Source organism: Camellia sinensis, chromosome 1, assembly GCF_055761805.1.
Source record: "Camellia sinensis isolate YWXY chromosome 1, ASM5576180v1, whole genome shotgun sequence".
In the NCBI taxonomy this organism is placed as follows: Eukaryota; Viridiplantae; Streptophyta; class Magnoliopsida; order Ericales; family Theaceae; genus Camellia; species Camellia sinensis.
Window position 1 is genome coordinate 3,565,223 of NC_138961.1, and position 72,089 is coordinate 3,637,311.

Consider the following 72,089-nt stretch of genomic DNA (forward strand, 5'->3'; position numbering starts at 1 on the left):
CTTATATGAAAATTTTATTTGACAAGTTGTTTTTCTGAAAATTATTTTTGAGAAAGTTTTATGGAAAGCACCATTTTCTAAAGAAACACTTTAAACTGTTGTTTGAATTTTCGAAAAAAAATGAGAACCATGGATGCTAACAAAAAAACAAAAGTGAATTTTTTTTAAAAATTTTTTTATAATGAAGTTAACTCTCAATACCTTAATGATAGTAGCATAACAAGAAAAATAAAAGAAGGGGAAATTTCAATTCAGTGTAAATGTTTAAAAAAATTATAAATAATTGACAAACTTTATACACATTAATAATTATAATTATAATTTTTTTTTATAATTTTTTGGTACTCACACCAACAAGTAATATCCCTAATAAAAAATAAAAAAAAATTTATAGTAGCATGGAAATCTTATTATTGGCAATTGGATTCCTCACGATAGAATCGGTTTTTTTTTTTTTTTGAGTAATTAATACTTTAATCCAAACACGTGGGTATGTGATCTATAAGATTGTGATTGTGTTTAATTTATGAATTTAAAGAGTGATTTAAAAAGTGAGAGAAAAATAATGTATATATTTCATTTTTAAAAAAAAATTTATGAATCAAATATAATTTAAAAGTAATTTTAAAACCTAAACTCTAAACCAAACACAGCCAGCAGTACTATAAACCTAACCGCATAGGATGACAACTCACGTCCAATACCATGATCCTTCTCCGCCCACGTTTCTCCCTGTATCGCTTTCTCTCTCCCAACTGTGAACTTCCCCTGCTCTCTCTCTCTCTCTCTCTCTCTCTCTCTCTCACAAATGTAGTATATACCTGTGCTATCAAATACCACTTTTAGGCCCGTTTGTTTTCAGAGATAAAACGGAAGGAATTGATAGTGAGAGGATTGATAGTGAAGAATTGTTAAATTATTTTTATATAAAATAATAAAACAAATAAAAAAATATAAAAATTAAACATGAATATTTAAAAAAAATTCCCAATATATAAAAAATAAAAAAATAAAAAAATTTCTAATCCGCTCACTATTTTTCTAATACAATCTCTACTTCATCACTATGAATCCCCTCCTCAAAGTAATACCAAGGTAGTACCCTCCCAATCTCTCAAAACAAACAAAGTATTAGTAATACTAAGATATTACTAGTCCCAATACCCTTCCTATAACCCCAAACAAACGGGTTTTAATGACATATACCACCTTTATTGGGCCTAGCTTCTCTCTGATTCGTAATTGGCTTAGAAAGGTACTGTTGGGTATATTGGATCAATTTTTGGACTCTGTTTGATAATTTGTATTGTTTATATTTTAAAATTTATTGAGTATGTCATTTAATTTAAAAATTCAAGTTTTTCAGATAACAGCAACCATGTGTTCAGATCAATTTTATATAAAAAAATAAACGATAAGAAAATAAATATTCATACAAAATTGATCGTAATTTTCATTATTCAATCGACTTTTTTTTGTGAGAATAATATATTTAATGAATCCTAAAATATAAATAATTCAGATTATCAAAATAGAACTTAGAAATCGACACATTGAACCGAACTGAATTATCTAGTAAGGTTTGAGACTGAAGACAGTCCAAGTCCTAAATTACTTATAGGGCTTTGATAGAGACCCCTCCAACACCACCCCCACCACCCCCACACACACGTGACGGGTGGTGATTGGAAGAGAAGGGAAAAAAAAAAAAATAACCAATCAGAGAGAGAGGGGGCCAAGGGGATGGGAGGAAAAGAGGGGTCCGGATCTTTTTTTTTACTTATAACTATCACTCTGCCAGTCACATTTGTTGTCTATTTTTTTATCTTTTATTTTTCCTTTATCAGTTTTCTTTTTCTTGCTCAAATATGGGAATTCCATTAGAAGCATTACCCTATCTACAGGATTGGGGATGCTGCTGTGCTTAACTCACAGCAGCTACTGCATTATATAGCTGTTTTTGATAAACAATTTTATTGGCTAAGGTGAAGAGATGAATGGTGCTTTTCTTATGTTTTTTTAATTGTCATTTACCTAAGAGGTTTAGGTCTTGTGCAATTTCATCTAGTTAAATAAAAAATTATGATTAATATAATAATATTTTGAAGTAATTATAAAAAAAATAAATAAATTAAGGTTTGACCTTTATAACAAAATATAATTTTAATTTTTAATTTTATAATTTAAACACTCATTTTTTGATTTGTTTTTAATCTAAATTATTTATCTATTTTTGTTAAATAAAACTAATAGAAAAATAATATTTTATTTATTAAACTCAATAAAAAAATGTATTTTAGACATTTCACGTACATCAAATGGCTAAAATACCATTTTTTTTTTGTCATCCAATTTAGATTGAAAATAAATCAAAATATTAGAGTTAAAATTGAATTTTTTTTAAAAATCATGGTTAAGTTTGTTACAAGAGTCAAACTCTATAAATTATTTTTTTTCTGTGTAATTACCCTTAATATTTTTGCTTCTTATTTCAGATAATCTAATCTTTTTTTTTATTATTTTTGAATCAATCTAGTAATGAAAAAAAATATATAAAAAATAAGGTTTAGATTTTTTAATTTATAGATGGAATTGAGTTAAAATTAATAATTTTTATAAATAATTTCATCCATAGTTTTAAAAAAGTAAATGTTAACCACTGCCCAATGAAATATTGGTATGTATGCAAAATTTTTATTAAAATATGTAAAAATATATACAACTATATAGAAGTGAGAATATATGAAATTTGTATTGAAACTGTAACTCTTTTATCATTATGTAATTCTTAATAAACATTTGCTAAGCCGTTGCACAACCCTTTCAATAACAAGTTGTTACCCCAAAAATTAAAATGTATTTAAAAACCTAAAATTCTATTTTACGTACTTTTTATTCAACTAAATAAATTTATATAAAAAATTAAAATGTTAAATTTATATAACATAAAATATTATATTGATCATAATTTCTTTTTATTTAACTAGATGAAATTGCATAAGAAGTATACCTCTTAGTGTAAATGACAATTAAAAATAAAAAAGGAAAAAGTTTCTTTTAGGCAATGGAATTGTTTATCAAAAAAACCAAAGTGTGCAGCAGTAACTACTGTGCTATAACCCCCTATCCACATAACCCACTACCACAATTCCATTCTCTCCGGTCTCAACCATTATTCGCACTGGTGTTTTTTTGGATGGATTAAATTAAAATAGTTAATAAAATAAAATACTTTATCACATTACTCTTTTTAGATTTTTACATATTTTTTTGATAAAAAATTAAATAACCTACTAATTACGCTGTCATCCTTACTTTAGAATTTTGTATAACAGTGTAATCCTTCTAAACTTTTGTTGATTATTCAAAATTATATGACATCATCAATAAGTATCCTTAAATGCCCAAAAATTGTCCTTGAATGAATTTGCATTTCATTTCAATTTTTGTGAGATGAAAGTTTGTTTTGCTAGCTTAACCTAAGTGAGAGGTTTGGTATTTCTCTATTTGGCTGAGTTTTTAATTTTTTTTTTTTTTGTAAAGATTTTAAAAATTAGATTGGTGAAAATAATGAACTACTAATTTTTTTTTATAAATTTTAATCTTTTTTAGGTTGAAAATTATTTTAAAAAATTCAAAAAAATATTTTTGTATGTGTTTATTTTTGTCAAACTAATTTATAGATTTAAAAAAAATTACAAATTAAGTTCCCAAAACTCAAACAAACGGAGTTTTTAAATAGAAATTAGAATAGTATCTGTCCTGAAGTGTCATGTTCACGGATCGATTTTAACCGGTTTGGTTTGCGGTTTGGACCCGCCCGCATGTCTGCGGTTTGGGAAAAATTCAACTCGTAACCGCTCGCAGTGCAGGTTGCGGTTTGTGCGGATAAGATTCGCGATTATGCGGGTGGTTGCAGACGGTTTACGGATTGAAAATTTTCCTTTAAAAATTTATTTTTGGGCCTATTTTTTCCCATTTTCTAAATATTATTTTGGGTCATAAAATCACATATTTCTTATCATAAAATCATTATTTTCGAATGAGAAGGAAATCCTTAAAAAACTCCAAATATCAATAATTATTTTAGAACAACAATAATTATTGAATTAAAACTTCTAAAATAAAAAACACAACAAAATCAATTCCTAACACAAACAAAACATTCAAAATCCTAAACTTTTAAATCAAATCATAAACTAACGCAAACACATATATACGTATATAAATAAAAACAGTTCAATTTATTAGAAACAAAAAAATAAAGTATAGGGTTTGTTTATTTAGGGTTTGGGTAGACAAAATCTATCTACTCATATAGAAGATCAAGATCTACGGTCCATAATTTTTTGAAAATATATATATAAGTGCGGGCAGGTGCGGGTGAAACTCGCAACCCGCAACATGACAATATTTAAAATCACATCCGACCCTACTATAGGTTCGAAACCACCCGCACATGCGCGGATCGGATCGGATCGGATTAGGCTGTTTTTGCGGAGCGAATGACCCTATATCCTAGTTTACAAGTATCAAAATGCAATTTTTACAAAGTTATAGTATTAAGTGCCATTTTTTATTTTATAAGGGCAAACTACAATATTAACAAATTTGCTAGAGGTAAATTGCCATTAACCATGTCTATCACGAAGCTAACCGGTCTGTAGATATTATAGTTAATCATGACTATTCTACAACTACAACGACCGATTTACATTTTTTTTTTTTTTTTTCTCTTGCTCCCCTTTTTATTATAAACCAGCTGTATGATGATGCCAATGAGGTCTCTTTTTACCCTAGATATACGAACTCTTTTTCGTTTTAATATATTTGTTCTGCTTTAACCATACACAAAAAAATGCCATTAACCTAAAGAAAATAAGGAAATTTATGTACTAGAGTACATATAAAAAAATACTTATAAATTAATAACAAAGTCGACAACTATTAAAATACGAAATAATAAATTTTAATTAATCAATAATTAATTTTTGAAACATTCATAGACAAATAATTTCTCTAAGAAAATAAAATAATGGTCCCGCCCGTACATGCCAGTCACAACAGATTGCGTAGTAATACTTGAGACACACAGTTTAGGTCTTTAAATTTATCTACAATAATGCGACAAGAGAGATAAATCTAATATAATTGAATATATAACAAATCAAAAATTGACATATGTCTCATATCAATATAAATCAAATTGTAGAAGATTGTTTGTAGGTGTTAAACATTTTTCAAAACACATGGTCACAAAAATGTCCCCACCACATAATATTTATTACTTTTTTAACTTATTTGAAAATTTGAAAATTCTATTATTTTTTATCTAGATCTCTGTTTTTATAAAATTTATATTTCCAAATCGTTTCATCAAGACTTATAGCACAAGATCTATGATGAATATAAAAATTTTACCACTCTTTTTTTTTTTGGTGACTTTCCAGTTAAATGAAATTTCAATTTGCTAAGTTAGTGAAATTTCTAGTATTTGCAAACATAAAATTTTTAAATTAAGGCTTTTGAGCCCTAGTTAAAAACACAGAATTTTGGAAAAAATTCCATTAACCTACAATCTCAAAGACATTGACGAAATTTCACAGGTCTACAATCTCTCTCTACGAGTAGAAAAGGATTTAGGGATAATGGAGTCAAGTAAAGTCAATCAAAGCACACAAATTTAAATTTTGAAATAATTGAGCATGTTTTCTTTTTAAAAATCGTAATTTATGGAATAATTAGAGTTTTATTGTTATGATTAAATAAGAGTTTAACCAATAAAATATTTTTTATTATTTTAAAATCAAAAATTCATAAAATTTAGTTTGAAGGTTTAGAGCTCCATCAAGTCTTGTCGTTAAAAAGATCATTTTCCTTATATGTATATATAGAGATAGATTATGGAATAATTAGAGTTTTTTTTATGATTATAATTAGTAAATTGCTTCCATATTAGTAGCACACAAATTTAAAATTTAAAATATAAAATAATTGAGCATACTTTTTTTTTAGAAGTCGTAATTTATGGAATAATTATAGTTTAATTGTTATGGTTAAATTAGCATTAACTAATAGACTTTTTTAAAAATAAAAATAATTAGATTTTAGTGAATTGCTTCTATATATAGTAGCACACAAATTTAAATTTTGAAATAGTTGAGCATACTTTCCTTTTAAACATTGCAATTTATGGAATAATTAAAGTTTTATTGTTATCATTAAATAAGAGTTTAACCAATAGAATGTTTTTTATTATTTAAAAATCATAAAATTCAGTTTTAGGGTTTAGAGCTCCCATAAGCTTTGTTATTAGAAAGGCTCTTTTCCTTATATATATAGATTGTTTATCATATTTAATGACCCATACTTTTAAATCTTGAAATAGAAAAATATATGTATATATATTTAAAAATCATAAATTATGGAATAATTAGAGTTTTTTTATGATTATAATTAGATTTTAGTGAATTACTTCCATATTAGTGGCACACAAATTTAAAATAATTGAGCATACTTTCTTTTAGAAGTCGTAATTTATGTAATAATTAGAGTTTAATCGTTATGGTTAAATTAGAGTTAACCAATAAACTTTTTAAAAAATAAAAAATAATTAGATTTTAGTGAATTGCTTCCATATATAGTAACCCACAAATTTAAATTTTGAAATAGTTGAACATACTTTCTTTTTAAATATCGTAATTTATAGAATAATTAGAGTTTTATTGTTATCATTAAATAAGAATTTAACCAATAGAATGTTATTTATTATTTAAAAATAAAAAAATCATAAAATTTAGTTTGAGGGTTTAGAGCTCCCACGAGCTTTGTCATTAGAAAGATCATTTTCCTTATATATATAGATTGTTTATCATATTTAAGACACATACTTTTAAATCTTGAAATAGAAAAATATATGTATATATGTATATATTTAAAAATCATAAATTATGGAATAATTAGAGTTTTTTTATGATTATAATTAGATTTTAGTGAATTGCTTCCATATTAGTGGCACACAAATTTAAATTTTAAAGTAATTGAGCATACTTTCCTTCTAGAAATCGTAATTTGTGGAATAATTAGAGTTTAATTGCAACGATTAAATTAGAGTTAACCAATAGACTTTTTTAAAAATAAAAAATAATTAGATTTTAGTAAATTACTTCCATATATAATGTCACACAAATTTAAATTTTGAAATAGTTGAGCATACTCTCTTTTTAAAAATCATAATTTATGAAATAATTAGAGTTTTATTGTTATAATTAAATAAGAATTTAACCAATAGAACGTTTTTTTATTATTTAAAAATCAAAAAAATTAATTTGAGGGTTTAGAACTCTCACAAGCTTTTTTTTTTTTTTTTTTTTGATCGGCAAAGAAAAATTTCATTAAAAAAATGAAATTACAGGTACAAAGAAATAAAACGCATTGAGAGAGATTCGAAGAGTAAATACTCACTCTCCTACTACTGCTACTCGCGTTCTTACAACCAACCCCTAAGCCTCACAATTTTAAATTTTAAAAGACAACTAAAAAATAAAATAAACCACACTTGAGCCCCCACCAAAACCTCAGCTACACTGAAACACCCCACCTAAACCACAACTATTGACTTTTGTAACACCCCACGCCTCTTGAGCCCCACGCCTGATACACACTTGATACACTGATACACACTTGATACACTCAACCTCCATACTTGCCGGACACTGAAACTCCATTCCCGTCGTGGACCACCCGTGGCCGAACCTCCTTTGCTTCACCTCCATACTTGACAGCCTCTTCTTGCACCATTCACTTACCTCCTTTTGCTTCCTTCACCTCTTCTCCGTGACCCGAACAACACCCTCCATTGCAGATACCTAGCAACATCGACAGTCTTTTCTTGCTTCACCATCGAGAACCACCCGAGACCAAAACTACTTTGCTTCGCCTCTGAACATCGACAGCCTCTTCTTGCTTCACTCTCCTTTTCAAGCTTAACCGGACACAAACATCGGCCACCATAGGATTGAACGGAAATCACCCCTCAAACTCCCACTCGCACGGAGCGCTCGAATGAAGATCCTAAACTCCTAAACAACTCTGGAACCTCCACCCCTCAAACTCCCTCTTCGCAGCGAAGTGCCCAAATGAAGATCTTGAACCAACCCACCCTTGGTCAACGCATCCACCCTAAACCGAAACCCATGGCCAAAACTGACACACCATGGCGAAGCACTACCACCGAACCACTTCAATTGAGAAAAGAACCCACCAAAACCACCCAACAAAGCTACCAAAACACCAAAATCCAAGGAATAATCAGCTAAAAGCCCCAAAGAAAACCTGCGAGCACAAGCAACCTATACAAAATCGAAATGATAAACCCTAAACAAATCTAGAGATTAGATCCGAAAAGGAGGAAAGCGGAATACAAATGGGGGCTCAAGATTATTAGGAGAGAAAACAACAACACAAAGAGAGGAAGCTAGGCCAGCCAACCGCCATGGCCAAAGGCGGCGGCCGGCTAGCCAACGGTAAGGCCCGAGATGGAGTTTTTTTTGTTTTTAGAGGGAGAGTTTTTTGAAAACAGAGAGAGTTTGCCCGTTAATATTCAAGCTTTATTATTAGAAAGTCCATTTTCTTTTTATATATATAGTCTATAGATTTCAATTTGCTAAGTTAGGCCTCATTTGGAAACATGCTAATTTAGGGTTGTTTTGGGAAGTTGGTAAAAAGTTGACTTTTGACTTTTTTGGAAGTGATTTGGGAAGTTGGTAAAAAACTGATTTTTTGCTTTTTAGTTTAATATTTATTTATGGTGTCAAATCAAATTAAAATGACCAAAATACCCTTACCCAACATAAGAGATTTATTTTTTTTATTTTTTTTTCATAGGCCTTAATTTGTAATTTTATGGCTGCGTTTTTGGCACTTGCCAAATGATTTTTCTGGCGTTTTTGGCAGCCACATTTTTGGACATTTTGTTCAAAAACGTAGCTTTTTATCATATTCTCAAAATGGCACTTAGGTCAAGTTTGACATCCTTTAAAAAATCTAAAAAGTCAAAAAGTCACTATCTTATTTAAGTCACATCATCTTATTTAAGTCACATCACATCTCTAACACATCACTTCAAACTCAACCCAAATCCAACCCATATTTCATAAAAAGGCAAAAAGTACACTTATTTAGTCTTCCCAAACTTGGCCTTAGTAACTTTTTGACTATTTGGTTAAAATATGATCTAAAAAAAATTAGTATGTTTGGGATGACTTTTTAACTCTTTACAAAAAGATGTGCAAAAAGTAAAGAAAAAAGAGAATCTTTGACTTTTTAGTATGAGTTGTTGACTTTTTGACTTTTTTAATAACTTTTTGACTTTTTTGATTAAACCGGTCTATTGCCAAACGAGGCCTTAGTGAAATTTCTATTATTTGCAAACATAAAATTTTTAAATTAAGGCTTTTAAGCTCTAGTTAAAAACACAGAATTTTGAAAAATTTCATTAACCTACAATCTCGGAGAAATTGACCAAATTTCGCAGGTCTACAATCACTCTCTACGAGTTAAAAAGGACATAGGGACAATGGAGTCAAGGAAAGTCAATCAATCTTTTTAGGGCAATGTTGCCAAATATTCTATCACATTTTAATACCTAGAGGACAAATAATATAAACATTCTATTTTAGAGCTAGGGTTTTGGGGACCGTGTCTATATAAGTGACTCTAATTCTGTCTCTCATTCGCGCTCACTCTCTCTCACTCTCTAATTTCCTCCCTCTCTCTCTCTCTCTCTGTCTCTCTCTCTACTAGACTACATCATTCATGGCTAGGAGAGGCCAATTGGCAGCTGCTTTCCGAATGCTTTTCAATACTGAAAAGCGTGTTTTCAGCATAGGTTTCTGATTGATTTACGTTATTTCAAGAAGAAAAAAGTAGACTGTTTGTTTTATTTTTTTAATAGAATTTTGTGATTTTTTATATTTTGTAGGTGTGCCTTTGTCAGACAAAATGACGATGTTACTTTACGGAGAAAAGGGCATAGTGGAAAAAGAGAAGTTAAGGAAGAAATGGGAGTTTTTTGAGAAGAGGTATTTTGAGGCATACACGAAGCAGAAGGTGGCCTCGGAGCACCATGATCAACCAAATATGGGTATGTTTTGCATTTTATATTGTTTTTTGTTTTTTGTTTTTTTTTTTTTGGTTTTATTTGAAAATTTCTAACTGTTTTGTTTAATTGGTAGGAATGGAAACTTTGTCCAAACTTTTATTAATTCAGGGCGCCCTAGACTCACTTCTGAAAGGCGGGGGAAAGATGTATTCGGTTGGTGATAAACCCTTACCTGAGGCTATCACCGAAGTTTGGAAGGGTATGACCGGACTCGATCCGAAAAAACAAAAAGCCGACGTGAAAGAAATCTTGGAAACGGTGACGGATTATGCTACTGATTTGAAAATTTTGAATGAGATGGTGAAGGCCATATTAACTAAAATGAATATTCCTATTCCCGTTCCCCCGTTGTTGCGTCGGCTGATTCACCACCACCACCACCGGACTCTAATGGTGAAGGAGATAACGGTGGAGGAGCATCAGCTGGTTCACCACCTCCACCGGTTTCTAATGATGGAGGAGATAACGGTGGAGGAGATAACGGTGGTGGTGATTAGAGATAGTAAGATTGATTTAAGTTTTCGGGTGAGTGAGATTTTAGGATTTTTGGTAAGTTTGTTTTGAATGTGTTTCTTTTTTCTTTTTTTCTATTTTATTTTTTGTTTCGATTAAGGGTTTCTGGTAAGCTTGTTTTGAGTGTGTTTCTTTTTTTTTTTTTTTTTTTTTTTCTGTTTTATTTTTTGTTTCGATGGATGCTGTGCTGGTGAAAACGAAGATGCTTTTATTTGCAACAGAAGACTTTCAGTAATGGTGTGTTTCTATTTTTATTTTTATTTTTCTTCTTTTGAATGTATTACTTTTTTAGTATGGCACACTTTTAAATTTTAAAATTTTGGCAGCTATTCCCATTGCAATATTAGTTATTTTCCTTTTTTGCATGTATAATAAATGACGTGGCTTCACCTTGTTTGGTTCTAATATTTTAACTCAAATTTTAAAAATTCTGTTTTTTTATTTTTAGTGATTTTTTTTAATATCTTAAGTAATTGTTTTTACTTTTTAGATGCGTTTAACTTAGATGTGCCTAGTTAAAAATTAAAATATTTATAAAAAATATTTTAAAAAATCAATAAATACTCAATAATACAAAAAAATGTACTGAATTTTTTTATATTTTTGGTGTTTAGCGAATTTTTAAAGATTTTTTCCATAAATATTATACTTTTAAATGTATCTATGTTAAATGTATTTAAAAATTAAAAAATGTTGCTTCAAATATTATAAAAAAAATAATAAAAAAAAAAGCAAAACAAAACAAAAAATAAAAAAATCAATTTCTTAAAAACTGAATTCAAAATTCTAAAACCAACCAAACAAGGTGTATCACCCAGACACATACTTATATCCGAAAATCATACCCAGTCCAAGTAACATACATGGGCCAGTTCAGTCTTGAACGAGGTATATCACCCTTACCCAGTCTAAGTAACATACACTACAACAAGTTGGGCCTTGAGTGACGAAATTTTTTTGTCTTCAAAGAGCTAATTTCGTCACTATAGATATTTGTGAGGAAATATTTTCGTCACCGGTTTCGTCATTGAATGTTTGTCACTAAAAACCAACGTGACGAAAAATAATTTCGTCACCAATGAAATTACTTCAGCGACGAAATTTTTTGTCACCAATAAAACAACATTTTGTCGCCAAAAATTCTCATTTTCGTCACCAAATAATTTTTCAATACCATATTTATAACTTTAGTTGACGAATAAATTTGTCACGCATGTTGATCATTGATGAGGAAATAATTTCGTCACAATAAGATGTAAAGATGACGAAATTTTTCGTCTTCAAAAGTCATAATTTTGTCACCAATAAAATAATATTTTGTCGCCAAAAATTCTCATTTTCGTCACCAAATAGTTATTCAGTACCATATTTATAACTTTAGTTGACAAATAAATTTGTCACGCATGTTGATCATTGATGAGGAAATAATTTCGTCACAATAAAATGTAAAGGTGACGAAATTTTTCGTCTTCAAAAGTCATAATTTTGTCACCAATAAAATAACATTTTGTTGCCAAAAATTCTCATTTTCGTCACCAAATAATTATTCAGTACCATATTTATAATTTTAGTTGACGAATAAATTTGTCACGCATGTTGATCATTGATGAGAAAATAATTTCGTCACAATAAGATGTAAAGGTGACGAAATTTTTCGTCTTCAAAAGTCATACATGGGTGACGAAATATATTTCGTCATAAATATATATATACGTGACGAAATTTTTAGTCACCAAACAACAAAATAAATAAAAACTTTCATATATAAACTGCAGTAAATTTTGTTACAAAAAAAGTTTATTGGTGACGAATAATCACTTTGTCATAATAACAAGTACAAATGACGAAACAAATTCATCACTAAACTTGTTCCATATTTTATATTCAATTTAAATTATTATTTCACAAATATCCCTACTCATATCCCAATAGCCTTTTAATTGTACTAAGAAATCCACTAGCTATTATACAGCACTCCACAAAAAAATTCACTAAACAATTTATTTTATAAATCAAAATATATCCATCAAACAACCTTTAATAATAATCCATTAAGTATCACAAAAAAACCATCAAAGTAAATCTCAAAATAAACTAACGTGGAGTCCACCAAAAAAAATCAACACTCAATCTGCAAATAATTTGCAACTACAACTAAGCATCAGTTTAGGAAAAAAATTCAACAGTTGATTTTCATTTGCAAGTATGCTTCCGAACATCATCAAAACCAATCTACAAAAAAAATAAACAAGGCAAACATTAGCATAGAATGTATATATATAAAGTTTATTATAATAGCAAAGTTTTATTATAAACTTAAAGCCAAATATCAGAAACTTAACAAATATATAGAACTGTTCTCCAGATCACAAGCTTGAAGTTATTTGAATAGAAATTAACAGAGATTAACTAAAAAGATGAATACCATGCTCATTCCCACCCATGGGCTTTGCAATGATCACCTTAACATGGCAATTAACTGTATCCCTAGAATTATGCTCGGATCAAAAACTGGCTGTGACCCACGGACAGCAGCCAAACCAGTTATAACACTACAACATCTCATGGTAAGAACCAAAGCATGCAGTCAATGAGAATGAGAAGGAACAAATATTGTGGCTACTGCACAAATGGGATTTAAAAAAATTTTGAAGAGAGAGAGAGCAACAACCTACAATGCAAAAAATGGAAAACTGGACCATTAGCTTGGTGAGTTGTGACAGCAATGACCAAAATGGATGTAGATAATAAGCTTATTATTTTTAACATTAGCATTAAAAGGCCACGCACAAAACCTAAAAACAGCTCCCTTCTAAATTTAGAAAATAATACACACTGCTATACGTATTATTTTGTTTTAACATTGATTGCTTCATTGTGCATAATGTTGTCACAAAAAATAACTTCCCCAAAACTAAACAAGCACAAACCATGAACACATTAGTCCTTTTATCCACTCCTTTTCCATTTAACAGAAAGCTACAGAAGTTAAACAACAAAAAGCTGGTCAGAATGAAAATGTAATAATTCAACTTAGCCAAAAACAAGGGAGAAAAAAGGTCATACTTCACTTGTGGGGGTGTTGTGATACATGAAGATGTCTCAATATTATCTGTTTGAGCCACAAATAACCGCTGCAGGAAAAACAAAGGCAAACTAACTAAGCAAGCAACCCACTGAGTGCTTTCAATAAATATTTTTTACCATTTAATAGATAGGAAAAATAACAAGATGAGGAATCAAAAAAATTGAATCAGAAGACACTGATATATCCCTGTCACTTCCCAGAGGGCTCCACAGCCTACTGATCCCCTTACCACCCACAATGGACAGGTATTATGGTCTCAATCCATCTGATCATACCGATTATTTGCACAACAGTGTTCATGACAATGCCATAGGAAAAATAAATAAATAAACAAAAACTGAGAAAATTCTTGATAGCCCTGATTGCTTGGAAAAAAACAAATATTGCTCCAATCTACAGATTGCTTCTTGGAACATAAGCAAGACTTATGACATATATATTAAATTAATTACATTAATACATCGAGTACGAAGAAAAGCTACAAATCAGGTGAAAAAGAAAACTGAACTTGGATAATTATGTTTAACAAAAATGGTCCCATGAATTAAGCTAGGCAATAAAAAGTGGTGTGGAAGGAAAGCTGGACAGTGATCCTAAAAGTCAAATGGAGTGGACTTTCAAGGAAAGGTACATAATATTAATTAAGAAGTAGCTTAAGAAGAGAATATTTATAACTTCTTGAAAGATAGAGCCACTGTTTGGTGCAGAAGTAAAATTTCAAACAGTCAAGCATGTCAGCCATTTCACATGATTTAAGCTAGTTCCACATCCATTATAACCCTCAGCCCTTCCAATACCTCAAATACATGGGACGACAGCTACATGATGGCCTTATTTTAAATAATTTCGAGAAAGTAGTAGCATGCATTTCAGCGACACAAGTTTGGTGGGTTTGTCACATAGCAGAATGTTTCCCAATTAAATTAGGTCGAGCAAAGAGGATTATAAATATAGGAACCTTGGTAAAACATTTCCACTGAAATCAAATATATCTCATAAATCACAAAGACTTTGCCTGAGCATATAGAACTTTATTTGTGTTATCCAAAATGGTTTAAACAATACTTACCACTTTATCTTCTGCAGAAGGTTTTGCATTCTTCAAAATATGGAAATCATATGCAAATGTCCCATAGCCAGGCTACAATATAGAACAGAATTATTACCAACTTCTGTTCTTCAAAGTAAATGAATAATTAGGTATGAGAGGAAAAGGAAAAACAACCTTAACTTCAAGAAAAGCAAGTATCTGGCCCATTTTCATTCGTGGATAGAATCTGCGCGCAGAGAGACAATTCTAAGCATATAATTCAGTAATGAATGTAATTAATCATTGGCCAACGATTTAACATCTGTCCATGTGGAAATATTCTTAAAGCATATTGTGTAAAAGAAAACTCAATAAGCTACAAAACCAGAAAATTTCAAAATCATCACACGACCTGGTCTGGAAAATATAAATAGGGTATTTATTTGCTTTTCAATTTGATACACACAAAAAACACACACACAGATCAGAAACAGGTTTCATACAGATACTTGTGACTTAGGCTATACAGATACCAACATCCACAGATGGAAACACACCTAACAGCAGGCTATTATCTGACTTAGTTTTGTCTCTACTTTGGTTAGGGTGTATTTTAACTAGGGTCATGCTAAGTAAGAATTTTGATAATGAATCTATTTTCATTAAATACATCTTCAAACTTGTTAAATCTTAGTTAATAAGTAGTCAAACTGTTATACTTTAACTAGTATATACTAACCAACATGAGAAAAATAAAAAGATAAAACAAGCGAGACTTACCGAAAAGGCGATATACGAGTTCATGAGATACCTCATCCTCTAAATTGTCCTTTGAAACCTTGCTTCTTAAGAAACTCCATGATGCTTGACGTCATCTCAAAATTCTCATCAATCGACCCAGTTCAATTAATATATATGTCTGACAAAGAAAAACTTGATATATCTACATGGAAAACAAAAAGAGAGAAAATTCACTCTCAAATTACAAATATGTAAACATACTTGGGGAAAGAAGGTTTCAGAAAGACGTTCTGTTTTCCCATCAGCATATATTGCTTGGATAAGGTATGATATGCCATAGTTCAAATAATATATATGTTTGATGAAAAACTTGATATATCTTCAAGTAAAAAATAAGGAGAAAAAAAACACTCAAACTACAAATATGTAAACATACTGGGGAAAGAAGGTATCATTAGCAAAAGACACAGAAAGTCATAATATATTACCCAGACGTTCCCTTTCCATCAGCATATCTTACTTGGATAGGACGCACTCCCTGAAAAACACAAGAATGATCAAACTATTAAACAAAAGCTAGTCAACTCACATGACAGACCATGCATAGCAGCAAAAGACCTCACCCCAGGCAAAGTGTGTTGGTTCTGTAAAGCACTCATTGCCCTGTCAGCTTCTTCAGAAGTAGTGTATTTTACAAAACAACATCCTGCAGAAGTAAAAAGTTCGTACCCTGATTTCATTTACTTCTACCTTTTCTAGTGTGAGACAAGTAGATGTAAACGCTCGTACCAGTTGACTATGCTTATGTGATAAAAAGATACATAAAAATTATTGAACAGTAAACATCAAGAAAAGTAATACTGATACTACATCAAGGATTACATATCAAAATTCACAAATCCAAGACATATCAAGCCACGTTGTTCGAAAACAGCAGCGCTGTGTTGCTATCATTAAATAAGATATATATAGTTTTTTTTTTACACCGAAGCTTCTGGACAGACATAAACAACAACCAAAATTAATGTGCAAGAGCTACATATTGTGCATATATTCGTCAAAACAATAGGTGCCAACAAATTTAAATATGGTGTTCGCTATAATCAACAAAAAAGTTCACTTCAGGCTTCTCAAATTAATAACAGTGGTGATTTGAGTGGGATTGGTTGAGTAGGATTTGGGTGATTTGAGTGAATTTTCTCAACTACTAGAATAAAAGAACAGGCATGAATTGTACAGAGAGAACAAATGCACCCACACAAATTCCAACATCCAATACACCTTTAAAAAGGAGAAATTAGTTTATATATAATTGTCAGGAAATTAAAAATCAAAACATCCAGAGGAAGCCAACACATAGACCATCATCTTCAAGATAAAATTTAGTCACTCTAAAAATAGAACCATGTTGAAAATTACTCGAATATCAACAGGCACAAAAAAATGCATTAGAAAATAATAACCAAACCAAAATAAGCTTTGTGTCCCAATCAAGTAGGGAAGGCTATGTGAATCCTTTTTCTCCATTCTACTCCAAAAAACAAAAAACAAAAAAAATAGGAAAAGAATATCAAGCCCCATTGCATTCACCACAGTAGTCATTCAAAATTGATTCCCATTCAGAATAAAAAGATGAATGGCTATTATGTCTGCACCACCTGATTCACTTGTCTAATTGTTATCTCATTCTTTTCCTCCATTTATTTAGATCTAAATGAACACAACCATAGAAGGAGAACATAATGAAATCTGACAAATATATGCATCAACTGATATGTAGAATCTAAGTGATTCAATAGCTGAAAGGAGAAGGTCAATTTAATACTCAGCAATTCAACATCACTAAAACATGTTGGTGAATAAAACTAAGCTATACAATATCAATTTTCAGTCCTAAACAAAATATACATTATTGCAAGGAGGGAGGCCAAGGCCAATCCACTTGGTTGGCAAACTAACCAGCCATGAGAAGGACAAGTCCTAGTTTCTGTTGGCTTCACATTAATAGCTGTAATCAATCTCCATGTTCTGCAATCCATCAAAGATGAAGATGGATACCCTTGTCCCATTCACAAGTTTCATAATTCATAAATAAAAACTCAAAGCTACACTAGGCCATTAGAAAACATGCAATGACTAAAGTTGCTTCAAAAGTCGCTCTCAATTTTGCCTTGTCGACATGATGATTGACTGAAACACCAGTCACAACACCAAAGAAAATATTGTTGTATCATGCCAATTCAAAGATTATCAGCAACATATTAAATCATTGACATGTTTTGGTGAATTTTTGCTTACTTATTATCAGCAACATATTAAATCATTGACATGTTTTGGTGAATTTTTGCTTGCTTACAAGCTTTCCCATGTATTTTCCATCATAGGAATGTCTGGCTAATGTAGTTTACCATGTATTGAACAGAATTTTTCATCTCATACATTTCTAAATAACAAACTAAATGTCTATCAACGGCTGTTTATCATTTGATCAAGTCATTACAAGAGAAAACAACAAAATAAATTTGGGCCACGTTCAACTTTTCTAAACCAGGGACTTATGATATGCAGTACAGTTTTGAGATGATAGTTTTCTGCAAGGAATCTGATGTAATATATTAGATTGTCTCAATTGACTAATAGATGTTAGTGGATATATGCTCAAAGGATATGTCTCAGACCTCTCTCATCTTTTTAATATGGAAGAAACTATGAATACTTAAATAATAATATGTGTGATATTAAATTAGATTAGATTCTCTCTGCTGTACTTAAACTAAGGATACATTGTTTTACCCCTAACCAATAAAACCCCCTGGCTTTGGCATTTTTTTTTTTTTTTTAATTTCAGGTAACATTAGCTATACCCTAAACTGATAAAATCTACATGTGCTAACTGTGAGACCAAAAAGCATCCTAGGGAACAAAAGTGAAAAAATGGAAGCTTTACCTGCAACATGTAGGTGACTATTCAACCCTGTCAAATACAAAACAGAAACACAGATTCAATCCAATGTCAGTCTCTTAACAAGCAGATAATCTTTTCTCAAGAAATATACATAGTATTTTGGAGGGAAAAATAAAATAAAACAGTCAAGAATCAAACCTGTGTGAATGATTAGAAAAAAAAAATAAACAGACAATTTAAGTGTTAACATTGGTTCAGGGATTGTTTGCATTTTCGCCCAAAAAGCCAAATCACAAGGATACTGCCTGTGATAGCCATACATTGGTTCAGGGATTGTTTTGCATTTTCGCCCCCTGTGACAGCCAAATTTCCTTTTTCTAGAAAAGTAAGAGGGGGCCAGACATAAAAAAGTTAAAAGTGTACAATGTTTGATTTCGACTAAACAAAAGAACAACCAACATGATTATGTCCAAGAAAAAGTTATCTGTTATGACCAACTAGAAATTAACAAACAGTAAACAATAAGCAAACTTCGACCATATGAAAGTTTGCACAAACATTAAATATAAACAATAAATAAATAAATAAAATAAACCTATACAAATATACTTGATATATTATTAAAATAAACATTAATTTATATATCTTTGTGTCTACGAACCCATTCAAACCAAGCTCTCTACTCAAACTTGACTCGATTATTAAACAAGCCAAGCATCAAAACAATGCGTAATTTTTGTCTCAATTTTTGGTGAAATTTGAAATTTCAAATCCGATAACTACTCTATTCATTACCTTGCCACCCAGGAGCCTTCTAAGTCATGCCTAGTTGATTTAAGTTCTTCAGACTGATGCAAGTGATTATTGCTGACACTTACAACTTCAATAACAATGAACCAAATCAGCACCCCAAACATGATTTAGCAAATAAAACCAAAAATATTAGTTGAAGTTCCATGCATGACAGATTGTATATATACCAACAATAACAGCCATTCATCATAAGCCACAATCAAGATGAGCCAAAAACAAAAATTACCTGAAAGATGACAGAAGAAATAGTGTAGAATCAAACCAGGTATAAAGCATTTTAACTGTCCTAGTGGTTATTGCTCCTATAGTGAGCATTTATTACACATGCAGGGTTGAGCCACATTAAAACCATAAAAGCATAATTTTTGTGAGGATGAAATGGTCTGAACCCAAAGAGGACCAAAATAAAGTTAAAGCTATCATATTTCTGCCCCAAAAAGCACAACATAAAAGATTAAAATCTATTAAGTCCAGTCCAAGCCCTCCATTCTTGAAGCCTACACCACCGCACTTGAAATTAACTACCACATATGGTTTATTATGCAAGATACTGAAAACAATCTAAATTTTACAACATCCATGAAATAGAAAAAGATGAAACTACAAAATTCTCATAGACTACCTACGCTTACTCAACTAACGTATTTCTAGAAGCAATGCTCACAACACACAGACGCAACATATGCACATTGACAGAACAAATGTGAAAAAACAAACATTAAAGGTTAAGTTCTATTATTAAAGCCAAAACACTCATTTCCTCAAATCATAATACTACACTGAAACTAACCATACATAAAATTTACCTAAGATACCAGAAGGTAAGGCATTAAAAAAAAAAAACAAAAGACTATCAAAGTATCCAAAGATTACTGACCGGTGCATAAAGGACTTTTGTGCCTCGCTTTCCATATTGGCTATTTTATCCAACAATGTCTTTGCAGTACCTTGGCCATCACCAGCATCCCTTTTAGGAAAACAATGCCTAAGCAATATATCTGAAAAATGTTGTGGGATGACAAATAAGAAAAATAAACCTATAACTGAAAGCAACCTTTTGCTCCTGCTTGTATCCAGTATCAAATTTAACATAGATGTCTAAACCATCATTCGTTAACCACTTCCCACCTGACATAAGGACAAATGGCATACCTACATAACTGTCATCTTCAATTTCTATTTCTAAGGAGTGAACCTAAACATTTAATTGAGGATGAGCTTGTTGCCTATAAATCACATTGTCTATTAATTCACAGGCATAGGATCAAATCAAATGCATCTTGGCACACCTTGTCAATTGAAACATAGTTAATTTTTTTTTCAAACAAATTTCACCAAATTAACAACAAAATTCTTTAAACAATTTTTTTTTTTTTTTTGGATATGTTTTAGACAGATTCATACAAACTTTTTTTATTTAAAAAAAAAAAAAACAAATTCACCGAAAACAACAGCATTAATCAATTTCAAAAAAATTATTGGTAATCTCAAACAAATTTCAACAAATCTCAACCAAACAACAACAATCTCAAGCAAATATTCCAAAATCTAATGTAAATTTTAAACAAGAAATACCTATATTTCAATATGCTTGCGAGTTTGGGCCTGTAATATGTGATCTATGAATAGGGCTGCGATTTGCGATGAGGGTTTGTGATCTTTGATCTCGTCGACAGATGTTTATCGAAGAGGGGCTTGTGATGTTAGATCCTCGTCAACTGTTGTTCACCGAAGGGAGATGAAAGAGATGGAGAGAAAGAGGGGGGTGGGATGTCAACTATGAGAGACCGATCGACAACGAGAAGAGAAGGTTCTGGATTGGGAGAAAGACTCTCACAATCGTTGATGAGATAAAGTGAGGGGGTCGGTGATGAGAAGGTTCTGGATTGGGAGAGCACAAATGAGAGAGAGATGAGAGAATGAAAAGGATGGAAAAAGAGCCAGACCAAGTGGTCTGATGAACTCAAAAAAATATATTTTTTAAAGAATTATTTTTTTCAAACAATAATCTCAAGTAAATTTTATTTTTTAAAGAATTATTTTTCTCAAGTAAATTTTATTTTTTAAAGAATTATTTTTCTCAAGTAAATTTTATTTTTTAAAGAATTATTTTTTTCAAACAATAATCTCAAGTAAATTTTATTTTTCAATGGTGGAGTGAATTATATATGTATATATATTTTAAATTTTTGTTTAGTCAGATATAATATATATATTTAATTTTTTAAAATTTTTAAATTTTATTTTTCGAATAAGCAACATCGGCGGCGCTAATGATTGCTCGGAAGAGAACGCGGGTGACGTCGGTGGTGGCACTGAAGAAGGAGGAGAAAAAGTTGAAGGAGGAGAAGGGGGGCTGATGGCAAAGACAGTGTGTTTTGCAAGAGAAGAATGAGAGGAAAACTGAAACACCAAAACAAAGGGAGGGGGGAAATTAGTAGGTTTTTTTTTTTTTTCATTACCGCTAATATCACAAACTTCTTCCTCCAATATTAGTGATAAAATAATTTTCTCCCCAAAAATTTTAAAATGTTAAAATATTGACGACGAAAATATTCATCAAATAGTTTCAAAATATTTAAAATCAAAATTTTTTAAAAAAAATATTTAAAATTATTGGTGACGAAATTCCTCACTAATAATTTATTATTGGTGATAAATATTTTTCTCACCAAAAGTCTCAAAATTTTGGCACCACCCAAAAAAATTAGAAATAGAACCTTTGGTAATGAAATTTAATTTTTCTTCACCTAAAAAGAAATATTTACTAACGAAAATAAATTTCGTCACCTATTATTTTCAATTTTTTATTATATGTAGCAAAATTTTATAATTCGTCATGGAATATTTCTATTTAGTGACGAAATTTATTTTCTTCACTACTTTTCGTCACCATAGGTTACTTAAAGGGCTAATTAACTTGTGTTTTGTTTTGAGAGAAAGAGAGAGAGAGAAAGAAAGAGGGGAGAGGAAAACTGATAAAAAAAAAGGGGGGGAGAGGGAAGTTAGTAGTCTATTTTTTTCATTACCGCCCAATATGTCAAAATTTTCCCTCCAAAATTAATGACAAAATAATTTCCTCACTAAAAAGTCTCAAAATATTAAAAATTATTAATGACAAAAATATATTTCTCACCAAATGGTCTTAAAATATTTAAAATCAAGTTTCTCAAAAATATATATATAAAAAATTATTGGTGACGAAAATATATTCCTCAATAATAATTTTACAATTGGTGACAAATTTTTTTCTCACCAAAAGTCTCAAAATTTTAGCGTTACCAGAAAAAAACTAGCGGGAAAACCTTCGGTGACGAAACTTAATTTTTCCTCACCTAAAAAGAAGTATTTGTTGACGAAAATAAATTTCGTCACCTATTATTTTTATCTTTTTGTTATATGTGACAAAATTTTATAATTCGTCACGGATTATTCTTATTTAGTGACAAAATTTATTTTCTTCACTACTTTTCGTCACCATAGGTTACTTAAAGAACTAATTAACTTGTGTTTTGTTTTGAGAGTGAGAGAGAGAGAAAAAAGGGGAAAGGAAAATTGATAAACAATAAAAAGGGGAGGGGGGAGTTAGTAATCTATTTTTTTCATTACCGCCCAATATGTCAAAATTTTCCTTCCAAAATTAGTGACAAAATAATTTCCTCACTAAAAAGCCTCAAAATATTAAAAATTATCAGTGATAAAAATATATTTCTCATCAAATGGTCTTAAAATATTTAAAATCAAGTTTTTCAAAAAAAATATATCTATGTATATATAAAATTATTGGTGACGAAAATATATTCCTCACTAATAATTTTATAATTGGTGACAAATTTTTTTCTCACCAAAAGTCTCAAAATTTTGGCGCCACCAAAAAAATATTAGTGGAAAACTTTCGGTGACGAAACTTATTTTTTCCTCACCTAAAAATAAGTATTTGTTGACGAAAATAAATTTCGTCACCTATTATTTTTATTTTTCTATTATATGTGACAAAATTTTGTAATTCGTCACGAATTATTCTTATTTAGTGACGAAATTTATTTTCTTCACTACTTTTCGTCACCATAGGTTACTTTTGTTGTAGTGATACTTCTGCAAATCCGTCATTTGATTTAAATTTACTTCAAATATTAAAGAACAATGTTAATTTCATTCCTAAAAATCGCATCACATGGCGTGGGCTTCATCGAAGCTAGGAGCACACAATGCTGGTAATGTAATGTAGACAAATAATTAAAGGTCGAACATAAACAAAACATGAAGGATTAAACATTTGAAAACATTAATGCCAAAAAGCTATTACAACATCATATTAAGTTAATAAAATGAAAAATTTTACTATACATATCACTTAAAATTGGATGCATTCTTAGTTGTGTTATTTTTTTTAGGTATGATTAATTTTCTTTTTAATCATGACATTATTTTAATTACAACTTGTGAGATCTTTGATTGTACCTTATGTGATATTTGATTATAATTTTTATTTTTTGTTTTAATTATAACTCAGAAAATATGAAATTAAAAAAATAAAAAAAATTACATATTCATAAAAGAATACAATTTTAATTATTGATATTTATATAATTTTTTATTGATTTATAATTTGTTTTTCTAAAATTATACTGATTTAATATTTCTCAAAAAATCTCATTGTTATTATAATTTTAAATTTACGTTTTTTTAAAAATAAATTACACTCTTTTTTTCCCCCTTCAAAAATAAACGGAATGCATTATCATGATGAATTTGGGTTCATATGTTGATATCATGATATGTTGTTGTGGGCTAAGCTAGGCGACAAAGCCACTAACATACATTTTGGTTTTATTGAGTGCCATTCAGTATTACTCGAGAACATTAAAACTTTATTAATTTACGTTTTGAAACATACATTTTAAAATATAATACATTTTTATTTTAAATTTGAGAATTTAACAAAAATATCTTATATATTTTCTGAGAGGTTTTTCGTTGGAGGGAATATGTACATATATATAATTATACAAAACATAAAAATAATGGAATTTTTACATGACCAAATATAAAACAGGCAAGTCATGAAACTTATACAATTGTATTTTTACATGATTAATTTATATAATTGCATTTTATTGAATGTCTATCTCCTTAAATATAACTACTATTATATTTTGTAATTTTTAAATTCTAATAATGTTCTGTACGACTTTAGATGTCACATTTGCGTCTCCACTCCTCGGACCAAAATGATTAGCGTTTCAAGTTATCACTACAAGAAAAAGCACAAATGGCGACTAAAATTAAGAATTCGTCGCTGAAAGTTGACCAAATGGCGACTAAACTGGATGTAGTCGCCAAAAATGAAGCCTTTTGCCGACTAAAATGAATTAGTCGCCGAATACCAGGGTTTTAGCGACTAAACTGTTTGTTGGTCGCCGAATGTAGCAGTTTTACCGACTAAAGGTTGTTTGGTAGCCAAAAGTGACGGTTTTTGGCGACTAAAAAAAGATTAGTCGCTGAAAATGAAGGTTTTTGGCTACAAAAAAAAAATTAGTAGCTAAAAACAGTGAATTGGCGACTAAATTTCAATTTAGTAGCCAAAACGAGACGTTTTTGGCGACTAAAAACAGATTTAGTCGCCAAAAGTGCTATTTTTTATTTAAACATATTTTTTTAGCGACAACAAATTAATTAGTAGCCCAAAAATCATAGAATTGGCGACTAAATAATTGTTTTAGTCGCCAAAAGTGGCCTACATTTTTTTTTAATAAATAATTTATTTTTTACATAAATTATATTCAATAAAAATAATTATATTTACATATATGCTTTTGTATGAATACCGGTCAAAATAGTATATAAATAATATATATTGCATATATAGTCATGTGATGTTCAAGTGGCATAGTGGAGGGAGTATGTTGGTAAAGGTGTTGGCAGTTGGAATGGTTCACGGTTCGAATCTCAAAAAAAATCAAAGAATTTGTTTTTTTTTTTTTTTTTTACGGAAGAACCTTTGGCGACTAAACTTTTAGTCGCCAAAAGTGTTATTTTGGGCGACAAAATAGTTTAGTCGGCGATTCATGGACTATTGGCGACTAAAATATTAGTCGCTAAATGTGTGATTTTAAAAAGTGTAATGCACCAATGGCGACTAAATAGTTGGTCGCTAAAGAGCTCTTTTTTGCCGACTAAAAAAAGTTTAGTCGCCGATACCTATCGCGACCGCGTATGCGTGACAAAAGGGGCGACTAAAAAAATTAGTCGCTGAAAGTAAAAACTCGACTTTCGGCGACTAAAAGCAGACTTTTGGCGACTAAAAATTTAGTCGCCAAAAATGATTTTTCTTGTAGTGTATACAAGTGCTTCCTTATCTTTTATGAAAGTTTCAATTTACGAGTAAGAGAAATTTTAATATGCACATTCTCAAAAAGAAGGTATCATATGTATTTTTAATTATATTATTTTTTTAATTATAATTAATTTTATTTTTTAGTTATAATATTATTTTAGTTATGACTCATAAATTTTTTAGTTATGCTTCATGTTGTATTTGATTATGATATTTTTTTTATATTTTTTTAGTTATGAGTCAAAAAGCATAAAATTATGTTATTTTTTTTCTTTAATTATAAGGTGCATTTGGTACATACATTTTGAGGGTGTGTACCATAATATTTACCTATGAATAAATATACTTTTATTTGTGATTCACTATAGGAGAATTCTATTATACACGCCCACAACATATGTACCCTTAGTTACGCCATTTTCTTATTTAATTATGATTAATTTTTTTCTTTAATTATGATATTATTTTAAGATTTTGGTTATGACCTTTTTTGTATTTGGTAATGATTTTTTTTTTTAATTTTTTTTTTTAGTTATGACTTGAAAACTATAAAATTATGTCATTTTTTTACTATAATTATAATTTACATATGATACACACCTTTTTTTGTCTTTCCCTCACCATATTCTTATCCATGCTAAGGCCCTAATTTTGGCAGTATTCACGTTTGCTCAAAACAAATATATATATATATATATATATATATTGGCTAACATATATATTTGTTCATTCCCGAAAAAAATAATAATAATAATCATTGTCTTGAAATGTTAAAAAAAAAAAAATGTCAGATGTTCATGTTCTCAATCTTAAATATTGGCTAATTCCATTAAGTGGATCAAGAATGTTTTCTTTCTCTCCAATTTATTATTATTTTTTAAATGCAAATTTAGATCTGTTCATAGTATAGTTGTTACTGTTGAACACGAATAGATGATCTCCCCCATCTGCTTCTCTTTCTCTCTCTGTCTATATCTCTTTTTTGTGTATATTTATTTGTTCAAATTTGCTATTGTGGTTGTTGATGGTGATGACGATGAAACATATTGCAATAGATATGGAGTGAGAGATAGATGGAAATTTGAACAGATAGGGTTTCGTTTGACTTGATATTGCAATAGATAAGGGTTTTGGCTCAACAAATAGGATTTTGTTTAGCTTCATATTTCAATAGATAGAAAAAAAAATTAAAAAAATGAACAAATAGAATTTAGACAGATTGATTAAGAGATAAATTGAACAAATAATAAAAATTGAACAGATAATGGGAAAAATTCCAATAGATAGTTAAAAATTTGAACAAATAGTCAAAAAATTGCAATAGATAGTAAAATTTTAAACAAATAAAGGGGAAAATTTAACATATAGACAAAAAATTTGAACATATAGAAAAAAAAATTTGAACAGATAAGGGAAAATTTGAACAGGTAGGGAAAAAATTTGAATAGGTAGAAATTTTTTTAAATAGATATTGAAAAAAATTCAACAAATAGATATAAAATTTGAACAGATAGTCAATGAAAGTCAACAGATAAAAAAAGTCAACAGATAAATTAAGGCATAAAATTAGAAGCAAAATATCTTTTTAAACCTCTCACAAAACTATTTCACAAAATGTGTACATTTCATTAATAAAAAAATATCCACTGAAGTTATTATATTAGACAATTACTAGAAAAAAAAATTTACTAATTTTGTCAATAATAATATATAAATGCTAGTTGTGTTGGGTAGCTCAAAACTTGGCTACCCCCGAATGGCTCGAATACACCAAAACGACGTCGTTTTGGTATTTTTTTTTATTTTTTATTTTTTTTCTTCCCTTCTTCTTCTTCCTTCCTCTTCTCTTTTCTCTCTCAATCATTTGAGAACCAAACTCTAGCAAATAGAACCTCTTAATCGGAACCTCATTCCTCTTCTTTTTCCTCTACTTGTTCTCTCTAAAAGTTACCCAACCCATTACAAAATTGAAGCAAACCCACTTTCTTTCTTTTAAAACTATCAAACCCACCACAAAATTGAAGTTTTTCTTCAACTTTCTCTTCTTCTTCCTCTACTTTCTCTCTCTTAAAACTATTAAATCCACCACAAAATTGAACCAAACCCACTTTCTCTAGTTAAAAACTATCAAACCCATCACAAAATTGAAAGTTCTCTTCAACTTCCTCTACTTCATCTCTTTAAAAATTACCAAACCCACCACAAAATTGAAGCAAACCCAACATGGGTTATTCAGTTAATACTAACAAACAATATAAATCATCCAGATTCATTGCCTACCTGAACTTGAAGCCACGGTGAGAAGGCTATGGAGAGTAGATGATGAGGAAGCCATGGTTGCCTTGGCGTTAAAAACTGTGCCAGAGGATTTGGTTTCTTCAATTTCTTTCTTTATTTTCTTTGATTTTTTTCATTTCTTTCTTTATGTCGTTTTGGAGAGTTATTGATTTATACATGGTTTTGTTCTGAAAAAACAGATCTGTAGGAAGAATGAGGGAGGGTGGCTGGTAGAGGTGGAAGAAAAGAGGCCAGAGGGTGGGTCTACGAGAGAGATGGAGAGGAAAGAAAAATTCTGGCCATTCGGGAGGTCAAAAATTCGAGCTACAAAGCTTTATTCAATAAAGGCCTTGTTTGGGAACATGTTATTTTAATATTTTTTTTTTGATTTTTTTCGCTAAAATATGAAGTAAAAAATTAGTTTGTTAAAATAATTTTTTAATTTTGTATGAAAAAATACACAAAAAGTAGAAAAAATAAGAAATCTTTAACATTTTAATATAAGTTATTGAACTTTTGGTAATTTATCTGACTCTCTAGTATTCATTCAAATCTTTGTTTATAAAATCGTATTGTGATTGACCCATCGGAGTGCATGGGAATATATTTTGATAGCGTTTGGTAGAGTTTTAGAATTATGATTTGAGAATAGAGTTGTATTTTAAATTTGTGAGTTTTAGAATTATGATTTGAAAAGAGAAAATGTGTTTAGTTATGAGTTTTGAAAGGAGTTTGTAACAAGTCCACGGGGGGACCTCGCTACAGTTCGGACTCGATTTGCGTCACGGTTCTAAATCTGAACCAAAGAGTCCAAATCCAGCAAATCATTTTGAGAAAACAGATTTTTAGAAAAGTAGTGCCAAACATGGACTGTTTTGCCAGATACAGAGTCGCCACCTAAATATTTTTTATGGGGGAATTTAGGAAACCCTGACTCGGTGCCAAAGGCCACGTGTCCGTCATCACCAAAGTTGCCTCGGCTCGGGAGCTTGGGTACGATTGGGGAAGGTTAGCTATGAGCACCCCCTCTCGCCCGATCCGAAGATCGGCCTCTACTAACCATGATATCCATTTTTGAAAACGTTATGTGTTCTTATTCCGGTTATTAGCCTAGATTACTATGTGATGTGTATAACATACAAGTATATACTGGATCGCCTGAATTGGAACAAAACATTTCATGTTTGTTTGTTTGAAAATGGTTTGATGGTGCTACCCGCAAGTAGGCTAAAACACGGATTTTAATAAGTTGTTCCAACTCAAACAATCCAACCTCCACCCACAGGCATTCAAGCAGCAATATCACGTAAGCATATAGCCTCATGGCAAACATACTATCATGTTAATATTCACACTCATGTGGGATGCTAAAGCATAAATACTTACATCGTACTCCGTGCCAAAACAAAGAACTCGTTAGCAATCAATACATGATCCAAGTCCATGTTTAAATGCCTAAACATGATCCAAGTCCATGTTTAAATGCCTAATGCAACGCATATGGAATGTCACTAGAGTAGGCTCGGCTAGTCTATGAATGACATGTGAAAATGCACAAGTAGCATGTATTCAAGTTAGATTTGAAATACTTATGTAGTTAGCATGATGCCCCGAGCCTGGTGCATGCAAGACTAATGAATGATGCACGCATACATAACATAAGGTATGCTAAAGTAAACATGTCCTAATACTAACCATCAAAGCAGGTAAGTAAAAGGGAGAAAGAAGTGGGGATCGGAAAACATGCACACACTCACCCACACTTATTACAGATTCGCCCTCGCTCGGAGGGATCAAAAGAATAATACAATTCGAATAATGAATTAACTATTCTAGCTAATTAATTATTATAGACCAACTATATTAATTTAAACAAATTAATCAATTTAAGAAAGCAAGAAAAAGGGCCTCGGGAAGAGGGTTCGATGCGCGCGTGCTCGGGTCTTGCTCGGAAGTGCACTGCCATGCATAGGTTGCCTCTGTTTTCCCTGCTCTGCCTCTTTGAAGACTGCCAAAGTCTCATATCTGCTTCCCTGGACATTAGGAGACACCACCGGCTGAGTAGAATGGCCACCGGCGGTAGTATGTGATCATCGGCTGTTGGTGAAGCTATCGGCCACCAATGGATTGCCGGTCGGCACTGAACACTGCCGGTCGGCAAAGAATGTCTGCAAAACCTGCAATTGACAGCAGCAGAGGGCAAGGCATAGCATGGCAATGCAATTCAAGCAATGTATGCACCAATCCTATCCCTTATCATGTGTATGACTCAAAGGGGCATGGTCCTTGGTTCTCGGACCATCAATTGCACATTTCAATGCGTGATGGCCCAAGAGACCAAGTTGTGCATTTTCATGTCAAATGAAATGCAAACCAAATAAGCATATAAAGGCCCAACCTCTATCACTTGATTTCAAGAGGCAAGGTATGCATGTTCAATGCGATGCAACCTAAGCATGCTAGCTAATATGCAACATGGCATAAAAGGGAGCATACAAACATGCAACGCACATTAGGTACATAACCTAAGCAACAAAGCAAACAAGCATGCCACAATTATGCAAACCACTAGAGCATGCAAGATGTAATCCAATCATGCAACATGCTAGCAACTTGACCAATGGAATGCAAGGCGAATGCAAGTGATTTCAAGCATGTAACATGTGCAACCAAAGCATGCAAACATGGGATGATATAACAACAATTGAATGGCACGCAAGGGATGGACTTACACTAATTGGACAACTCTAAGTTAGGTCCGAAATAGTGGCCAAAAGCTTAAGAAAAAGGGACCAAACACACATACACACATGCACATGTTAAGGCCTAACGCTTAAGCATCAAAGGACAACTTTTAAGCACACTTAAAAGGGAATAATCATGGACATATGGCATGCATTATAAACCTTGAAAATCATGCTATAAGAGGTGCCAAACCAACTTAAACAAGACAAGCATTAGCATGCAAATGGTCCAAGCATTTAAAGCAAGTCAAAGGGGACTTAAACCATGGCTAAGCCAACCAAGCCTCACAAGGCCAAGAAGACTTAAAACAGGTCCAAGGCAGACCTAGACCATGCAAAGGGACCCTGTAGACACCCCATTTTTGACCGTCCTCAAGACTTGGACGTCACCGCTTGAACACTCGGTGATTATCCATGTTTGTGTTCGTTTGGAGTTCCCGGAGGTCTCGGCTCGCGCGCCTTGCCTCAGGATCTCCGAACTTGACTGTTTAGTGTCTGGTTTTACACCAAACACTTGTGTTTTGCCTTGGAGGGGCTTGTGAGGCATCCCCACACACCACCGGCAGTGGCTAGAGGTCACCGGCTGGTTTTTGCTGCCATCGGCACTATTTGTTGCCGGCCGGCACTATTTGTTGCCGGTCAGCACTATTTTCTGCCGATCGGCACTCTTTTTTGCCAAAATAGCATTTTTGGCCGGCCGATTACTGTGCATCTGTTTTTGCAGATATTTTAAGACAGCTGTCTTGCTTTTTGCTTCCCTCCATACACGTGTATGGAGGGATCTCTCTCTTGGAAGCTTGTCTTGTAAGCTTTACAAGACAATAAGCTTCTATAAAGGGAAGCTTTGCCTCTTGGCTTAAGAGGTTAGACACTTGAGATATTTTAGAGAGCTTAGAAAGCCATTTTTAGGGTTTGAGTTCTAGGGTTAGGGTTTGATACACATTATCTCTCTCTTTTTCCCTCTTGTGTGTGTTTTAGTGTGTTTGTGTCTTACTATTGCACACAAATACATAGTGTTTCACCTTCCTTTAGCTACTGAGGTTCTAAGGGACTGATTTTGAAGTTTTGGTGTTGGATTCAAGCTAAGGAGGGCCATTGGAGCACCATTGTTGAAGAGGTCTTCAAGGGTAAGAACCTTACCCCTTTTTACCCCATTTTTGCATTGTATTTTTACCTGCCTTAAATTCGTTTTTGTGCTTGGTGTATAATACAAAAAAGTTCTATTTTTTAGTCCTCTTGATTGTTTATTAAGAGTGTTTTTTGGTTTGAGGGTGTTTGACCCCTCTTAGGCCTTGAAAGGCCTCATTTTGTGCTATTTTGTGCTAGTTTCGGGACTTTGGTGTTTGGGGCTCTTCACCACTGAAATCTTGAGGGATTTCAGTGGTGGAGATGGTGCCTTGAAGTCTCTAAAAGGAGAGGGCCACCCCCTCTCCTTGTTGTCCTTGAAATGGACTATTTTTGGCCTCTTGAGGGAGCACCATGTTAGAGTGTGTATTGACCATGTCTTGGCTGCTTTCCATGCTGAATATGTTGTATTATATCTCTGTTTTTCGTTGGTTTTGGTACACCATGCATGCTTAGCATACCTACCATGTAATGCCATGATATTGCCTCAATGTGCCTTAGGTTGTTAGCCCTTGTTGGAGCATGTTTTAGGCTTAGTCTTGTGAAGGTTTTGTGCATATTTTGCCATGTTTTAGGTCTGTCCATGGTTGTTTGGGTCGGATTTGGCACGCATCATATAGCCCCTTTGCATTTTGGCTTGTTGGCCTTAAGTGTGTGCATGTATAGCATGACATTTTTGCATTGGTTTGGTGTTTTGGAATCATCCACCATGTCATTTTAGTCCTATTTGCATGCCTATATGTTTACTTTGGATGCATCTTTAATGTTTTGAAAGCTTGTCTTGCATGCTCCTTGTTTTGGTGATTATGCATGTCTTTGAATTTGAGCCATTTAGATGCCATCTAAATGGTCTTTTGGGCTTCATTTTATGTGCTAAAACTCTATTTTTGGTCAATAAGTTCATGCCATGTTTGGTCTTACTAAGTGTAGTTCAATACTCCATTGGTTTGCTTTGAGCATTTAGGCTATTTGCATGCTAATGTTTGGCTTATCTTGTTGCTTGGTATGACATCATCCTAACATGTTTTTCAATGCTTATGTTGCATGCTATTAGTCCACATTATGCTTCTTTCAAATGTGTTTGAGGGTTGTCCAATTTGTGCTTAAGTGTTGGCTCTCAATTATGTGCATGTGTGTATGTATTTGGTCCTCCATATTATAGCATTTTGGCCCTTGTTTTAGGCCTAATTAGAGCTGCCTAAATCATGCATAAGTCCATCTTTTGATCCATTTGCATTGCCTCATGTTTGCTTGTATGCTTGCATAAGTGCTTTGCCATGCCATGTTGCATCCTTAGCTCGCATGCCTAGGTTGCATTACATTTTGCACGCATGCCTTGTTCCTTGACTTGGTGATAGGAATTGGGCCTTAATTTGTTTGTTTGGTTTGCATTTCATTTGACATGGAAGTTGCATACTTGATTCCTTGGGCCATCATGCATGGAAATGCGTGATTGGTGGTCCGAGAATCGAGGCACATGCCCCTTTGAGTCATTACCATGATAAGGGACATGGTTAGTGCATATATGCCTTGAATTGTGCTGCCATGCTTTGTCTTGCCCTCTGTTGCTGTGAGTTGCAGGTTCTGCAGACTTTATTTGCCGACCGGCAGCATATATTGCCGACCGGCAGTAAATCACCAGCCGATAGCTTTGTTTTGTGCCGGTGACAACACCACACTGCCGGTGGCAATTCCATTAAGCCGGTGGCACTCCTCAGTGTCCAAGGAACTAGTCCTGAGGTTTTGACAACCTCCAGAGGAGTGAAGAAAGGAAAACAGAGGCAGCCTATGCATGGCGGCGCATTTCCCGAGGCGATTTATTGTTTTCTTAGCTTAAGTCAATTTGCTTAGCTGATTAGGCAATTTGTAATATTTAATTAGCTTGCGTAGTTAATTATTTGTATTATTTATTTGGTCCCTCCGAGCGAGGGCAAATCTGTAATAAGTGTGTGTGAGTGGTGTGTATGTCTTCCAATCCCCACTTCTTTCTTCCCTTTTACTTACCTGCTTTGATGGTTAGTATTAGGGCACGTTTAATTTAGCATACCTTATGCTATGCATGCGTGCATTCATGCATTTGTATTGCATACATTAGGCTCGGTACATCATGCTAACTGCATCTGTATTTCAAATACCAAACTGAATACATGTTAGTTGTGCATTTTCATATGCCATGTTTAGGTTAGCCGAGCCTATTCTAGCAACATTTTGTATGCGATGCATTAGGCACTTAACATGGACTTGGATCATGCATGTTTGCTAACGAGTTCTTTGTTTTGGCACGGAGTACGATGTAAGTATGTTTAATGCTTTAGCATATCGCATGCGTGTGAATGCTACCATAACAGTATGTTTACCATGTGGCTAGATGCTTATGTGATAAACTGTTTGAATGCCTGTGGGTGAAGGGTGGATTGTTTGAGTTGGAAAAACTTGTTGAAATCCATATTTTAGCCTACTTGCGGGTAGCAAATTCCAAAGCATTTTTCAAAACCGAACGGATATGCAATGCTTATTTCCAAATTAGGCAATCTAGTCTATACTTGTTTGCTGTGCGCATAACATAGTAATTATAGGCTAATAATTGGAATAAGAACACATAACGTTTTCAAAATCGGATATCATGGTTAGTAGAGGCCGGTCTTCGGACCGGGCGAAAGGGGGTGCTCATAGCTGACCTTCCCCGATCGTACCCAAGCTCCCGAGCCGAGACAACTCCGGTGATGACGGACATGTGGCCTTCGGCACCGAGTCAGGGTTTCCTAAATTTCCCCATAAAAAAATATTTAGGTGGCGACTCTGTATCTGGCAAAGCAGTCCATGTTTGGCACTACTTTTCAAAAATCTGTTTCTCAAAACGATTTGCCGGATTTGGACTCTTTGGTTCAAGATTAAGAACCGTGACAACAAATCAAGTCCGAACTGTAGCGAAGGCCCCTCGCGGGGCACATCTACAGACCCCCTAGATGGCATCTAAGTGGCTCAAATTCAAAAGCATGCACAAAGGTCAAAACATGGAGCATACAACATAAGCTTTCAAAGCATTAAAGAGGTTTCCAAGGCAAGCATACAAGCATGTCAAAGGGACTGAAATAACATGGAAAATGATCCCAACCCACTAAATCGAAGCAAGTGATGCATGCAACACACTCATACACTTAAGGCCAACAAACCAAAAATACAAAGGGGCTATATAATGCATGCCATGGCCGACCCAAACAACTAAGGATAGACCTTAATCATGGCAAAATAAACATGAAAGCTTCACAAAGCCAAGCCTAAAACATGCTAGAATAATGGTTTACAATCTAAGGCATATTAAAGCAACAAAATGGCATTACAAGGCATGTATGCTAAGCAAGCATGGTGTACCAAAACCAACTAAAAACAGAGGCATATTATGACATAATAAGCACAAAAATCAGCTAAGGCATGGTCAACATGAACCTAAACATGGTGCTCCCTCAAGAGGCCAAAAATGGTCCTTTTCAAGGACAACAAGGAGAGGGGGTGGCCCTCTCCTTCTTGGGACTTCAAGGCACCATCCTTACCACTGAAATCCCTCAAGATTTCAGTGGTGAGAAGGCCCAAACACCAAAGTCCCGGAGCTTACTCAAAATAGCACAAAATGGGGCCCCTCAAGACCTAAGAGGGGTCAAACACTTCCAAACCACAAAACACTCTAAAGCAACTATTTAGAGGGCCTAAAAACACAACTTTTTTATGTTATACACTAAGCACAAAAACAGTTGTAAAGTAGGCAAAAATAATATGCAAGAAAGGGGTAAAAGGGGAAAGATTCTTACCCTTGAAGCCCTTCTTCAAAAATGGTGGACCAGTTGGTTCTTCAAGCTCAAAACCACCCAAGAACACCAAGAACAACCTCTGGTCCTTCAAGGAACCAAGAAAAGGTGTAGCACTGTGTGTTTGTGTGCAATAGTAAGACACAAACACACCTATACACACACAAAGGCAAAATGAGAGAGAGATATATAGAGATAGAATATATATAAATCCTAACCCTAGAACCAGAGCTTCCTCTCTATTTTTTGTAACCCTAATGCCAAGAGAGGAACCCTCTTCTTATAGGCAACTCCCTCTTGTAAGGCTTTCAAAACAAGCCATCCAAGAGGGAAATCCCTCCATACACGTGTATGGAGGGGAGCAGAGTGGGTGCCAGCTATCATAGCTGGCACAAAATATCTACTAAAAGTAGATGAACAGTGATCGGCCATTCAAAATTGCCATTTTGGAAAAATAAATGGCCGACCGGCAACAAAGAGTGCCGACCGGCAATATACATTGCCGATGGCATAAAATCACTAGCCGATGGCCTCAAGCCATGGCCGGTGATGTGTGGGGATGTCTTACAAGGCATCCCCTGCCCCTCCAAGGCAAAACACAAGTGTTTGGTGCAAAACCAGACACAACACGGTCGAGTCGAGAGCTCTTGAGGCAAGGCGCGCAACCGAGACCTCCGGGAACTCAAGACGAACACAAACAAGGGTAATCACCAAGTGTTCCAATGGTGACGTCCAAGTCTTGAGGACGGTCAAAAATGGGGTGTCTACAGTTGCCCCTCTTTGACAGAACTCGAAAGTCATAACAATGACAGGAGTGAATGTCAAAGCCTAGAGACGACCCATTTTTGACAAAGCCGAAGACTCAGACAAACACGCAAGACGAGCAGGATATGCACCCGAAGGCAGGGGCAAAATGCAAGACAATGCACAGAGCCGGACATAACGCATGATCATGCAAAGAAAGCTGTAACGAAGCACACAGGCGACAGTTTTAAGCTAGCACAGACCAAACTACACTATAATACAGAGAGGATGTAAGAGAACTATACGATTCTCGATATGTCTCACTCGGAGTATATCATACCTGTCCGGTTCGTCGGGTTGCACCAGCCTTAAATGAACCGTACATACAATATCGTGCCTGCAAAGAAAACAAACTTAACAGGTACAATGTGATTAACAACATGCATATTAATGTACTTAAAAATGCGTGACAACGCAAAACGAGTGGGAAGTATAACAATGCTGTGAAGGCACAGTCATGTAAGTGGAGCACGCGGTCTACGCAGGCAACGAAATTGATCATAAGCATGCGGTCTACGCAAGCAATGAAATTGGTTATAAACATGCGGTCTACACAAGTAGAACATGCGGTCTACGCAAGTAATGAATTGATTATAAGCATGCGGTCTACGCAAGCAAAACATGCAGTCTACGCAAGTAATGAAATTGAACATAATCATGCGGTCTACGCAAGCAAAACATGCAGTCCACGCAAGTAATGAAATTGAACATAATCATGCAGTTTATGCAAGCAAAACATGCGGTCTACGCAAGTAATGAAATGATCATAAGTATGCGGTCTACGCAAGTAAAACATGCGGTCTACGCAAGTAATGAAATGATCATAAGTATGCAGTCTACGCAAGCAAAACATGCAGTCTACATAAGTAATGAAATTGATTGCAAACATGCGGTCTACGCAAGCAAAACATGTGGTCTACGCAAGTAATGAAATTGATTGCAAACATGCAGTCTACGCAAGCAAAACATGCGGTCTACGCAAATAATGAAATTTGATTGCAAGCATGCAACTACATTGCAAATGCAGAAAGGATGTAAGAGAATTATGTCATTCTCGATACGTCTCACTTGGAGGATACAACACCTGTCCGGTCCATCTGGTTCCACCAGTCGCAAATGAACCGTACATACAATATCGTGCCTGCAAAGAAAGAAAACTTAACAGGTATGATATCGTTAGCGACATGCAAATCCTGCAAAATGAATGCAAAATGGAATGCTATATATACAAAACCATGTATAAACAATGCAGAAGAAAATGCGACGCTATTGAATCATGATCCTATCATGAGCGGTTCAAAGCCACACCTATGTCAAATAGATTGATGGAGGTAACAAGTCCGTCTACCATAGAACGGTCTACTGAACTATAAGTAATGTAGATGGATGCAAGAACGAATATTGAATGGGATGACATAAGTGGGGAAACGACCCGCTGAGGAAAGGATGATGATCCTAATGCAGGACGCAACGATTACACTACAATGTAATATATACAGTCGGTATGGCACGCGGGCCAAACCAAATCTTGCCTAGGCAAAGCATGTACGCATACAAGCCATGTCTAACATAGAACGGTCAACTGAACCATGTTTTGACGAGAAAAGTATGGGCACATACCAGACCAAGCTCAATATGGAAAGGCGCAAGCCATAGATGGAAGGGGTGATGCAATGAATGCATGGAAGCTACAATACAATATAATGGATATGGCGCGCGGGCCAAACCGTGTATTGCCTAGGAAGGGCATGTACGCGTACAAGCCGTGTCTAACATAGAACGGTCAACTGAACTATGCTTTGACACGAGAAGTATGGGCATATACCGGACCAAGCTCAATCATGGAAAGACGCGAGCCATAGATGGAAGTGATGCAGTGAATGCATGCAAGCTACAATGCGATATACACTATATTACAATGATGCATGACAATGTAACTATTTATGATGGTGCATGACAATGCAACTATTTACGATGGTGCATGACAATGCAACTATATTATTTTTGTTTGTTTTTTGAAATGAAAACGCATGATGACGCATGATTTTGGAATGCGCGACAACGCGCGGCCTTTGGGATGCATAACAATGCATGTTGATGCAAGTGCGTGACAACGCACGTCCGATGACAATGCATGTGAACCTGAATGCGCAACCACGCGCGTCGTTTGAAATGCATGACAATGCAACCGAGTGGGTTTAAGGTCTCGCCAGACCGGCGAATACATGAGTTAGGATGCGCAAGACAGCGCAATAGAATGCAAGCCAAATGTAATGAGATGCGCAAAACAGCGCGATGCGTTAGACAACGCGAGTGCACAAGACAGTGCGATTGAAATGCGATGCTCATGGGACAACTTTCGAACTTTGTAAATAATCCAAAAGGATACGGGAAGGATACACCTTGCACAAATTTGAGTGCTACATACAGAGGGCACGATCCGAGGTTAAAACGGAGGCCGGTTGAGCGTCGGAAATGCACTGTTTTGCACTATTTTGAGCACTAAAGGCCCTGGACCACTCATATAACCCAAAAAAGGCTGTGGGAGGATCACAAACCACTATAGGAGACCACTGGATGCCCACCGGCCATCAGAATACACCACCGGCCGTCCATCGGCCATCATACAATTCCATCGGCACAATATATTGCCGACCGGCAAAGAGTGTGGCCGACCGGCAAAAAGTCCCTGTATCGGGGCAGTTCAGTCATTTGGCCACGGGTCTTTTAAAATAGGGCCTCAAACCCTATTTTATCATTTCCCCCTTGTGCGAAAATTCTTCCCCTCTCTCTCTAGAGCATTTTCCTCCTTTGGTTTCCTCGTTTTCTTGCGTTCTAGCCTCCATTTCGTCGTCCGATTCGTGAATACCTTCGCGTTTCGGACGTTTTGAACCGAACGAAACTTCATTTCGGTGTCTCGTTTTTTATTTCCGCCACTCGGGGCTTGTTTCCCTTGAGTTTTTCTCAATACCCGTGCCTTTTCCGTACTCCCGCTTTCTCGGCCTTTTCCGACCCTCTCGGGGTTTGACTTTTTGTTGACTTTTCACATTCTTGCCCGGTTTTCCCTCTTCCAGCCACTTTCACATTCTCTTCGAGATGGCGGATGACCTTCCACAGGGCGGGACCCCTCCAGAGCTCGAGATGGATCCCGAGGCCGACCTCTTGCCACTTCATATCCGATCGTTCGATCCGGACAAGCCTGCAGTTCATGTGATGCTCCCTGATGGACTACGCAAGTTCCGGAGCTTCGAGAGGGGCGTGGCACCCGAGCTTCTTCTGCGTGAGCCTACCTCCCATCTGTCCTTCGGCGCCTCCGAGGTAACATTCCTTCTTCAGTTTTCTTTCTCGCAATGTAGAACTTTTAACTGCCATAGTTGCTTCTGTTCTTCAACTGCTTAATTCTGATATACTGTATACTGTAGTTGATCGTAAACACACGTGCAACTGATATCTGTTTGAAACTTACACACGCGCACACACTGCACCGACCCCGAATCACCCGAACACACGGCACACATTGTATTTCATTGCATACACACTGGTACCCAGTATCCGCTTGAGTCTGAAAACATGCACACATGCTGTATTTGCCTTGAACCACTCAAACACGCCGACGCATCACACGTTGTAGTTTACTATAAGTGCACCGGCACCCAATGTCTGTTCAAATTTGAAAACATGCACACATGCTGTATACCTGTATGCTTCTTAAAACTGCGTTTTGAATATTGCCTCGCAGTTGTTGTTTTTTATTACAGGGGGATTCCCATACCATCCGCGGGTATGGGAACACCGTTGCTCGAGACTGGTACATAGAGCTGCCAGACGCGGTTCGTCACATCGTCGACGAGGCCGGTTTCGGCATCTTCTACAGGGGGCTCTCCCGACTGACTACCTGCAGGCCCTTGCTTGCTGCTCTAGTGGAGAGGTGGTGGGATACCACCAACTCCTTCCACTTCTCCGTCGCGGGGGACATGACGATTACCCCTTATGACTTCTCGATGCTCACCGGCATCAGGGTAGGGGGTGATCCGATCCCCTTCGACACTGATATGGATGAGTAGGACGTCGTCCAGCTGTACCTGCTCGGCACTTAGCCTCCCCTCACTCGAGCAGGGTTTGTCAGGTACTCGTGGTTTGAGAGCCACTTCCGGATCCAGTCAGCTTTGGCGGAGGAGGTGCAGATGTCCCCGGAGGAGGTGGACCAGTACGTGCGGGGCTTCATCATGTTCCTTTTCGGGATGACCCTTTTCGCCGATCGGGCGAACACCGTGCCTTTATGCCTGTTGAGCGCACTGGTGGACGTCAGGCGGATCCGCCGCTATGACTGGGGTGGCGCAGGCTTGGCCACATTATACGGTTATATGAGCTCTTCTTCCCGCCTCAGCGGACAGCTCCTCGGCGGCTACTGGCGAGCTTGGGAGGTACGTCTTCTTCCCCTTTTACATTTCTGCTTTCTGCTTTCTGTACTTTGTACACTGCACATATACTGTACACTGCCCCACACTGACTGTAAACTGCACACCCGGCACACATATACTCTGCACAATACACTGCACAACACACGGTTCTGCCATTTCTGCTTTATTCTGTATTTTGCCTTATCTGATAATCATACTTATATCTGTTCTACAGTTGTGGGTGTATGCCTACTTTCCCAGGCTTGACCCAGTACCTGATGTGGAGACCCCACTCGGCGTCCCCTTTTCTCATCGTTTTGATGTGCGATGCGTACGGAGACCACGGGAGTCTTTTATTTTCTTCCGCCGCTACTTCGACACCATCACCGCTGCGGAGGTATGTTCAACTTTTAGAATTTGCGTAGGCTTCGCTTAGCACTGTATTTTCGATAACAGATAGATAACAAACTGTATATTTACCTGCAAATCACCTGGCAGCCCTGGGCTCCGTTGCCGGCTGGGGTGAGAGACTACTACGAGGGTGCTGATGAGACAGCCCGCCTCAGGATTCTGTTGGAGGGCCCGGTCTGTCGGGCTTGGTACTGGGTGAGCGTTTCTTGCACCAGACCCTGGATTTACCGGAGCAGACAGTTCCGGGTCCGCCCCCTATACATATGAGGCATACAGAGGAGTTCTCCCTCAAGCACGTGAGGGAGTACACCACCGGCTAGGGTGTAGAGCATCATAGAGGCGAGGGCGACTACGCAGAGTACGTCCGGACCTACATCATGCGACCCTTGAGCAGTGGTCGCCGAGCTGAGAGAATGGGACCTGCGGGGCTGGAGCAGGAGCATCGAGGAGAGCTCGAGTCCGCGGCCGGGGCGGAGTTCAGAGAGGGCGGGGGACCGGCTGGCCTGCTTTGCCCACTTTACTGACATACAGAGGGCAGGATGGAGGGACCTACCAGATCCCCTTTGCTCCTCTCCCGGCTGATCATGAGTTAGCCGATATCCCCGACTTGCCTCTAGTATGTATTACTTCATTTTGCATTGGCATTTCATTTCAGTTTATTTGATATTCTGCGGAATACTGATATATCTTATACTCTTGCAGGCGTCCTCCGAGTACACCCGGCAGTCCGTGGAGTTGAATGCCTCTATGATGGGGATGCTACAGCGGACCTTCGACCTCCTGGCCCTCTATAGTATTCCGGTACGTCCTTCTGACGATGGTTTCAAACCATTCATAAGCTGATTCGCGTAATCTGATGCACGACACAACACCTGACACACTGATCTCACAGCATCTGATACACTGCATACACTGCATACTGCACTTGATAAACTGTTCACAGCATTCACACACTGTACTCATACACCGCATTCTGCACTGATAAACTGCTCACGGCATTCACACACTGTACTCATACACTGCATTCTGCACTGATACACTACTCACAGTATTCTGATGTATTTGCCTTTTGTGCTTTTCAGCCTCCCTTCCAGATTCCTCAGGTGGGTGGTGCCCCGGCTGGGCCCTCTATTCCTGCTCGAGGAGGGCGTGGAGACACTGTACGTCCCCGTACCAGGGCGGGGCGTGTTCATGTCTGGAGTAGCTCTCGGGCGCCGACCCCTGATGATGACGATGATGAGTCCAAGGCAGAGGTAGAGGCTGGGTCATCTGAGTAGGTTGGAGACGACTCAGACTCAGGCTCAGATGGCAGCGCTGATGACGATGCCCCTGGACCTTCGTCCAGGAAGAGGGCGAGGACAGATCCCCGGGCCCGAGACTACTGATGATGATCCAGATTGCTGCCTTTCTTCTCTTTTTTTTTTACTTTCTTTTTTTGTCTTCTCTTTGCTGGTAGTTAGATTACCTTGTACTGCCGCGGGCAGATTTTTGCTTTCCTCAAAACTTTGTACTTGAAAAAGATTATGAAATGAAACGAACTTTTTATCTGAAAAAGCGTTACATTTTCATATATTTCATGTATTGCATCGCATCACATCATGTTACACCATATCACAATGGGATTGATCTGTTGTCTGAAAATCAAGCACTTGTGCTGTAATAATCAAATAACCAAACGGCCCATAGCAAAGCAACCCAAGCAACACACTGCCTAATCTGAATGTACAGCTCATACTCTGTTGGGGGATTTCTACAGACAACCCATGACACCACACTCGGTTCATTCTGCACACAGTGAATTCTGAACAAACGGCCCAATCTGACAAGACGGAACACAAAGACGGGACCAGTTGAAGTTAAAACACGCTCAGATGCCCCAATTTTTTTTCTTTTGCTTTGCACAGACGTAGAGAATGGCACAGCACTCTGAGCATAAACGATTTTTGAAATAAAAAGGATTTTCAACCGGGGTATCGAGCCTACAACTAAACACAGCGGGAAGGACTCAAACAAAAGGGTGCACGACCTAAACACAACGAGACACGCTCGGAAAAGACCCAAAACAAAAGTTGAGGTGAACAAAACGGAAGACACGACACGCGGATATGTTCAACGAAAGACCTCAAATCTCGAGGAGCCAGTTCCTCCGGGTATATTTCCCACCCTTTTTGATTTGTGATTCTCACATCACTCGGCCCTCAGGCTCAGTTTTTTTTTTTTTTCAAAACCCTCTTTCTCACTTTTCTCTCAACTTACACCTCTCTATTCTTTGTTCTCTCATTTTTCGTCCCTCCCCAAGGTGATTGATGAATGAATAGGAAGTTGCGGGTTCATGCCCAACGCCGTTAGCTCACAGCTATTTCTTCTGGTGGGTAGAGTGCCCTCCTGGCAAATACGTTGACGACGGGGGAAGACAAAACGCCCGACTCAACTGTGCCCCTAGTTCATCGTTTTGACCATTTTTTGTTTTGGTTTTCTACAAAAACAGTTTTGATCAAGATGAGAGTCGGATTAACGTGCTTGTTCAATTTTTGATTTGAAAATCACGCAAGTCAGGTTGTAAGCACTGAAAATTTTTCTTTTTTGGGTCCAAGAAAAGGTCGGGTTTTGGAAAATGGAATAGTTTCCGAGAAAATAGTCAACCTCAGTAAAAAAAATTCAAAAACTATTTTGCAAACAGTCAATGCTCAACGAGCATGGAACTTACTCCTCGAGATGCGCAACCTCGGATCGGAGGAAATGGAAAATTGCCCCTGGCCTGAAAGGGATGGATGGCAACGGAAAGTTGCCCCTGGTTTGAACGGCGACTTGTGACGACTCGTGGCAACGAAAAGTTGCCCCTTGTTTAGGTGACGCCGCAGCAGTCCGGAAACAATCTTCATCGATGGTGGTCGAACTCTTGGACACGGAGATGACGAAGACGGTCATAATCAATATATGGACACAGTCACTTTGGAAGTGTTGGCGACTGGACTTTGGGATGAAATCGAAACCATTGTGGAGACTGAGATGCTATGAAAGCGTTGGGGGCTGGACTTCAGAATGAAGTTGCCTACGTATCCCAAACATGGGAATCAAGCCTTACGTAGTTCCGGTAAGGTACACTCGGGTATTATCCTCTCATTTTTAGGCTCTAACTTTTACCAAGGCGCCCGTTGCAGGTTTTCGACCTTGCGAGCTTTGTTCTTCTTCTTCTTTTTTTTTTCATTTTTTTTGTATCTTTTCATTCTTTTTTTTTTTTGCATTTTTTTTCTTTTTTTTCTTTTCTTTTGCATTTTTTTTTTTGCTTCATTTTTTTCGTATTTTTCTCTTGCTCTAACTTTTGCCTGGGTCGCCCTTTCGGGTTTTCGGCCCAGCGAGCCTCTCAAAGGGTAAAAGTGTAACAAGTCCATGCCAAATGGTTTTATGGTTTTGAAGCCATCCATATCCAGGAGAGTGGCTGTTGTATTGATTTATTGAAGGATCCATCTTCGGCTCTTCGAGCATATCTGACATTTTTGCCCCTAGTTTGAGGGGGGGCTTCTGATCTAGCTTTACAAGCTTCCTTTGATTTGATCTTCTTGATCTGACTTTGGTGCCTCCTGTTCGAGGGCTGCTTCCAATCTGGCCACACAGGCCTTTCTTGATGGTTGATCGTTGAACACTCCGAGTTGTGGTTCAAGGTTTTAAAACAAGGGCTTGAGTCTTGAGGCTGAGAGCGATCCTAAGCTACACAATCTCAAGAGTGATTCCACACTGGTCTTCGCAGGACCGCGCAAAACATTTTGTTTTTGAAAGTTTTTAAAGAAGCGACAAATCGCTCGTTTTGAAGATAGTGTGGAACCATCCTGGATCAAGCCAGGGTCCTTCTCAGTACTCACACTGACAAGCATGATTTCAATCATTAAGGGCTTAGCATGCCTCTCCTTCTCTCGATTGATCAAATTTTCGCAAAACCGGAGGAATTCCCTCCTCTTTGTTTTCACCGCAGTGTTCAAAAAGTTTTGAAAAACTTAGGTCAATGCAATGATTTTCAGGGCACAAGAGAACAGGTGAAATGTACTGCAGTTCCATTCAAATCCTCTGGCACAGCTAGCTCAGAATAGTAGTAAGAATGGAAACATGATAGCCGCAGCTGTTTCATTCAGGTTTCTCGGATGTAACTGGCTCCCCAGCAGAGACAGACTCAAAAAGAAAGCAAAAAGGTTAAATACAAAAATGGTGTTCGAGGCAACAACCCCGGAATCACTCAACATTCTATACAGGGGGACTGACTCGCTACAACAAGACAGACCCTTAATCAAAAGTACTGACTCAAGACAATGAGACAGACTCAAAACAAAAACAAAAGACTAACTCGACACCCGAGCCAGGATTTACAAAAACAGCATTTGCAGATGCTCCAAAAAGTGCGTGCCAGACCCCACATCCAAAATACGCCGAGCGCCGCCCGCAGGTGGTTCACCCCTTGATCACAAATTTGCGGTATCCTCGAAGTCCAACAGCTCAGCGGCGACAGACTTTGCCGAGATAGGTGGGAGGATGACCTCATTGTCGATCAAATCTTACACTTCATGACGAAAGCGAAAACAACCATCGGTACTGTGGCCGGACTGTTGGTGGTACGCGCAGTACAAGGTAGCATCATGTGAGAGAGGGAGATTCTTCGGGAGAGGCCGAGGCTCGAGGGGTTTAAGATGCCCCTTTTTCACCAATATTTGAAATGCCCTAGACAAAGGCATGTAAAGGGCATGAAAGACTCTGCGTCCTCGAGGCAGATACTTTAAAGTCTGAGGATTCTTGCTAGATGCACTAGCGAAAGGGTCGGCTGGCACTGCCTTGGCCTTCTGATCTTTTCCTGGTGCAGGGTTGGGAATGACAGGAATTGTCTGGGCATGACGGGGCCCATCCCGATTTTCTACCTGGGTTGAACTACCTTCGATTGAAGTGGGGAAAGCATCATCCACAGCTTTAGTCATGACTGCAGACACATGCTGCTTATTCATCCCCCCGGCTTTCAAAGCCTCGACTGCCCATAGCAGTTGTTCAATGGGATCGGCATCTGCCTTCATTTTGTTCTTGCCTCTGGCCTCAGCCTGATTGAGGGTTTGGGTTGATACACCAGAGTGATGTCCGGTTGTTGCTGACACGTCGTTGTTGTAGCTGGAGGCAACCTCTGGTTGGCTGAGCTCGATCACAATCCGCCCCAGTAGCGGGGGCTCCTGTGGCACAAAATTCTCGGCATATGGTGCTACGGATGGCGAAGCTGACATTCCGTAGGCGAGATCTGCCACGGACCTTTGGAGGTCACCTATCATTCCCATCAGTTCGAACGTGGTGGGCTCGCGAGCCTGATATAATTGGGGTGCCCAGATTGGGTGTGCAATGGGCGACCTGGGCGGATGTGGTGCATCACCCTCGGTCTCGCCCTGCAAACTGATTCTTTGACCTAATGCGGTTGTCATAACCACAGTCTCTTCTGAATTTTGCGTCATCATAAGTCCTGCCTCAGCGAGGGGGAACACTGGCTATTCTGTATCAACTCTCTGAACTCTCTGAACTGAAAGGAAAAACAAGCAGCATTTCAGCGCAAACGGATCAAAAACAGGTGTAGCCAAACAACTGCACTCTACTACTGATCACTGTTCCCCAGAATCACTGTTCTCAAAACTGAATTGATACCCGCAGATATAACTGATTTCTTGACAACACTGGTACTGGCGCCCTCGAGCCTAATACTCAAACTTGCAAACTGATATGTACGTTCCTGTAGAGATACACTCTAAAGCACATAGCAGATAAGTGAGAGCCAAAACACCCCTATGTTGGGGTAGGGTTTCCCTGTCCTATTTTGTCAGGAGCTAGGGTTTCACTACGCACACAGCGGTTTCAAACAACCTATGATCGGGTAAGCAACCTGTCCTAGCTTGGAATGGTCACTATGGATCTCGATATGCACTAGGTTGAATGGTCGAAAAGGGTGTCCTGGTAAAACCGGGGTTTGTGCTCCCATACTGTCAGAGCCCACAATCGGTCAGCCTTATGGTCATGCCTTGACAAGACAAGCCTCCAGCAAACCGTTCAGGAATGGCATATGGCAAACACGGTGTCCTAGGCGCACCAATGCACATGCAATGCAAAGAGACACATAAATGAAATCAAAACTGGATATCACAAGTTCGAGTCAAGCTCTCTAAAGTCCCCAGCAGAGTCGCCAGAAACTGTAACAAGTCCGCGGGGGGACCTCGCTACAGTTTGGACTCGATTTGCGTCACGGTTCTAAATCTGAACCAAAAAGTCCAAATCCGACAAATCATTTTGAGAAAATAGATTTTTAGAAAAGAAGTGCCAAACATAGACTGCTTTTCCAGATACAGAGTCGCCACCTAAATATTTTTTTTGGGGGAATTTAGCAAACCCTGACTCGGTGCCAAAGGCCACGTGTCCGTCATCACCAAAGTTGCCTCGGTTCGGGAGCTTGGGTACGATTGGGGAAGGTCAGCTATGAGCACCCCCTCTCGCCCGATCCGAAGATCGGCCTCTACTAACCATGATATCCATTTTTGAAAACGTTATGTGTTCTTATTCTGGTTATTAGCCTAGATTACTATGTGATGCGCACAGCATACAAGTATAGACTGGATCGCCTGAATTGGAACAAAACATTTCATGTTTGTTTGTTTGAAAATGGTTTGATGGTGCTACCCGCAAGTAGGCTAAAACACGGATTTCAATGAGTTGTTCCAACTCAAACAATCCAACCTCCACCCATAGGCATTCAAGCAGTAATATCACGTAAGCATATAGTCGCATGGCAAACATACTGTCATGTTAATATTCACACTCATACGGAATGCTAAAGCATAAATACTTACATCGTACTCCGTGTCAAAACAAAGAACTCGTTAGCAATCAATGCATGATCCAAGTCCATGTTTAAATGCCTAATGCAACGCATACGGAATGTCACTAGAGTAGGCTCGGCTAGTCTATGAATGACATGTGAAAATGCACAAGTAGCATGTATTCAAGTTAGATTTGAAATACTTATGTAGTTAGCATGATGCGCCGAGCCTGGTGCATGCAAGACTAACGAATGATGCACGCATGCATAACATAAGGTATGCTAAAGTAAACATGTCCTAATACTAACCATCAAAGCAGGTAAGTAAAAGGGAGAAAGAAGTAGGGATCGGAAAACATGCACACACTCACCCACACTTATTACAGATTCGCCCTCGCTCGGAGGGACCAAAAAAATAATACAATTCGAATAATGAATTAACTATTCTAGCTAATTAATTATTACAGACCAACTATATTAATTTAAACAAATTAATCAATTTAAGAAAGCAAGAAAAGGGGCCTCGGGAAGAGGGTTCGATGCGCGCTTGCTCGGGTCTTGCTCGGAAGTGCACTGCCATGCATAGGCTGCCTCTGTTTTCCTTGCTCTGCCTCTTTAAAGACTGCCAAAGTCTCATATCTGCTTCCCTGGACATTTGGAGACACCACCGGCTGAGTAGAATGGCCACCGGCGGTAGTATGTGATCATCGGCTGTTGGTGAAGCTATCGGCCACCAATGGATTGCCGGTCGGCACTGAACACTGCCGGTCGGCAAAGAATGTCTGCAGAACCTTGTAGACATCCCCGAACGCCCCAGGAGGAACGAGCCCCCCCCCCCGGTTCTGTTCGTTTTGGGTTTACTACAGTTCAGGACTAAAATGTCACGGTTCTTAATCTGAACCAAAGAGTCCAAATCCGGCAAATCATTTTGAGAAAACAAATTTTTAGAAAGAAGTGCCAAACATGGACTGCTTTGCCAGATACAGAGTCGCCACCTAAATATTTTATTTTGGGAGAAATTTAGGAAACCCTGACTCATTGCCTAAGGCCACGTGTCCGTCATCACCAAAGTTGCCTCGGCTCGGGAACTTGGGTACGATTAGGGAAGGTCACTTCGTGAGCACCCCCGCTCGCCCGATCAAAGATCGGCCTCTACTAACCATGATATCTAGTTTTGAAAACATTATACGTTCTTATTCCGGTTATTAGCCTATATTTACTATGTGATGCGCACAGCATACAAGTATAGACTGGGTCGCCTGAATTGGAACAAAACATTTCATGTTTATTTATCTGAAAATGGTTTGATGGTGCTACTCGCAAGTAGGCTAAGACGTGGATTTGCCACCCTCGGGTGGGCTTAGAAACATGATTTTGCCACTATCTAGTGGGCTTAAAACTCACAATTAATGAATTGTTCCAATTCAAATAACCCAACATTCACCCACAAGCATTCAGGCAGTTATATCACATAAGCATATAGCCTCATGGTAAGCATGCTATCATGGCAGTCACTCACACGCATGCAAGGATGCTAAAGCATAAAATTTACCGAGTACTCCAAGCCAAAACAGAAGCTAATTAGAAATCCATGCATGATCCTAACTATACAGAAATGCCTAATGCAACACATGCAAAAATGCAACTATAGCAAGCTCGGCTATTCTAAACATGGCATATGAAATGCTACAGGTAACATGTATTCAACTTGGAATTGAAAATACAATGCAGTTAGTATGATGCGCCGAGCCCGGTGCATGCAAAACAAATGAATGAATGCAAACATGCTATCATACTATATGCTAATTGAAACATGCCCTAATCTAACCATCATAAGCGGGTAAATAAAAGGGAGAAAGACATGGGGTTAGAAGACATACATCACACACACGCACACTTATTACAATTATGCCCTCGCACAGAGGGTCCGAATAAAATAATATACAGTCCCAAATAAATAGTACAATCCAAATAAATACAGAATTCTAATTAATTAGCAAATTAATCTAAGAAAGCTGTAAACTAGCATGCAAGCTAGGGACTGCCTCGACTCCGCTCCGGATGATGAATGATGCATGCTCGGGTTGCTTGACACGGAAATCCATTGGGATGCCCCATTAGCCTCTGCTTTGCAATTATTCTTGGAAAGCGCGCCAAACTCTGAAAGGTTGCTGACTCTTGATTTGCTGCAACAGAGAGCAGGAAAGGGGCATAGCAATGTATTTTCACATATGTATACATGCCTCGATCCTCGTGCCACTAATCACGCATCCCGATGCATGATGGCCGAGGAGTCGAATTGCACAACTCGATATAGAATGAATGCACATGAAAACACAACAAAACCTAGACCCCATCATAGATAATCTGGAGTGTCGGCGACTGGGAATTGAGACACGTTCCGTCACTCGGAGTACGAAACGTACCTTGTTTCCCGTGCTTGGGCTAACTCCTATCCCAAACACAATGCAATATGCATGAGATACATGAATGCAACTAAGATACAACCTAACATGCACAATGCTATGAAATGGCATACACGATGCACGAGGTAACATGGCATACACAATGCGCTAACATACAACCTAGCATACACAATGCTATGAAATGAAATGGCATACACAATGCATAAATGGACTTACACTAACACAAGTGGACCTCAGCCACACTCACATAAGAGGCCATACGATGAAAATGAGACAACTCGAAATGCGTGCTCACGTGCACGCAAACCGAGGACCGACCCTAAGGCACCAAATGCCACTCTAACAAGACATGGCAAGGCATGGAATATGACATACTAGCATGCAAATTTCAGTAGCAAAATATGATGCAAAACAGCCCCAGAACATGGAAACATGGCACCCGATGCATGAAATGAGCACCGAAACTCGAAACTAGGCGCATGGAATGACCTATGGCTATGCAAAGCATGCATTATTTGAACATGAAGTGTGAAGACAGAATCAAGGCAGTCCCAAAAAATGCATATTTCCAGTTTTAAGCAAGGCCAAAAAGTGAACACAAATAGGGCTAAGCTAACATGCAAAAATGGCCCCGTAAGAGAGATAATGAAGCAAGTAGCATCTTATGGCCCTAAATGGCCAAGATCCCTTCAACAAAGTTGAAGAGAGGCTCAAAATGAATCACTTTACAGTTTACAACAAGCCACAGATCTAAACACAAATGGGCCAAAAACATTACGCAAGAAATGAGCCAAAAGGGAGACAAAGAAGCAAGTTATGGTTTCTGGCCTCAAACATAGGAGGGCCCTTCAACAAAGTTGAAGAGGGGCCCAAAACATGGTATTTTTCAGTTAATGACCAAACCCAAAACAGTGCACATGCAAGCTTAAAATACTATGCAAAATAAGGCCTAAAAAGAGGTTTAAACACAAAGAGCAAAAAGGAAGCCTCAAACAGCAAAATCCCCTTGATAAAACATGAAGAGGGGGTCAAAATAAGGCTATTTATAGTTCTGACCAAAGCCCAAAAATACAAGCACAAGGGGATAAATAAGCATGCAAAAACATGGCCAAAAGAGAGATAAAGTGGCAAGTGACAGATGGAAGCCTCAAACAGTGAAGAGCCCTTCAACAATGTTGAATAAGGGCTCAAAAAAAGCAACTTTTCAGTTTATAACCAAGCTCAAAACAATTTACAAATGAGCCTAAAATACTATGCAAGAAAAAGGCATACAAGAGAGGTAAAGAAGCAAGTGGTAGCTAGGGACCTCAAACATGGAAGGACCCTAAAACAAACATGAAAAAGACCTCAAAAAAATTCTATTTTCAGTTAGGGTCGAAGCCCAAAAAAGGAAGCAAGTATGGCTTAGAAAGCATGCAAAAGAAGCTCAAAAAGAGGGAAAGTATGGCTCACCCTTGTAGACCAAACTTTGACAGCCTTTGGACCAAGTTTGGGTGCTCCTAAGCTCTGAAAATCAGCCTCAAGTTGCTAAAATGGAAGATGGAGGCTTTGTGCTATGAGGTGTAGGGTAAATGGTGTAGGATTAAGGGTGTTTTGGTGCTTGGAGTAGAGAGAGAGAGGGATACAATGTAGAAGGCTTAGAGCAAATTTTGTAACCCTTCAAATGGGAGCTGGAGGGCCCGATATATAGGCAAGAGTATGGGGAAAAAGGGGGGAAAAAAGGGGGGGAAATGAATTCAAGTTTCCCCCAAAAAGTGCAGCCCCCCGGATACACAATCTGGGGGGAAACAAAATACATATTTGTAATGTACCAGAGGAGAGGATTACGGCCGGCTGGATATTTAAGTTGCAGGTGGCCGGCCGGCCTTCCCCATGGCCGATCGGCCAAGGGTCAAAAGGGCCAATGAAGATTAATGGTCGGCCATGCCAAAAAGAGGGCCTCTCATGTGTGCACAACACAATCATGTGGTCAAAAACTGGAGAGAATGAACCAGGAGAGAGATAAGGCTACTTTTGGGAGGTGTTCAAAAGGGTCACACACAATTACTGGCCGACCATATGATATTTGTGGCCTCCCAGGTGCCTACAACACAAATATGTGGTTTGGAGTAAGAAAAAGTGGCCTTATGGTGGTCAACATTGGCTTTCAAGTTGAGAAAAACGGGCGACAGAGGGCGATGGAGGAATAAAACTGGTTGTCAGAACAATTGCTGGCCTCCCACCCATCTACGACCTTCCTAACAATGAAACAGAGGTCCCTGCCAAAAATGAACTCAAACCGATGCAGAATGAAGGTTCCGGGGCCGAAACACGCAGCCCGGGGCCCCGAAAAACTGACTGTTAGGCACCGGAAGTGGTGTTCGACCACGAAGTTAGTTTTTCGGACCGCAGTGTCCCTCAAAAGGGAGTAAATAAGATGCATGCCAAAAACCGGAGCAAACGGAGGTGGTTAAGCGGTCCCGAACCGAGGCACACGGCCAACGGCTCCGAAAAATCGAAAACTAGACTCCAAACGGGCAAAATGGCCAATGACCATGAAACATAGCCTACGGCCACTAAGAGATGATCTACGAGACCTCTCCCTCCCTTCAGGAAGAGAAACAGAGAAAATCGAGTCTGGTTCGCAAACCGAGGCAAGGTATGAAAGAGTCCGAAAGTCCGAAGGCAAGGCTCGCAGCCAAGGCTCCGCGACTTCTGAACGAGCACGACATGCAACATCACTAAGCGCTCAATTGGTGACGTCTGAGTCTTAAGGTCGGTCAAAAATGGGGTGTGTACAGTTGCCCCTCTTTGACAGAACTCGGAAGTCATAAGTGACGGGAGGGAATGTCAAAGCCCAGAGACGACCCATTTTTGACAAGGCCGAAGACTTAGACAAACATACAAGATAACAAAGACGTGCCCACAGGCATGCCTACAGGCAGGGGCAAAATGCAAAATGATATGCACAAAGCCGAATGTAACTCATGATCATGCAAATACAACAAGCTGTAATGAGGCAATTATTCGCAAATAGATGCAACAGTTTTAAGCAAGAATGCAAAGCAAAAACTACATTTCATGCAGTTAGGAATGCAGAGAATTATTCAATTCTCGTCGCGTCTCACACGGAGAAGATACGATACCTGCGCGATTCGTCTGGTCGTACCAGCCTCAAATGAACAGTACATACAATATCATGCTTGTAAAAGAAAGAAATTCAACAAGCACAACAGATCTAACAACATGGGTTCGATGTGATATCGAATGCAGACAATCACGGTGCCGATGGAAAAGTGCATCGCAATACGGGGAGAAACGCGCGTAACAACGCAAGCTAAGCATGAGGGTATGACTATACTCGTGAAATGTGCACAATAGTATGAGTGGCGTGCATGAGAATGCATGTGACGTGCAGAACAAGGCGGCCTAGGTATGAACTTGAATGCGATTTTGTCACAAAACGACGAGTAGAGAAGTGCGCGTTTTCGACGAGTGCAACTCGATTGCGACCTCCGGTTTACTCCCCGGAGGGGTCGTAACATGTTCAAAATGGATATATCTCACTTTCAATGAATGACGATGACAGACGCACTGAAAGTTGGAGTTGGCGTTCCAGCGGAGCGACTTCGCGACGGAAAGTGCACATTTCTTGTACTTTTTCAGGTCCCGGGGACTCCGATCTTCCTCAAAATTTGCAGGGACCTTGGGGGGCATGTGGGGAACACCACCGGCCATCTTTATTGGGAGAGGGAGGTCACTGGCCAGTTTTTGAAAAGGAAATGGCCGGCCTGCCAAAAAAAGTGGCTGGCCGGCCACTTTGTCAAATTCAGGGCAATTTTGTACTTTCACCCTCTTTTCTTTAAATACACTCACCCAAACACTTTGTGCTCACAAGTGCAGCTCCGAAATCATCTCCTCTAGCTTCCCAAACCATTTTCTCCCTCAGATCTGCGCTCTATACGCGTTTTCCAACGCCCCACGCAAGTTGTTTTCGCGAAATCTTTCAGTTTTAAGCACTTTGAACCGATTAAATTTTGATTTCGGGGCTTCTTTTCTCATTTTCGCCACTTGAGGTGAGTTTGTCTCAATATTTGGAAGATTTTCTTTGGAGTTGACTTTTGTTGACTTTTTCATTTTTCGAGAGTTGACTTTTGTTGACCTTTTCCAATTCTAGCTCATTTTGCTCATTTTTGCTCCTTTTTGCAGATTTCTTGAAATAGCGGGTCACTTTCCCCACGGCGGAGGTTCTCCAGGCGCCGGAGGCGAGCCTGACATCATGTCTTTGCATCCGAGGGTTCGCCCCTTTATCCCCGAGAGGTACGCCCCTCAGGCACATATCCTCCCGCGGGCTATCTTCTATCACTTCACCGATTTCGACGAGCGAGCACCCGGGGATCTCCTTCTGCGGGAGCCAGAGTATCACCTCTCCCATGAGGCACGAGAGGTATTTACTTCGTTCTTACCTTTTTTGTAACATATTATGAATTTTTCATGCATTCTGTTTGCATTCTGAACACACGGTTCAATCTCTTGAATTCCTGAACACTCAGCCCATAAATTGATTGTGAACACACGGCACACACCGGTTGAGGGTTGAACACGCAGCCCACACACTGATTTTCTGAACACTTAGTCCGAATTGAAGGTGAACACGCAGCGCACACTGATTGAGAGTTGAACATGCAGCCCAAAACACTGATTTTCTCAACACACAGCCCAAATTGAAGGTGAACACGCAGCACACACTGATTGAGAGTTGGACACACAGCCCAAACATTGATTGAGAGTTGAACGCGCAGCTCAAACACTGATTTTCTGAACACACAGTCCGAATTGAAGGTGAACACGCAGCACACACTGATTGAGAGTTGGACACACAGCCCAAACATTGATTGAGAGTTGAACGCACAGCCCAAACACGGATTTTCTGAACACACAGTCCGAATTGAAGGTGAACACGCTGCACACACTGATTGAGATTTGAACACGCAACCCAAACACTGATTTTCTGAACACACAGCCTAAATTGAAGGTGAACACGCAGCACACAGTGATTGAGAGTTGAACGCGCAGCCCAAACACTGATTTTCTGAACACACAGTCCGAATTGAAGGTGAACACGCAGCACGCACTGATTGAGATTTGAACACGCAGCCCAAACACTGATTTTCTGAACACACAGTCTGAATTGAAGGTGAACACGCAGCACACACTGATTCTGAACACGCGGCTCACTTACTTTACTTTGCACGCAGCCTATTCATTTTATTTGCACGCAGCTTATTCATTTTTTGCTAAAACATGTATTCATTCTGAATGCAGGTGACTTCTCGCACTGTGCGGGGATATGGCTCTACCGCGGCGAGAGATTGGTACGCCGAGCTCCCGGAGGCTGTTCGGGTTTTGGTTGATTTGGCGGGGTTTGGGCTCTTCTGTACTGGGCTATCTCGTTGTCCTGCTAGGAGGACGTTGATGGCTGCCTTGGTGGAGAGATGGTGGGACACCACCAACTCTTTCCATTTTTCTGCTACGGGGGACTTGACTATGACCCCTTTTGACTTTGCTGTACTGACTGGCCTTGACGTGGGAGGTTGGCCTATCCCTTACGACGAGGACATGGGCCAGTGGGAGGCTGCTTGGACATATTTGCTGGGGGTTCGCCCGCTTGTTGATAGATCTTCGGGGAGAGTCCAATACACCTGGTTCTCTTCCCATTTCCGGCGGGTGGAGATGGAGCCCGGGACTCCTGAGGAGGCAGCACAGTATGCCCGCGGCTTTCTGATGTTCCTCTTCGGGACCACTTTGTTTGCCAACAGGGGGAACACTGTTGGGCTTTATCTGTTGTGTGCTTTGGTGGACCTGTCACAGGTCAGACGGTATGAGTGGGGTGACGCCGGCTTGGCTACCCTTTATTGCTACATGAGCACGACCTCCCGCGGACGGGGGGACTTACTTGGTGGCTATTAGAGAGCCTGGGAGGTACTTTCTGCCCTCTTGATTTACATTTCTGCTCCTCATTACTTGCACATTGCACACACGGCGCACTTTATACTCTGTATCGTGCACTTTGCCTTCAGCACTTCGTATTCTGCATTGTTTTCCACAGTTATGGGTCTATGTGTATTTCCCGACATTGGCCCCGGAGTTGGTGGTAGCGGGACCTCCCGTGACCCCGTACTCACTTGTATTTGAAGGCCAGCACCGGCCAAGACCTCGGGAGTCTCTCCTTTATCTGCGGCAGTACTTTGATACGGTGCGGTCGGCGGAGGTATTTCAGAACTTTTAGTTCTTTCTGTTTTCATCTTTGATTTGCCCTGTACATTTTCGATTTCTGCTTGGCTTATGCGTCTGTTATCCGCAGATTACACGGCAGCCCTGGGCGCCTTTAGGTGAAGGTCTCCGATTCCAGTTCGCCGGAGGGTGGGGTGTCTCCCTGTACAGGATCCTATTCGAAGGGCTAGTCGGTAGGGCCTGGTTTTTGGGGGACTGCTTCTTGCGTCAGGTCTGGGGGTACACTTCTCAGGACCCTCCCTCAGCACCCCCAGTCGATATGCGGATTGCTGATAGGCTCTCTTCCCGGGATGTTGTTAGTGCTATGCTGGGTACTGATGCTTTGCTACATCTTGAGGAGGGGGATTACGATACTTACCGTCACATATACCTGATGCCTCCATTGACGGGAGTTTGTACTCCGACGATGAGGCCTGCTGGCATGCCATCTTCGAGCCAGGCCCGGGCTTAGGCTGCAGACGCCCCTTCCACTAGCAGGGCTGGTACATCTAGAGGTGGGGGTGGATTGGTTCCCCCGATTCGTCCTACTTATCCTTATCCTAGATGGCCGGACATGCCGACCGAGTTGATGGGGTGGCAATATGGGACTACCTCTCCGACTTCGATCCCGATAGAGCCTCCGATGCCCGGCCATCGATATGTCAGAGACCCCGACTCACCACCGATATGTTTTACGGCTTTGATTTATTACTCAGATAGTTGGACGTTTATTCCTTTACTGATATCCTTGCCTTTGCATCTACAACCCCCTGTTGAGTACAGGGATCAGGTGCTCGAGATGGTAGCCTCACTTGAGGGGATGGTCCTGCGGAGGGAGGCACAGCTGTCCATCATGGGCTTCCAGGTACCCTTTAGTTTTCTGGCATTTATCATACTTCTGATGATACGCTGATTTCTACTGCATTGACAGGCTACTTGTGTAGAGCACGTCTGACACACACCTCACTTATATACTGTGTTTACATGTACCCACTTCATGTAGTTTTCTTGTATCTGCATCTGATGTACATATTTGGACTGATGTATTTGAATTGAACTCTTTATTCTCAGATGCCCCCGGTATATGCTCAGTCGCAGGCCGGACCATCCGGGCCTTTTCGAGAAGCTGGGCCATCCAGGCCTTTTCGAGGAGCCCGAGGAGGGGGTCGTCTCGCAGACGCAGAGCACACATTGTAGAGGAGGAGCCCGGTGAGGATGAGGAGGAGGAGGCTGCAGATCGTCAGTCGGAGACATCTGCTGACAGAGAGGACGGCTCCGGTCTTGGTTCCGAGAGTGGAGGCGAGGCTGAGGAGGATCCCGAGGATGACGACTCCGATTCAGATGATGATGATGACGATGGTGGCGGAGAGTCTATTCCGCAGAAGATGACGAAGAAGGCCTCTTATTCCTGCTCCTGAGAGCACAGACGCGGCTGCTTCCTGTTTTATTTATCTTTTTGCTAGTAGTTGTAGCACATTGTACATTATTAGGCAGTTTCATTTTTTGTAAAACTTGTGCCTTAGTCTGTAAAATGTTGTAACAAGCGAAGCATGATGGAATGAAACAGCTTTTGAAAAAAGTGTTGTATTTTAAACTCTTAGCATCATATCGCACCATAATGAGATTGAATGGCAATGTGCATTGTGCATTTTGCCCGGTTAGGTAGTGAACCGACGCAACAACTTAACTTTCTAAGATATAACAAAACCCTAGCAAGTTTACAACTCGATAAGCAAAACACAATAGTGTTGACAACTCAATAAACAAGACTCAAATAAAAATTGCTTTAAACAAAGATTAACAACTCAAAAACACGAAGCACGACAGCTCGACAAACAACTCGATAAGCAGAACGACAACTCGATAAACAAAACAACAACTCAATAAACAAAACTTGACAAAACAAAGTGTACTCCGGACGATCTGGGCAACGGAACGCATCCGAAACAGAGGGAAATAGAGGCCTTCGACATACCCGTTGCATGGAAATGCTTGAAACTTTCTCCTGGATGGTAAAATAGGGCTAAAGGCACACATTGGAGCATGGCCGGCTACTTTTGGGAGCCGGCCGGCCAGATTTATTGCAAAGGGGAGACCACCGGCCAGCCTTTGAAAAAAGAAATGGCCGGCCTGCCAGAAAAGGTGGCCGACCGGCCACTCAGCTCAGCAACCGTCAAATTTTTGACACTTGTCCCCCGAATAGTGTCTTTTCCTCTTTAAAAGCCTTAGCTCCGTGGTTTATTCAATTCATCTTAGTTTTGCACAAAAAATGGAGGCATTTCTTGTTAAAAATCTCTCAGCTTGGATCGCTTCTCTAGACAGCTCGGAAAAGCTGAACTTCCGGGGCTTCGGCTTGAATGCACTATTCACGCTGAGTCGCACTCCGCTGCATCTTCCTTTCCTCCATGCCTCGGCGAGGTTTTGGAACCCAGTAACACACGTCTTTAGCTTTGGCGGGCAAGAGATCTTGAATGTCATGAAGATTTTCAAGTTTTGATGGAATTTGAATGTCATGAAGAGATCTTGCCCCAGTTCCACTTTGGTCACGCCCAAGCTTTAGGGCGGATGTGTGGGCTTACCACGCATGACGCTTGGTCTCTGATCTGTAATGGGGAACTGGATATCCTCGGTTTGATTCATCGCTTTTCTGACGCTGGTGACCGCAGCAACCATTATTGGCAAGGTTTCCGGCAACACGCCTTTTGCTTGTGCCTACTGTCTCACTTTCTGCTTTCCCCGGGTTTTGGAGGATCTAGCATTCGTCTGATTGAAGTTGCTCAAGGCTTGAAGGAAGGAAAGAGTTGTATTGCGATGACGCTGGCCGCGACGCTGATGAGCTTAGATGCTTTCCATCGCCAGGAGACGACCAGATTCGCGGGGAGTCCACTACTGCTGCAGGTAAGGTTTCCCAGCCAACCTCACATATGTATTGCTCACATCACTCGGCCCTCAGGCTCGGTTTTTCTCACAAAACCCCTGTCTCACTTTTCTCTCACCGCACATCTCTCTATTCTTTATTCTCTCATTTTTCATCCCTCCCCAGGTATGGTTGATGGACAAATTACAGGTTGTGGACTCTTGCCCAGCCTACTCAACTCGCGGCTACTTCTTTCGACAACGCCTAGTCGATGCCTTTGATGAGGGATGGTGGTACAGCTGGATGTGTAATTTGTCTGCCGATCGCATTGCTTGGCGCTGTCCTTGGCTCAATCTCCCGACAATGAGCTATAGCATATCCCGGCTGATCAGGATCCAGTTGATTGGTCTGACCCACTGTGTGTTCTACTTTCTGTTTCGGTTCCTGCGCCAGTTCGGCCATGATCAGATTTGCCCGCCAGAGGGGATAGAGTATCCGGCTTCATTCCCAGTTCGAGGCGCACAGCTTGCCCGATATGCCACGGCATGGAGGACTAGAGAACTCCTGGCCCCTGCTCCCACTTTCAGTTGCACTTTGTCTGACGAGTGTTGGGACTGGCTTAATGAGGAGGCACAGGTCGGGCCCAGCTTGGCATCAGAGGCTTCGACCAGCTCTGGGAGGGGGCGTAGAGATACTTGACTTGACTATGCCCTGAATTTATTGCTTTATTAGTACTTTCAAGTTTTCTTTATGCATGTAATAAAAAAACAACTTCGATTGTATGCAAGAGCAGGAGAACTCTGTTTTGAAATCAATGAAATTGAAGGTTGTGGTACTGAAAATTTTCCGCATTGGTCCAAAAATGGTCTTAGTTGTAGAAAGATTAATTTGAACAAAGTCAACTTTTATTAAAACTTTTCAAAACCATTTTCGTTATGGATCAGAACTGGACACGCCTGAGATCTGTCACTGAGATGCACAACCCCGGATCTCTGCAACTGGAAAGTTGCCCTTAGTCTAAGGAGTAATGCGGCACTGCATGGCAACGGAAAGTTGTCCCTAGTCTGAATAGTACCGCGGCACTGCATCGGAGATTCCAATGGATGCTGATAGACAAAGATGACTGAGGTGATCAAAATGGACAAAAGTTGATCGGGGAAAAGTTTATGGCTGAACTTCAGGATGAAGTTGCCTACGTATCCCAAAGATGGGAATCAAGCCTTACGTAGTTCAGGCTTAGGTTCACTCGAGTACTTTCACTCTCCTTTTACGCTCTAACTTTTGCCAAGGTCGCCCTTTGCGGGTTTTCAACCTTGCGAGCTCAGTTTTTATATTTTCCAATTTTTTTGTGCTCTAACTTTTGCCTAGGTCGCCCTTTCGGGTTTTCAGCCTAGCGAGCCTCTCAGGGGTAATATTTCTTCAACTTGTCCATATTGATCGGTTGTGAGAACTCCAAGCCGTCTAGGTCCATCAGAATCATAGCTCCACCTGACCAGATAGACTTAATGATGTAGGGACCGGTCCAATTGGGTCTGAACTTGCCCCTTAGGTCGTAGATGGGAGCTCGGTTGTCCTTGAGCACCAAATCTCCTTCCTTTAGATTCCTGGACTTAACTTTCTTGTTGAATGCCCGGGCAATTCTGCGCTGATAACCTTGAACATGGTACAGTGCTTTCAGTCTTCTCTCATCAAAGAGCATGAGTTCTTCAAACCTGCTCTGCTGCCAATCTACTTTGGCTATTTGACACTCAGCCAATACTCGCAATGACGGAACCTCAATCTCGATAGGTAGAACGGCCTCCATCCCGTAAACCAATGAGTAAGGAGTCGCCCCAGTAGAAGTCCTGATTGAAGTCTGGTAGCCCCATAGAGCGAATGACAATTTATCTGGCCAGTCTCGGTAGGTTTCCACCATCTTCTGCAATATGTGTTTGATGTTCTTGTTGGCGGCCTCAACAGCTCCATTGGTCTGCAGCCGGTATGTAGACGACTTACGAAAAGCCACATTGTATTTCTCCAACAAATCAATCACCTCCTTCTTGAAGTGGGAACCATTGTCTGAAATAATCTCGTTCGGGACCCCGTAGCGACAGATGATGTTGTTTCTGATAAACTTTGCGACATGTGAAGCCTTCAACACTGCATAGGATTGGGCCTCGACCCACTTTGTAAAATAATCTATCGCGACCAGGATGAACTCATGCCGATTCGACCCCTTCGAAGTGACAGCCCTGATCACATCAATTTCCCAAACTGAAAATGGCCATGGCAAAGTCATGTTGTAAAGCTTTGACGGCAGAATGTTCATGCGATTTGCATGGATTTGACATTTGTGGCATCGCCAAACAAAGCCGATACAGTCCTCCTCCATGGTGGACCAGTAGTAACCTTGTCTGAGGATCTTCCGTGCCAGCATTACTCCGTTCATATGCGCGCCGCATTCTCCTCCATGGATGGCCTTCATCAGGCGCTTCGATTCCTCGGCTTCAACACACAGCTTATGCATTCCCAGATGACCTCTCTTATACAGCTTACCCCCACAGATGATGAACTGAACGGCCATTCTTCTGATTGCCCTTTTATCTTTGGCGTTCACTCCTGGCGGGTATGTTTCCTTCTCCAAGAAATTCCAAATGTCATAATACCAGGGGTTTTCGTCCTGAACCTCATCTATAGCAGCAATCGACTCATAGGTTGGCGCGAATTTATGGTCAATAATGACTGGACGCATCCGGACTCCAAACGGGATGTCTAAGATAGAGTTGCTAAAGAATCTGCGAACCTGTTGTTCTCTCTTGGAAGATGAGCAAAGTTTAGCTTCTCAAACCTAGGAATTAACAAGTCCAAGGTCTGGTGATACATCATCATCTTTTCTTCTTTGACTTTCCAGTCTCCTTTTGCTTGAGACACAACAAGGTTCGAGTCACCGATGACGTCCAACCGTCTTGCCCCTAATTCCAGGGCTGCTTCTTGACCGGCAATGCATGCCTCATATTCTGCTTCGTTGTTCGAGACTTTGAACCGGAGTTTGAAGGCTAGAGGGATACGGGAGTTGTTGGGTGCTATCAGCAACACTCCTATCCCATACCTGTATTGATTTGACACTCCGTCAAAGTACATCGTCCAATATTCGTCGTCGATGTGCAAGATGGCCTCATCTGGGAACAAGTACTCTACCGCTTCGCCCCCTTCTACTGGATGGTCAGCTAAGAACTCTGTTACTGCCCTTCCTTTGACTGACTTGCGTGTTACATACTTCAAATCAAATTCGAAGAGCAAAAGCAACCAACGAGCTAGCCTACCCGTAAGTGCTGGTTTCTCGAAAAGATATTTGATGGGATCGAGTCGTGAAATCGAGTCGTGAAACCGACATTACGGAGTGAGCTAACAGGTAGTGCCGCAGCTTCCTGGTAGCCCATACCAAAGCTAAGCAGGCGTTCTCCAACGGTGTATAGCGAATCTCATATTCTAGCATCTTCTTGCTCAGATAGTAGATGGCTTTCTCCACCTTGTCCTCTGATTCTTGTGCGAGCATGCAGCCCATTGTAGTCTCAGTTACTGAAAGGTATAATATCAACGGCCTCCCCGGTTCTGGTGGTGACAACACGGGCGGATTCTGTAAGCACTCCTTGATCTATTCAAAAGCAGCTTGACATCGGCCGTCCCATTGGAATTTCTTTCCTTTCTTCAGGAGACCAAAAAGTGGTTCACAAGTCAAGGTTAATTTTGAGATAAACTGTCCTATGAATTGCACTTTACCGAGAAAGCCTCGCACCTCCTTTTCAGTCCTTGGTGGGGGCATTTCTAGGATGGCCTTGATTTTGGAAGGGTCGCGTTCGATACCTCTCTGTGTAATCAGAAACCCCAGCATTTTTCCCGCTGTAACACCGAATGTATATTTCTGAGGATTTAGCCGCAACCGGAATTCTCTGATCCTCTGAAAGAACTTTTGCAAGGCGGTGTAGTGGCCCTCTCTTTCTTTGGACTTGACAATCATGTCGTCCACGTACACCTCAACCTCTTTGTGAATCATATCATGCAATATTGTAGTCGCGGCCCGTTGATAAGTAGCTCCAGCATTCTTCAACCCAAACGGCATTACTCTGTAACAGTATGTCCCCCACAGGGTGGTGAAAGAAGTTTTTTCCCGATCTTCAGGTGCCATTACTATCTGATTATAACCCGAGAAGCCATCCATGAATGAAAGCAAAGCATGCCCCGCTGTGAAATCCACTAACTCGTCAATATGCAGCAAGGGAAAGTCGTCCTTCGGACTAGCTCTGTTCAAATCCCTGAAATCCACGCACACCCTAATCCTGCCATCCTTCTTCGGCACTGGAACGATGTTGGCCAACCAAGTCGGGTATTCGGATACTAGCAGGAAGCCTGCATCGATTTGCTTGGTGACCTCTTCTTTGATCTTGAGAGCCCAGTCTGGGCGGATCCTCTTGAGTTTCTGCTTAACAGGTCGGGCCTCGGGGTCAAGAGGGATCCGGTGCTGTACAATCTCAGGATCGATTCCAGGCATGTCTTCGTAGGACCACGCGAAAACATCTTTGAAATCTTTTAATAAAGCGACTAAGCGCTCGCGTTCCTCCGAAGACAACGTGGACCCGATCTGGACCAGCAGCGGGTCCTCCTCAGTACCAATATTCACGGTAATGATTTCATCCGTTAAGGGTTGGACAAATCTCGCCTGCTCCTGTTCAATTAAACGTTACAAAATCGGAGGGATTTCTTCTCCGTCGTTTTCATCAAAATTTTGAAAATCTGAATTAATGCAATAAATCAAGGGCACAGAAAAGTACTCAGAAACCACAGTTACTTGATTCTCATTAAGCACATCCAAATCGTCTGAATTCTCGGTTACAACAAACTCAAACGAGAAAGAAAAAGACGACCTGGACATAACTGCAGCATCCGGGTTATTATCCCCAGGATTACCAGACTCAGACTCGGTAGAGTTGGAACCTGATTCCGACTCACAGGACTCGGTGGAATCAGATTCTGGCTCACTACTTGACCCGGTGCTGCTGGATAGAAATCCCTCTTCGTACTGCCAAGTGAGAGAGGGTGCGATAGATGCATCCAAAATAGTTGCTGGTAGGCCCGCAGCCGTTTCATCCCCAATCATGGAAACCGAGAAGTTATCCCCCAAGCACTTATGGTCAATCGGAGGATCTGAGAGTAGACTTGCCAGCGCTACCCCCATCTCAAGTTTGGTGTCCTCAGGCTGTACTCTCTTACATTGCTCAATCTCAGCTGATGGGTCTGTCTACTCTTCGGCAATATCATCCCCGGGTAGTTGCAGGTCGAAGAAGATCTCGAAACCAAGTACGCGCTTCCTCTCCACGTTCAGCCATGGCTCTGGGAAGCCACAAAATGGAAAGTCCTCCCCCTCCCGGACGAAGCGTCCGTTCAGGGTACCCTGAATGGGCCTATGCATTAATTCGAAAGGTTTCCCAGCCTGTTTTGCTCTGGCTCTTTCGGCCATTTCCTTTCCCTTCCTTACCCAATCCTCTTTGGTAGGCAGATAACCCAAGCCAAAGGTATGGGGTTTGTGTGGCACTTCGGCCAATGCTGCGACGCCTTTCCGGCCGCTCCTTCCTAATCCCATCCCAGGGATGTGTTGTAGCTTGTTCATGAGGTAGACGGATTGAGCACTGACGTATACCCCCTCATTCACAGCCATAATATTCTGTACCACCCGAGCCTCAGCCAAAGTGAACCCTGATAAGAACACATCCTCTATGCCGTGCTCGATTTTCAAGACTGGCGTAGACACTTCCGGCGGCGGATGGATGGACGAATTTCCAAAAACAATAGCTATCCCTTTCTCGTGAGGGTACTTCAACATCTGATGCAAGGTGGAAGAGACTGCCTTGACCTGGTGCAACCACGGTTGCCCCAAAAGTAGGTTAAAGGTTGCGGGAACATCCAAGACATGGAAATCAATCTCGTGTTGTCCTGGACCAACCTGGGTCTGAATTTCGACAGTCCCCATCACCTCCCTGCTTGTGTTATCATAGGCTCTGATCACTTGAGTAGTTGGTACGAAGTCCGCGGGCTTCAACCCGATTGCATATGCCGTCCTCGACGAGCACACATTAATAGCGGATCCTGTATCAACAAGAACCACTGGTACCCATTTGCCTCTACATTCCACCGAGATGTAGAGGGGCTTCTAGACCGGCAATGCATGCCTCATATTCTGCTTCGTTGTTTGAGACTTTGAACCGGAGTTTGAAGGCTAGAGGGATACGGGAGTTGTCGGGTGCTATCAGCAACACTCCTATCCCATACCCGTATTGATTTGACGCTCCGTCAAAGTACATCATCCAATATTTGTCGTCGATGTGCAAGATGGCCTCATCTGGGAACAAGTACTCGACCGCTTCGCCCCCTTCTACTGGATGGTCAGCTAAGAACTCTACTACTGCCCTTCCTTTGACTGACTTGCGTGTTACATACTTCAAATCAAATTCGGAGAGCAAAAGCAACCAACGAGCTAGCCTACCCGTAAGTGCTGGTTTCTCGAAAAGATATTTGATGGGATCGAGTTGTGAAACCAACATTACGGAGTGAGCTAACAGGTAGTGCCGCAGCTTCCTGGTAGTCCATACCAAAGCTAAGCAGGCCTTCTCCAACGGTGTATAGTGAGTCTCATATTCTAGCATCTTCTTGCTCAGATAGTAGATGGCTTTCTCCCCCTTGTCCTCTGATGCTTGTGCGAGCATGCAGCCCATTGTAGTCTCAGTTACTGAAAGGTATAATATCAACGGCCTCCTCGGTTCTGGTGGTGACAACACGGGCGGATTCTGTAAGTACTCCTTGATCTGTTCAAAAGCAGCTTGACATCGGCCGTCCCATTGGAATTTCTTTCCTTTCTTTAGGAGACCAAAAAGTGGTTCACAAGTCAAGGTTAATTTTGAGATAAACCGTCTTATGAATTGCACTTTACCCAGAAAGCCTCGCACCTCCTTTTCAGTCCTTGGTGGGGGCATTTCTAGGATGGCCTTGATTTTGGAAGGGTCGACTTCGATACCTCTCTATGTAATCAGAAACCCCAGCATTTTTCCCGCTGTAACACCGAATGTACATTTCTGAGGATTTAGCTGCAACCGGAATTCTCTGATCCTTTGAAAGAACTTTTGCAAGGCGGTGTAGTGGCCCTCTCTTTCTTTGGACTTGACAATCATGTCGTCCACGTACACCTCAACCTCTTTGTGAATCATATCATGCAATATTGTAGTCGCGGCCCGTTAATAAGTAGCTCCAGCATTCTTCAACCCAAACGGCATTACTCTGTAACAGTATGTCCCCCACGGGGTGGTGAAAGCAGTCTTTTCCCGATCTTCAGGTGCCATTACTATCTGATTATAGCCCGAGAAGCCATCCATGAATGAAAGCAAAGCATGCCCCTCTGTGAAATCCACCAACTCGTCAATATGCGGCAAGGGAAAGTCGTCCTTCGGACTAGCTCTGTTCAAATCCCTGAAATTCACGCACACCCTGATCCTGCCATCCTTCTTCGGCACTGGAACGATGTTGGCCAACCAAGTCGAGTTTCGGATACTAGCAGGAAGCCTGCATCGATTTGCTTGGTGACCTTTTCTTTGATCTTGAGAGCCCAGTCTGGGCGGATCCTCTTGAGTTTCTACTTAACAGGTCGGGCCTCGGGGTCAAGAGGGATCCGGTGCTGTACAATCTCAGGATCGATTCCAGGCATGTCTTCGTAGGACCACGCGAAAACATCTTTGAAATCTTTTAATAAAGCGACTAAGCGCTCGCGTTCCTCCGAAGACAACGTGGACCCGATCTGGACCAGCAGCGGGTCCTCCTCAGTACCAATATTCACGGTAATGATTTCATCCGTTAAGGGTTGGACAAATCTCGCCTGCTCCTGTTCAACTAAACGTTACAAAATCGGAGGGATTTATTCTCCGTCGTTTTCATCAAAATTTTGCAAATCTGAATTAATGCAATAAATCAAGGGCACAGAAAAGTACTCAGAAACCACAGCTACTTGATTCTCATTAAGCACATCCAAATCGTCCGAATTCTCGGTTACAACAGACTCAAACGAGGAAGAAAAAGACGACCTGGACATAACTGCGGCATCCGGGTTATTATCCCCAGGTTTACCAGACTCAGACTCGGTCGAGCTGGAACCTGATTCCGACTCACAGGACTCGGTGGAATCAGATTCTGGCTCACTACTTGACCCGGTGCTGCTGGATAGAAATCCCTCTTCGTACTGCCAAGTGAGAGAGGGTGCGATAGATGCATCCAAAATAGTTGCTGGTAGGCCCGCAGCCGTTTCATCCCCAATCATGGAAACCAAGAAGTTATCCCCCAAGCACTTATGGTTGATCGGAGGATCTGAGAGTAGACTTGCCAGCGCTACCCCCATCTCAAGTTCGGTGTCCTCAGGCTGTACTCTCTTACACTGCTCAACCTCAGCTGATGGGTCTGTCTGCTCTTCGGCAATTTCATCCCCGGGTAGTTGCAGGTCGAAGAAGATCTCGAAACCAGGTATGCGCTTCCTCTCCGCGTTTAGCCATGGCTCTAGGAAGCCACAAAATGGAAAGTCCTCCCCTTCCTGGACGAAGCGTCCGTTCAGGGTACCCTGAATGGGCCTATGCATTAATTCGAAAGGTTTCCCAGCCTGTTTTGCTCTGGCTCTTCCGGCCATTTCCTTTCCCTTCCTTACCCAATCCTCTTTGGTGGGCAGATAACCTAAGCCAAAGGTATGGGGGTTGTGTGGCACTTCGGCCAATGCTGCGACGGCTTTCCGGCCACTCCTTCCTAATCCCATCCCGGGGATGTGTTGTAGTTTGTTCATGAGGTAGACGGATTGAGCACTGACGTACACCCCCTCATTCACAGCCATAATATTCTGTACCACCCGAGCCTCAGCCAAAGTGAACCCTGATAAGAACATATCCTCCATGCCGTGCTCGATTTCCAAGACTGGCGTAGACACTTCCGGCGGCGGATGGATGGACGAATTTCCAAAAACAATAGCTATCCCTTTCCCGTGAGGGTACTTCAACATCTGATGCAAGGTGGAAGAGACTGCCTTGACCTGGTGCAACCACGGTCGCCCCAAAAGTAGGTTAAAGGTTGCGGGAACATCCAAGACATGGAAATCAATCTCGTGTTGTCCTGGACCAACCTGGGTCTGAATTTTGACAGTCCCCATCACCTCCCTGCTTGTGTTATCATAAGCTCTGATCACTTGAGTAGTTGGTACGAAGTCCGCGGGCTTCAACCCGATTGCATATGCCGTCCTCGACGGGCACACATTAATAGCGGATCTCGTATCAACAAGAACCACTGGTACCCATTTGCCTCTACATTCCACCGAGATGTAGAGGGTTTGTTGTGATTTGCGCCCTCGGGCGGTAGTTCTTTGTCAGAAAAGGTCAACGTCGGGGAACCTCCTCCCGGAAAGACCAGTCCAACCAGCTGCTCTGGTGTGGTATCTATAGAGAGTTTAGCTTTGTCCATAGTAGATAGGACAGCTTGCCTGTGTACTCGTGACGCCATAAGCAGTCCCCAGATGGAGATGTCTGCTTGTATCTTCTTTAATTGCTTGAGCACAGCTTCCTCTTCAATCTGCTTCTCTTTTTGTCTCTCGGCTTCCTTGTCCTTCCCTGATGCCTCGGGTTGGTCTAGGTGCGGAGGTTTGAAATATCGCCCGCTTCTTGTCATGTGATCAACCTCATTGAGGTACCAGGTGTCGTCTGGTTGATTGCTTCCCCAATCTTCGTCTGTGTGGGCAAGACATAAGTCATCGTCTTCCCACCACATTCTGTTGGCATCCAAAAGGCACCTATCTGGCTCGGGCATGTTTGTACCCACAGCACTTTTAGCCTACATGCTCACAGCATCCTCTGTTCTCGTGCCCACAGCACTTTCGATCCCCTCATGGATTTTGGCTTTCCCGGTTCTTTCAGAACCCTGTTGTTCTACCTACGTCAGTGCAGTTTGTTGTTCAACTTTCCCTGCATTCACAATGTTTTTGTCCTGAGCGGAATTCTTTGTACCGGCGCTCTCCGGAAATGCACTCTGACTTTCGGCCCTTCCGGCCATCACTGGTACTCTTGCCCTTGCTTGGCCTTGTTCTGGTTGAAATTCTACAACGTCCGGTTGATCATCTAACCATCCGGTAGCTTCTGCCGACTCCTCATATTCAAACCAGTTGACTGCCGCATCCCTTGATTCTTGGTCACTAAAGAACTGGAGGTTGGCAAGGCCCTCTTCTACAGCCGTCAAATTGTCCATCCCCTATTCAAATCTGTCCCCCTGAATCACACACAGTTCTGCTCTTTCTGGCAACCCTACACTCAGCTCAGATTGGCCCACTGACAGGATGTACTCAGTTGGATCATAGGCTTCCCCAGCAAAATTTCCAGACTGTTCAAACCCTGATTCAATAACTTTGTCCTCCTCTGCAACCCCTGTCGTGCTATCTTCCACAGTCACCACCACTGGCTCAGGTTGGTTTGTGGAGATGTCCAGCATGCACAAAGAGTCGGTGCAATCAGGAAGGAGCACCTCCGGCTTAGGTAGGTGGGTAGGAGTAATATAGATGCTAGGATCGTAAGACACGACCCCAGTCTGGATAAGATTGACTCTTTTAGGAGGTGGAGCCTGGTTGTGTGTAGGGAGTGGATTGGTTGTGACGTTAGGTCTCTCTGGAGGTAGAATCACATTTTTGTCAATGAGGTCTTGAATCTCGTGACGCAGCCTAAAACATTGATCAGTATCATGACCGTGCTACTGGTGATATGCATAGTACTTGGCTGGGTTGTGAGAGGGTGGAAGTGGATTTGGTAATGGCCTCGGCTCTAGGGGTTTTAAATGCCCCTTTCTGATTAAGACCCCCAGAGCCTTAGACAAAGGCATGTACGGTGGGGTGAAGGTTCTTTGGCCTCTGGGTTGGTATTTAGTGGTTTGGGTATTACTTCCGGATGCACCGGGGAAGGGTGTGGCTACCATGGGCCTTGGAAGGGGAGGGGGAATGGTGGCGACCATGCTGACCTCCGAAGCTCTCGCGGTTGCAGCGCTACTCGGGCCTGCGTTATTGTTGCGATTAAATGTTCTCCGGGGTTGCTCCCTGTCCTGGTCAATCAGACCTTGCTTCATCGCATCCTCGATTTGTACCCCCATCTCATGTAGATCCGAAAAGGTGGGGAAGGGGAGTACAATCATCTTTTGCATCAATTTTGGTTGGAGATTGCGCACAATCATCCTGATTTGGTCCTTATCAGTGGTCCTTAAAGTCATCATCGATGCCTTCGCCCTCTACCGAGTTACGAAATCTGAGAAAGTCTCTTTGGGCTCCTGCCTCGTTGTTTCGAGATCACAAGTTGTAATCTCGATCTGGGTATTGTACGAGTACTGTGCGACAAAGGCCTCAGCCATTTCATCCCAACTTCTTTTTACCTCATCTTCCAACTTCGCGTACCAGATAGCGGCCACACCCGACAGGGTTCGGTCGAACAGCGAAAGCTTTTGTGGTCGGGTTAAGCCCATTGGCCGCAGTATATCTGAAAATAACCGGAGGTGGACCATGGGATCCCCAGATCTGTCGAAACGATCAATCTGCGGCATCTTGAATCTATCTGGCAATGTTACGGCCACATCGGTATATCCATCCTCGATATCCGGAGTAGCCTTTACTCCTTGTGATTTTTTGAAAAGCTTCTCAAGCTTGCTCAGTTTCAGAGCTGTATGGTCTATTTCGAACTCGAAGGGAGAGTCTGGTTGATTGACAGGCGTAGGCGCCTTAGATAGCTGGGGTAGAATTGGGGGCGGAGCTGGCCCCGTTGGTATGTCCGTATCTGCCTGGACATTTGGTGCCTCTTCGGGTGTTGGGATTCTCGGCGACGGAGGAACCGGGTGTGAAGCAGACGCTCCGGTTTGTTGTTGCAGCCTGGTAATTAGTTATGCTTGTCGGGCCATGATCTCGGCCTGTTGTTTGGCAAACTCATCCCGGCGAACAGCGTCCTGCTGCATGGCTCTCATGGTTTCTTGCATTTGACGCATCATTTCCTCAACTCCTGTCGGTGTCGCCATACTGCCCTGATTTGTCTGAACTACTGGCAGGTCTATTTTTATAGCAACAATTGGGATCTCAATCTGACTGTTCACCGACGGGGTAACCCACTATTCTGGCAACCTCTGTTCGGATACACTGCGTTTCCTTGGTTTTCTTCTGACAACTGGGGGTAGAGAATGGAACACTGGCTGTCCGTCAACCAGATCCTCAGATCGATTGAGCCGACGACCTCTTGTCCAAAGTGCTTGGGGGGTATCTGCTGGGGTTGAAGCAATTGTGCTAAAATTGTCCTAGCAAAAAAATAAATAAAGCAATAAGGAAATAAAACAACTAGATAAACGGACAGCATAACAGCTTAAAATAAATGCACAACACACAGCAGGGCATAACAACACACGGTCGATAAGCAGAATACACTGTCCTCAAACACTGATCATTATCCCTAAATCACTGTCTTCGAAAACTGAATTTCTGATACCCGCAGATAACTGATTCTCAAACACTGACT

General features: G+C 39.9%; 1 long non-coding RNA gene across 1 annotated transcript; it reads right to left on the minus strand.

The window, feature by feature from the left end:
• Nucleotides 1-13,578: 13,578 nt before the first annotated feature.
• On the minus strand, nt 13,579-15,147 carry LOC145789478 (uncharacterized). The gene is made up of 3 exons (XR_014327459.1): nt 14,989-15,147; nt 14,833-14,904; nt 13,579-13,809 (listed from the first exon to the last, which is right to left on the minus strand). It is a non-coding gene; the product is annotated as an uncharacterized LOC145789478 (long non-coding RNA).
• Between the last annotated feature and the right edge of the window lie 56,942 nt (nt 15,148-72,089).